Source organism: Heterocephalus glaber, unplaced genomic scaffold, assembly GCF_053883595.1.
Source record: "Heterocephalus glaber isolate CG9 unplaced genomic scaffold, H.glaber_assembly_v1.0 deba00000818, whole genome shotgun sequence".
Taxonomy (NCBI): Eukaryota; Metazoa; Chordata; class Mammalia; order Rodentia; family Bathyergidae; genus Heterocephalus; species Heterocephalus glaber.
In genome coordinates this window covers 6,073,904-6,145,992 of record NW_028258164.1, presented here as the reverse complement: position 1 = coordinate 6,145,992, position 72,089 = coordinate 6,073,904, and the positions used below count along the sequence as shown (strand labels likewise).

Here is a 72,089-nt window from a genome sequence, read left to right as displayed (position 1 = left end):
CAAATATTTGACTTCATATCACTTATCAAATCTGAGAATCATCTTCTTGGTTTTCTTAGTCTTAGTTTAGTCTTTTGTAATTTAAAAAATTTCAACCATTTAAAATTTGTGGCATATGGCTTGAAGGAGTATCTGTTTCCAATGAGAGAACACCTTTGTGACACCTAGCATACAAATGATGCAGTACTGTCACTTTATGGGTATGCACTAGAGCTGGCCCAAGGCAAAGATTTGCTAGGCTGTAGATTTTCTCATTCTCTTGAGTGACTCTCAGTTCTTTTGGGCTTTTGTTCCTGAACAGTTGGAAAGCAATATTTTAATTTTCCTTGTAATACTTCTTGGAAATATGATCATAGGAATTCTTTGATGTGTTGTGCAAGCAGCAGCCATCTATGTTAAGAAATCTCCATTCCAACAGAAAACGTGGCTACTGACTGTGGACCAAAGTTGCTAGAGGTATGGGTTCCCAGATTACTAGTGTATCTTGGAGCACCTTCCTTCTTTATTTCTCACTTGCTTATTCAGAATTTCATCATGAAAGAGTTAATAGTTTTATCTCTTTTCAAATTATACCACCAGGCCGGGGATTTAGCTCAGTGGTTCTGGCACCTGTCTCAAATTATACCATGTATTTGTGCTCTCAATTTGTCACAGAGGACTGTTAAATAGTTTGAATCAGTGTTGCGTGACACAGAGGGAAATTGATAATTATTGCATGACTTTTGTTAAGGTTTGGCAAGTGTATTTAATTTATGATAAGAAATTGAATTTATTACAAGTAACTATTGGTTTATTCTTTCTGCTGTCCTTCAGTCAAATTTTGTTAAAAGTACCACTTTAGTTAAAAAATTTTATTATCTTAATAAAGAAACTTTTACCAGAAGTTTTCTAATAAGACAGCTTTTTATCATCTATTAAATAAATATATCCTTCCCTTATTTTAAAATCTACACATAGCACCTTTATAATATACTTTCTATAACATGCTAACATTGATATTAGTAAAGTGGTAAAATATTTTTTAAAACATGTAGAAAATAAAATATTTTCTTTAAATGTGGCACAGTTCTGAAACATAAGAGTTTTTTTTTTTTTAACTTATGGGAGAGGTCACTTATTTTATTGACAATCATTTCTATTAGCTTAGATTTTAACTGTTTAAAGTGCTAAGACATTTTATATTACTTCTAGCTAATTTTAAATGGGAAACAACTGCTAAGCTTAGATTCAGAAAAAAAATCAAAATCCAAAAGTATAGGCTAAATTATTTAAGGAAAAAAATTATTCCATTTTCAGGGAAGAGAAACATTGAGCAATTTATCTCAGGTCCCAAATTGTGGTATTTCAACACTTGTAAAATAGAATATTTTAAAAATAATCATAAATTGTCTATTATTAGCCTAAAACTTTTAGAATAAAATATGAGGGTGCTGAGACGGCAAAGATGAAGACACACTGAAAGTTTTCCCTTGATTAATTCTGCAAGTCGTTTTTAATGATATTACAGATGTTTATAGAATCCATTCTCACAGTTGCTGCACTTGGACAGTGGCTGGCACTAGTTGATAGATTAGGCATGAAAGTGGAATTATAGGCACTATAGATCCATCTCTGTGAGCAAAAGAGATGACTTAAATATGCTGTATTATTTTATGTGAAAATGGCAATGATCCATCATCTGGGGGGCATGTGTTCTGACAGTGGGAATGAATCAACAAAGATCCAGTCGAGTCTCATGCCAAGATCCCACTTATTTCCAAGAAGTTAGCTGAGGTTAGGGACTGCTGCCTACCTACACTGAGCAGAGAAAAACGTTAACTGTGTTATTTGGGTTTGAACCTTCTCCCTTAGTCTGATGTTATAACCAATCAGAATCTTTATAAGTATAGTCCTCATTCTGAATAGTAGAACCTCAGCTATGGCTGTATGGTACCCGATCCAGGCCCAGACCTCTGGCATAACTTGAGAGTGGAAAGATACAATGCAGGTGCTCTTAGCACTGAAATATTTCAAATCTGGGCGTGATTCCAGGCATTGACTATGCCTGTCAACCTATCAACACAAGTACTTTTGGAAAGAGTTTACAAGATTAAAAAAAAATGTTCTTAAAAGAAAAGCATCTGAAAATACTTGATAAGAAAATACAGATAGAAGATATGTGTATAAGCACACACATACAGTACATTATATATGCACGAATTAAATAGCCAAAAATAACAGCTAAAGATGGAAATTATTCAACTTGCCACATACCAGAGGTACTTCTCAGTAATGGATTTTATTAGCTATTGTTAATCAATACATAAAACAAATTAGAACAATGTAAAATTTGGAAACTATTTCAGAGAGAATATTTTATTTAAAATAAACTCTAAGTTATGATGAAAATAGGCTTCTAACATGAATGTAACTGCTGCCCTCAGGTAAACTGTCCCACAGAGGCATGGTCAAAGCCCTTCTCCATAGCCTTCTGTTCTCTCCTGCTAAAAGCAAAGATGTTCTTGCCCTATTTGCACAGTGACGCCTTCCAGAAGGTCTTAGATGTACTCCAGGAAGAGAGGCCCACTGAGTCAGAAGTTTGCAGTCACTAAAAATGTAGTTTTGGTTTTGAAAATATTTATCATTTTACTTAACTTAGGAAGGCTCCAAGTGGTTACAGTAAATTTCCAAGTCTGGGCACATGTGAACAATACCTCAGAAACAGTTACCACAGGGATTGTGTTCAGGAAGAAAACAGCACACCTCTGTGGCTTCTATCAGTTTTACTCAGGTAGTACTGAGTGACTTCAATTTTTAAATGGATTCCTTATCTTGTGAAAGTCTTGATTTATAGCTATTTAATTTCTCTTATAGAGTTAGTGTATTTTATTCACCTTAGGGCTCAAGTATATTATAGTTAGACTTATTTGTTTGGTAATGCATAATTCATTTTATTTTAAAAGCATAAATTAAGATAAATTAAATCATTTAAATTGGCAAATAAATTGTATATGCTTATCATGGGCAACATGACGTTCTGAAAAAAGGTATCCATTGTGGAATGACTCAATAAAATTAATTAACATATGTGTTATATATTTATATTTTTTGTGATGGGAACATTTAAAATCTACTCTTAGTGATTTAAACAATATAATACATTGTTATTCAATACAGTTGTCAGGTTATACAACTCCTTTGGTCTAATTGGAATTTTGCATCCTTTGACCCACATCTCCCCATTACTCTGCTTCCCCACTCCTGGAAATCATCAACTGTAGTCTCTGCTTCTGAGTTCAGTCTTTTAAGATTCCCCATGTAGGATCATGTGGTATTTGTCTTTTAGTGCTTGAAGTTGGTTTCAATTAATACAAAGCCCTACACACTCATTTATGTTGTCACAAATGATGGGGTTTTTTCATTTTTAAAGGCTGAATAAGTTCTTCTTTGTGTGTGTATCACGTGTTTTTAACTCACTCATCTGTAGTGTATGCTTAAATTGAATCCATATTTTGGTTCTTGAGACTTTTGTAAGCGATGAACATGGGAGTGCAGGTATCTCCTCAAGATTTTATTTTCTTTGGATATATACAAAGAGGTAATACTGCTGGATCATATATGAGTTCTGTTTTTAATTTTCGGCGGTACCTTGTATTGTTTTCTGTAATGGCTGTAATAATTTATATTCTCATCAACAACATATAACAGTCACTTTTGTTAATACCCTCACCAATACTTGTTATCTCTTGTAAGCCCTCTGAGGCAGAAGTAACGTAAGTCATCTACAAGTTTTCATATTACAGTTTCTTGCACTTAATAAAATACCTAGACAAATGATGAAACAATGATAATGTAAATCAAAGAAAAAACTTAAAAATATAAGGTGACTTGCATTCAGTAATGCTGTCATCAGACTCAGAATTGAAAATAACTATGATTAATACATTCAAAGAATTCAAGGACAAAATTGAAAATTTGGCAAAGAAATAACCCATATAAATTCTAGAACTAAAAAACAAAATAATAATTTAGGTATTTAATAGATGAATTATCTGCAAATTAGACACTGTTGAAAAGGGAATAAATGAGCTAGATGATAAACTATAAAGAAATGGGAAGATTCAGGGTTAGAAAGATTTTAAAATGAATACCAGAGAAAGGAATATGGACTGTTTTATGTTTGTACCTATGTTAATATGTATAATTTGAGTATTAAATAAAATGGAGATAATGAGGCAGAACCAATTTTCTTTTATGTTATTTATCTTATTAAACTTCACCATTGGCTCCCACATTGTGCAGGCCAAAATTTAAATATCCGTCCTTGTCCAATAGTTTTTGTCTCATTTTTATCCTATAATCTAGCCACCTTTTGCCTTTTCAATGTGGCTTTCTTTCTTCATGGAAGATCTTTTATTCTTCCTATGTAAATGCTACTCAATTTTAAAAGCTTTAACTCAGGTGCCTTCCTTAATTTTACCAGGACACGGTTAGTTGGCTTCCTTATATTATTTTATTAGAGCATTGTCACATAGATCAAGATTGTGTCCTCCACTAGAATGTGAGCTCCTAAAAAAATTTATCTTGATATCCATGTCAGAATTTGTATTTAAAGACATGGTGATGAAAAGAGAATTTTCAAAATACGACTGAAAATACCAACTAGACCAATAACAAAGCAGTTAAAAAACCAAAGAGAAAAATTTAAAATCAGACAGCAAATACATTAATTTAAAAGCAGTGACCTCACAGCATATGGCTAAATAATTAATTGAAATTATGGAAGGTGACAGTGGATTTAACAGTCTTTGAAGGTTTTAAAGAATTCTGATCATCTTCCTAATGCAATTGAGTACGTAACTCTATCAGACTGGATCTCAGTGAGTGACAGAATTACCTTCTATGGAAAATTCTAATTCAATATATGAGACAAGCTGTCCAACAGTGTCAGAGCTGAGGATCCAGACAGCACAGGTAGAAAAAGTTCATGCTAACTTAGAATTCTACATATGGTAAAAATGTCTTCAAAACTGTGTGTAATAAGCAAATTTCTATACAACAAAAATGAAAGGAATTTTTAAGTAGTGTAACTGTGCCAGAGAATCTTATAATTGCTTTCTGCAGGGCAGATGTGAAACAGTTTTTATGAGAATACACAAGAAAGGAAAAGGAAGGAAAAAGATAGGAAAGGACGAAGTTAAATTGTCAATATTTGTTGATGATATGATACTTTACATAGAAGACCCAAAATACTCTGCCAAAAGACTCCTAGACTTAATTGACAGATTCAGTAGAGTAGCTGCATATAAGATAAACACTCAAAAAACAATACCCTTTCTATACACAAGTAATAGACTCACAGAGAGAAATTAGGGAAACAACTCTTTTTACAATAGCATCCAAAAAAATGAAATATCTAGGAATCAATCTAACAAAGGAAGCAAAAGACCCCTGCACTGAAAACTACAGCACTCTGAAAAAGGAGATCGAGGAGGATATAAGAAAATGGAAAGACATCCCTTGTTCCTGGGTAGGAAGAACCAATATAGTGAAAATGGCCATACTTCCAAAACTACTGTATAGATTTAATGCAATGCTGATTGAAATTCCAACAATATACTTCATAGAACTAGAGAAAACAATCCAAAAATTCATTTGGAACCAGAAGAGACCTAGAATAGCAAAAGCAATTCTAGGTAACAGAGACATGGCTGGGGGTATTACGATCCTCAACTTGAAAATATACTGCAAAGCTACTGTGATAAAAACTGCATGGTACTGGCAAAGAAACAGCCCTGAGCATCAATGGAATAGATTAGAAGATGCAAAAACAACTCCAGACATACTCAGCCACCTCATCTTTGACAAAGAGGCCAAACACCCTCATTGGAGGAAAGATAGCCTATTTAATAAATGATGTTGGAAAAACTGGATTTCAGTCTGACAAAGATTAAAACTAGACCCATACCTATCACCATGCACTAAACTAAGATCAAAGTGGATTAAAGATCTAAATATTAAGACAGAAACACTAAATTTTCTGAAAGATAAGTTAGGCAGAACTCTTGAAGACATTGGCATATGAAAAGACTATGAACAAAACCTCAGTAGCATGGGAACTAGCACAAAGAATCAACAACTGGGATCTCATCTTATTAAAAGGCTTTTGCACTGCAAGAGAAACTTCCAACAGAGCTAAGATACAACCTACAACGTGGGAAAAAATTTTCAGCAGCTGTACCTTAGACAAAGGACTACTGTCTAGAATAAAGAACTGAAAAAAATCAGATTCCCCCAAATTCAAAGCCCCAATTCAAAAATGGGCATCTGAAATGAACAGATATTTCTCAGACAAAGAAGTAAAAGCAGCAAATAAATATATGAAAAAATGTTCAACATCACTGGTCATTCGAGAGATGCAGATGAAAACAAAACTGAGATTCCACCTCACCCCAGAAAGAATGGCTGCTATCAAGAAATCATCTAATAAGAAATGCTGGTAGGGGTGTGGAGAGAAAGGAACCTTTCTCCATTGTTGGTGGGAGTGCAGACTGGTGAAACCACTGTGGAAATCCCTATGGAGATACCTCAAAGAACTAGGACTACAGGTCCCATTTGACCCAGCTATTCTCCTGCTGGGTATCTTCCCCAAAGAATTAAAAGAATCATACCACAGTGATATATGTGCACCTATGTTTATAGTGGCACGGTTTGTAATAGCTAAAGCTTGGAAACAGCCCATGTGCCCATCAACTGGAAAATGGATAAAGAAGATGTGGTTTTTAAGTAAAATGGAGTACAACTCAGCCATAAACAATGAGAAACTAGAGACATTTATAGCTAAATTGATGCATATTGAGGCCATTCTCTTAAGTGAAATAAACAGGATACACATGTGTAAATACCAAATAGCTTCTCTAGTGTGAGAAACTGAAAGTGTAAATAAGGATGAAAATGATTAAAATGAATAATTAATAATTTGAAATAGGAAGAAAAGTTCCAAAGGGGTAGGGGGTGCAAGGAGGGAAAGGGGAGAGATCAGAGTTACAGGGTGGAATCTGGAAAGAATCCATATATAGATTGTGTTTAAAACTATAGGAAGAAATGTAGATAGAGACTAGGCTGGAGCTCATCAGTGGGGTGGGAAGAAAGAGTCACTGAGATCAAAGGAGAGAAGGGTGTGTTTCCAGAAGAAGCACATACAACTATCTACAGTACACAGTACTCGATAGTGTGATAAATGACTATTACTGTTTTATGTACTTATCATAGCATGCTGTGCTTTTCATCCTTTACAGCATAATCCTACTTATATAAAAGTAAAACAGTGTGCTGCTATGCTAGTAGTAGCCTCATGTATGTATCTCATGTTTAACTGCGTATTTGGATAATATCAAGGGGCCATCACAGATGATTGCCGTATACCTTCTCAGTTTGCACTTAGAAGTTGGCACTCTGTGTGGTACTTTGTGATACACACAGATAAAATTGCCTAATAACATATTTCTCAGATTATATTTCCATCACATGTCACATGACTGTATTGAAATTTAAATTTAAAAAATTTGGCCTAAAAAAAAAGAAAACTTGTTTACACCTATTTGTAGCTATATAAAATCTTCTATTTATAGTTTGGTGCTGTGTTACAAACACTATTTTCAGAATGTGTATTGGCATGTTGGAAGAAACCTTGACAGTTATGGAACACTTTCATTAGAAGTGCTTTTTCACTAACATTCTTGATAATGTAAAGAAGAAAAGTGTATATAAAAACATTACTGATGACTCTGTGTTAAAAAATGATTCAACTGAGCAGGAAATATACAAGATGAGATTAAAGTGTGTAGTGCCAAAAAATAAGAAAGAATCTATAAAAGATAAAAACTTACAGTGATGAAGTATGTCAAGGAGCACTGAAGCCAACTGAAAAAGCACATAATAATCAAAGATGGAGAAATCTGAGAAGCAAATTACATAAAATAGAATTCATTCATAAACTAAATCAATATCATGAGTCCATACATCTAAAAATAAGTGATTGATTAATATATAGGTGGAATAGATGAGACAAGTCTTCCCTATAGAAGAATGTCAAAGAAAGTTTATGTAGATATGCTACCCTCAAGGAGGGGAAACATAACTACTCCTTAAATGTAGAATGTACATAGTGATGTTCTTCCAAATAGGAGAGTATGGAAAGAGAAACTTTATATTGGAGAAACCTGAAAAACACAACTTCAGTCAAGTGATCAAGTTAATATCAACATTGGTGAGCCACCATGGCAGCATGTACCCTTGATATGATGTTATGGAAATTATACTTTTTCTGACAGAACCCAAAACCCCATCTAATCATGAGGTAGGATCAGACCCATCCTAATAGAGCTACACTCTACAAAAATTTGACCGATACTTGCCCAAATTGCCAACCCCATCAACAGCAAAGAAATCTTGAGAAATGTCATAGTCAAGAGGAGCCCAAGGAGAAATGTTTACTAACTGCAATGTGGTAGGCTGGATGATATTTTGAAATAGGAAGAGGGCATTAGACAAAAACTAAAGTAATCTGAATAAAGTATGGACTTTAGTCAATTATTTATAAACATAATTTATTCATTGTGACAGATGTACCATGCTAATATAAGGATGTTACTAATAGGGGAAACTGAAATATATGGAAATTCCCTATTATTTTGGCAACTTCTCTGTAAATGTAATATTATTCTAAGTTAAATAGTTATTTTAAAAATGATTTAGATGTGTTTAGTTTTGTATGTGAAAAAGTTTCAGAAACAATTAAACTACATTTAATGTACATTTTCATATATAACATTTAATAAAATTCAAGTATAGGAACTCTGAAAAACCTTAAATACTTTTTTTATAAAACCAAAACTTGTCAAATAGAAAGAATAATATAATTGATCTAAACAAACTATTATCAAACTTCCAAAATTACCATTAAAAAATCTATCTCTGCTCTGATTTATTTTTTGTTAGAATATTCAATATCAAATTCCAGATATGATATCATTCTTAAATTGTTCACTGTTTATTTCTAATGTGTCAGGTGTTTTTCAAAAATCACAGTACTGATTTATTCAATTTTATTAATAATCATTTATTAGTAGAATTCCCTGTTGATTTTGTTTTCTTTGGTTATCAATTATAAAAAATAATTTTTATAATTGGTTTGTTGGAATCAGTTTTTAAACAAAATCTATATGTTGCATTTGGTATATATCTGATGTTTCTTTATAATAATACATCTCTTTCAATGTATAATCTATATCTTTTACTATCACTTTCTGTTAAAAATACTCATTTTTGTAATAGAATTTCTATATAACAAAATTCTAAATAATAAAAATTTAATTCATAGCACTCTATTTATTTTTTAATGATATACAAAAACAGTGCATCTCACAATCACAGTTAGATCTGATAAAGAAGAGTAAAACTTCATTTCTCTCTCTAACTTCCTCTTCTGTAGAGGAAGAATATTAAGTAAGAGTTTCTGAGGGTCTTTGCCATTCTAGAAACCAGTGAATTTGCACATATGAAAAGGTCCTGCAAACACTAAGTTAGTAAGAAATTTAGAATTTCCTTGAGTGTCCCCAAACAAATCTAATGTCACATTCTTGGACTGTAATAGTCAATTTATTGAAGATTTTGTGGGAGACCCAGAGAGTAGCACCACAGACCATAAAGCAAACCTTTAAAGAAAAGCTACTAAAAGTTCTCCTCAGTCTCTCCAAGATCTTTTTTGACTGCTGGCTGCTTTCTCTCTAAAAATCTCATCACTACAGGATATCTAATCTCATTTTATCTTTCTCTGTTTCCCGAAATCCTCATCCAATATCTATATATCTTTATATTTTGTCAAGCAGATAAATTTGCCTTTCTTTTATCTTTGCATCCTAATGCCCACTACACTGACCATCATTTTACTTTTCTTAAAAGAAAAGGGGGAAAGTGGGAGGTTTTCTTCCTAATCAGTAACATCTCACACACACCTACTGAAATCATGCCCTAGAATGCACCTATGTACCAGGGGTTAGGTTATGTGCTGGGAACAGTCACTAACAATGCTCACTTCCTTTTCCTGTGAATTTATGGACAAATCACTTACATGAATTAGTACGAGTCAAAGTTATGTAAGGAATGAAAGTCAGTGTGGTGTGATTTTAAAAAAAGAAAACATAACTATTCAGGATTTGATCCACCTTTGCAGCCTGGATCTCCACAGGACATTTGCATATTCCTTGGAGGTTTCTGAGTGACATGAAGCTGTCCAGAAGCCAGGACTCCTGGCCAGGATCTGTCAGGAGCTGCTGGCTGGCGCTGGGTCTTTGTCTGCACTCTGAGCCAGGACAGGGAAGCTCTGCCACGGGAAATGAGATAATGCATCTACATACTCATTTATCTTCTCAGGAAAATACATTACCTAATGATACATATTTATGTCTTAGACATTTTAACAGACACACAGCAGTTACGCTTGGTTTTTCCTCTTCTCTAGTGTTACTGATACACAATCATAATTAAGACTGCTAAGTGTGCTTCTATGTCAAGAAAATAGTTTTTCTCCCAGTTTTTTAATGCAAAATAGTCCAAAACAGCACATTTTTCTACAGGAGAGACAGCAAGATGTAGAAGAGAGGTTGAGGTGCTGTAGGGTTAGATATCTGAATGTACCATTTAAGAGCCACGAGACTGACCAAGTCCCTTAGCTTTAGTTCATTCATCTATTAAATGGAGAAAGGAAAGCACTCTAATTCATAGGAATTTTGAGGTGATCAAAGTAGACACTTATGATTTAGCTCTAGGATGTCCCCCAAAGCCTCACATGTTCAGAAGTGGGGCTTGTGTGGGAGGTGATCAGATTCATCTATTGATGAATTCACAGCTAAATTTGCTGTTACCAGGTGGAGCCTAGTTGCAAGAGTCAGGTCACTGGGGAGTGAACTGGAAGGGCACATCTCTGCCCCATCTCCATCTGTCACTCTGCTTCTGGTCACCGTGATGTGAGCAGCTCTCCTCTGCTATGCCCTCTGCCATGCTGTTTCTGCCTTGGAGGTATCCACTACTGACGGAAGCTTCAGACACATGAGCGGAAACAAACCTCTCTTCCTCTAGGTTGTGGGTGTTGAATATTTTGTCCCAGTGAAAAGAAAGGAACTGAGACAGATACTATGAAAGAAAAAATTTCCAAAGTTACAGCTCACATGCAGAGCTAGTCTATCAGTCTACTGGGAGCAGAGTGATATTTTGTGCTCCCCTCTTCCAGTTGACATGCAAAAAGCAAGTGTGAAATATTTAAAATGTGAAAAGAGGGAGTGACGTTGCTGGCTGAATTGATTCAGAGTTCAAAGTTTCAATTCACATAGGTCAGTTTGTGTATTTATGGAGGACTTCCCTTCACATGGAAAGATTTCATTGGCCCACTGCTTGCCTTAGACATGATTTCCTGTTTACCTTGAAGTGGATATTGTGGTTTGTTGTTAATGATTGAAGGAAGTTCCACTTCTTGGTGGAATGACCTCATTTAAACATAGAGTAGAATATGAGAAGGAACAAGTAGATAAGGAAATCTGTGACATAATCTGTATGCATAATGTGGTAAATACTCTTTAGAAGTGGGTGTCATCTGTCTGATATTACATGTTCCTCATTTTAAGGGTGCCATATCAGTATTCACAGAAGTGTGCAATGGAAGGTCCACTTTTCAGCTCAGATTCACTTGTTTATTTCAGATTCTCCCCTCCCCAGAAGTACTTACTGAGTGTCCCAAAGTGACAAAGAGCGCCTGACTCTTCCCATTAAAAGGGCTTTACAACTCCTTTTTCTCTCCTCATAGCCACACATTGCAGCTGGAGCAGAGAAAACATTGTCCCCAGAAACATAGACACGGAGTATTTAGTATTTGAAGTTAGATGAGAAAGTTGTCATGTTGCATACTCACAGCCAATATTTTACTGAGCAAATTGGAAGACAAAACTTTCATAGAAACAAGCTGATAGTGATTCAACATTTAAAAACCAAAATGTGCAAGGCTATGAGGGAAAGGTGATTGCTTAGAAATGAAAGCCAAGAAGCAGTTACCAGTGCAGAGAGCAGAAATGAGAGGGAGACAGTGGTTCTGGGAAAGACCAGTGTCTTTGTCTTGGTTACTCCAAAGCACGGTCATCACTGATTTTCTTTTTTAAAAAAATTTTATTTTATTGGTGCATTTTAGGTGTACAATATAATGACATTCATCATTGGAAATTTGCACCTTTACATAATCTCTCTTGGTTCTTATTTTTTCCCCTTCCCCTGCCCTCCCTTCAACTCCTCCATCCCTCCCTATTTACAAAGACTTTGTTTCCATTTTTTCATTTTCTCATATTAATTCCATTCCCTTCTTTCCTTTCCCCTACCCCTCCCACTTCCCCTTTGCCCCTTTTTTTCCTATTTCACATTATCTAGTATACCTTTTAGTCCTTATTTACACTTTCAGTTTCTCACACTAGAGAAACTATTTGGTATTTACACGTGTGTCCTATTTATTTCACTTAAGAGTGTCTCCTCAATATGCATCCATTTAGCTATAAATGTCTCTAATTTCTCTTTTTTATGGCTGCATAATACTCCATTTTATAAAAAAAACACATTTTCTTTATCCAGTTTCCAGTTGATGGGCATTTGGGCTGTTTCCAAGTTTTGGCTATTACAAATTGTGGTGCTATGAACATGGGAGCACATATATCACTGTGGTATGATTCTTTTAATTCTTTTCAGAAGATACCCAGCAGGGGAATAGCTGGGTCAAATGGGACCTCTATCCCTAGTTCTGTGAGGTATCTCCATACTGATTTCCACAGTGGTTGCACCAGTCTACACTCCCACCAGCAGTGGAGCAGGGTTTCTGTTTTCCCACAGCCCCGCCAGCATTTGTTATTGGTTGATTTCTTGATAGCAGTCACTCTTTCTGGGGTGAGGTGGAATCTCAATGTTGTTTTCATTTACATCTCTCAAATGACCAGCATCACTGATTTTCTAGTGAGGAGAAACATGAGAATGATCAGTGCTCACTGAGCATACCATACATGGAACTGTTTGGCAGGTACTGTTCACACTGGTATGTGAAATGTACCTCTTCCCTGCATATTTTCATCTCACATCCTTGGGCTTAATCAGGGTGATGTTAGGAAACCTTATCTAGATGATTCCAGCTGAGCTCACACGTCTTCCAATCCTTCTCCAAGTTTACTCAGCATCCCCATCCTCCTCAGTCTCCAGCTTTGGGAAAACTGCCTGATTTGTGCTGAGAGGGCCAGATAGATGCCTATGTTTGCATTCATCTGAACTCTGCCCCATCTGCCGACCTGGCCTCTCCAGAGCTATAATTCATTTCCTGGCTGGCATCTACCCTTGCTGTTTTGCTTTGCTACTTCCAGATGCCTCTTCTACAGAAGAGATCCTGGGCTGTATGCTCCATGGGGGGCCAGGTTCCCTGAAGTCACCAAGGCCCTTGCACCATGGAAGCAGGAAGAGCTTTGGCAAGTGTGCTGCCCTAGAGGGCTGGGCATACTGCAACTCCCCTCTCCCCTCCATCCTCCAATGCACCCTTCCCTCAAGTTCTCTTTCCATGTTCCAAGCTCTGAGGGTCTTTAGCTAGTTTAGGGCAGGAGGGGACTATAAAATCTCTTGTGACAATGTCTTCTTTCAGGTGTTACTGGCCTACAGCTGGACTATGCTTTCAAAAATAAAAATCTGAGAGTTCTATGTCTTGTTCGTAATCTGATTTTGCTCTCCTTAGGGGTAATAAAGGACTTATATCTAGTTTGATCATGAGATATGGAAAAATACCTTACATCACCCCACTGTTGGATATTAATATGTTTTATGAACCAAAGTGGTTTCTCATTACAAAGTGCAAAATCATTCTTGAAGAATTCTGTTATTACCTTCATAAACACCAGATTTCATAATGTGTGGATCTGTTTTCACAGGTGAATATATTCACTAGGTTTATTTTTCAGACAGTTTTAATGCTTAGCGTGTGTAAATCTGATAAGCACTTTTTATTTTTGGTACCGGGGATTGAACTTGGGACCTTGCACTTGTGAGGCAGGCAGCAGAACCACTGAGATAAATCCCCAGCCCTTCTGATAAGCACTTTTTAAAAGAACCTTATTTAACAGTTTATCTCTGTTTGGAGCAGTAACAGTTGCTTATGTAAAGGAAGCAAAGAATCATAGAAAAGCAATTATATTAATATTTTAATTGAAGAATATAAGAGTGAGAGTTGGTCTAATTTCCTTTACTACTTGTGCCCCTTTAGAGATGGAGCTGATAATAATTTATAGCTGAAAGATCTAGTTGACCATTTTTTGCAAAGCTTCTTAGGGAATGGCATTTTATGTGTTATAGCATCATATTAATGAATAATACACTCTTAAATTGTGTTGCATTTCAGGCTATGAAGCATCTACTTGTGTATAAATTTTGTCAGGTATCACTGAGTATTTTCTAAGCCTATTCCTCAAGACTCCCAAAGAAGATCAGTGCCAGACAGAAGTTAAATCGGTGTACACAAATTTTATCCAGGACTATTGTAACAAAGGAAGAGAGATCTCAGTATAGAACTGGTTCCATCTTGAATACTTCATACACCAGGGTTAATGGAGATTTATAGCCAAGAAGTAGTAGATGAGTGAGTAAAAAATTTCTAAGAAGACAAATCAATTTTGGGGGAAATTCTGACAAAACTAACCTAAGAGGATTCTTGCTGAAGATGGGTAGGGTGATCAGATGCCAAGAATGGAGAGTAAATAATTTTATCAGGTAAGAGAGTGATTAGGTATTCAGGATGGAAGATTATCACTAAACTACCTTGGAAGGGTACATTCTTGGTGCTAGTGTTTTCCTCTCTCTGCTTCCTTGCTGCCGTGGATTGAGCAGCTTTCCTCCCCCATGCCCCTCTGCCATGATGTTTTACCTTGGAGCCAGCTAACCATAAGCCGAAACCTCTGAAACTGTGAGCCTAAAATAAACCTCTTCTCCTTTGGTGTGGAGTATTTTTTCCCAGTGACAGGAAAGCTGACTAATACATTTGCTAAAACAGGACTTTACAAGAAAGCACACAGTTGGGGCTACTAGAAGCTGTAGAAGCCTAACTAAAGTTTGGCTAAGCAAAGAACTCTTGTCAGGACACAGTCCCACAGAAAGACAAATGAAAATGGAAGTACTATAAAATATGAGGGTTTCTTTGCAAAAATGCCACAGTGAATCGCATTGTACCAAAACTGATCCACTTTGTTCTGTAGGGGTCCCAAATTTTGCTGGAACTGAAGAAAGGGAGATTAATTGGAGGAAAGGCACACAAAGTTATGACTGGGCATAGAGATAATCACAAAGGGTAATAACCCACCCACCCAATGTGATTTATTCCTTAGATTCAGGGCAGAATAGGAAACACAGATGGTTATAAGAGGGATAGGAAATAATATTTAGAGGAATTTGATGAGCTTGGAGAACATACAGTGACCAGGGACAAAGTCTGTTTGGCCTGTAGCTCAAACAGTGGTTTGTAAATGACACTGTTTGGATGATTGAAGAGGACCAAAATAGAAGACAAAGGGGTGTGACTATGAGTCTGTTGGTAGACTTCTATCTTTCTTCCTGTGAATTGAGTCAATGAAACCTCAGAGAAGGAACCGAAGCTAATTGTTTTCTTTGATAGGTGTGGACTTTAATCAGATTAAAGCCTCTTCTAGCATTTGCTTAGTTTCTTTAAGCAATCAGGACACCAGTGGACCATATTTTGGGAGTGACAGTCCCTGGACTCTAATATCTTTTCTACTGATATATGTTTTTCTTCCTTTTCTCATTTATTAACACTAGAATTTAATACAGTAACATTTCCTTTTTTATTAGCTGCAACTGATCATCATGACAGCCATGGTTTAGCAGATGCCTGACTTTATGAGAATAGCTTTGGGAACACATGGAGAAAGTAAAACAGAGCTTGTTTATCTCTTGGTGTTTCAGTTAACTGCTTCTTGACATTATGGTAACAGCTGTCATAGGAGACAGGATTTAAGGTTGAAAAGCACATTGGAAAATCATTCAAAGTCTTGGGAGGCGTTTATGATATATAATACACAAGCCAACAATGAAGCAGTTTGAAGTTTTCTTATCAGCCTTCCTGGTTATTTAAAAATTATATAAAAATTATCTTTCCTTATTTCTTCATGGCTATGCTTGGCTGCATGGAGTTACTTTTACCTGGCCATCTGGAAATATCATTTTTTATTTGGTGGTGCTAAATTAAAGGAAGGAAGCTGTCATAAATTGCTAAAATAATGTATGAGCTGTAAATATGAGTCATTTATATATCAATATATTTATTTCTTTTACTTACATACTGCCCTGTTTATAAAATAATTTGAAAGAGTTTATTGTTTCCTATGAAGGATTTTTTTTTCTTTATGAAGACCATAATGAGTACAGTGAACACAGATGTAATTCCTATTCCAGTCTTGAAAGCCACTGTGGTGAAGTCATGGAATTATGATTTCTCCTAAGCTTATAATTGTGTGTGATCATATGTACAAGTTTATATTACTGCAGTAGGGTCCTCAGAAATAGTCATATTCTGGAAACATTTAAGGCAAAATAAGCCTTTCTGATCTGTTATTAAAGTAAACAATCCAGTTTAAAAGAATAAGTCACATGTTAGGGACAAAAATATTAAGTTTTTTGTGCAGTGCCACAACTTAGTGTTCCCTTAAAAAAACAGAAAAAAATTATGCAGTGGTTTTTATTGTCTAAAAGTAAATAACTCACAGTCTTTTTTTTGTTGTTTGTACCAGGAATCGAACTCAGGGATTTGTGCTTGAGAGGCAGGTGCCATACTCTGAGCTATATCTGTGACCTTTGATAACTCATGGTCTTTAGGCTAAATCTGCATCATTTCAAGGTTAACATTTTTCTTCCTTGGGCTTATGCTGGCCTTGGGGATTGTCTCTTATAGGAGTCGGACTTGACCTCTAGGACAATCAGAGTAGTGCTTCTTACATTTTAGTAATTGGCTTAAAACTTTTTAATGTTTTCGATACCTACAATCTCTGATGTTATTTACTAAATTTTTTTTTTTTTTTTTTGTGGTACCAGGGAATGAACTCAGGACCTTGTGCTTGCGAGACAGGCGCAATGCCACTGAGATAAATCACCAGCCCTTATTTACTGAATTCTTTAAATTGCATCATAATGGAAAATTACCTTAAGCCAATTAGGCCATCAGCAAACATCTCCTTGGTAAATATTGGTAGCCCTCTAGTAGTTACAAAGTGATATTTTCATCTTCCTGCCAATTTTGCTACCAGATGATGTATTATAATGAGTGAAAGTCTCAAACTAAATTCTGTCAAATATACAAACACTATAAAACTAAGATATCATCAGTAAGATGCATGGTAATTTTATGGCTCACTGAAGATGAAAGAAACATTGCTAGTCATATTTACAAAATCTATCGATTGTAAGATGTACCCAACTTTAGGCATGCTATAATGTGAGAAAGATGCGTGCCCTAAAGAAGTAAAGTATTAGCAACTAAACCCCCAGAGAGGCCACTCATTTTACTCAGTGCCACTGAAATCCCATGAATTCTGTGTCCTAAAAGCACTAACACTGGCAAGGAAAGTTTACTCCAGAAGGAACATCTCAGTGTTCTGATGCCAGGATCAGCCACGCCTGTGAGATCAGACCTTAGTGTTTTCCATGAGAAATGGTGTGGGATGGATACATCTGTGGGTCCTGAGAGATCCTGACGTTGTATGTTGTGTTGTGGCTTTGCAGGATCCAAGCAAAAGAGGTAAGATCTGTTCAGTACTCCTAACGCAGCACTATCTTGAAGAACATGCATAAACCGTAAAAGATGATTTCCAACATACACTACGAAGCTCTTGGTCTAGGTTTGATTAGGGAAATGCTAACTTGTAAGTATAATTCTGATTAAGACCTCAAATGGTAATTAACCATTCCTGGAGTGCAGATTAGAAATGACTATTTCAGGAGGGAGGAGAGGGAAAGGGGAAATTAAAAGAATTTAGATGTTTTACGTACATGTACCAACTCCCCTGATGAATGTTCTGTGAGCATGTACTAATAAAAACTAAAAAAAAAATGACTAATTAAAAACATGTCTCACTGTCTAGACTAAAGCATTTCAAAATAGTATCACCTACCCAGTATAAAAGCACTTTTATTATTGCAGATGTGGTGCCTGTCATCCAAGGACCCTAGATGGCTGAGGAAGGAAGACCTTAAGTTCAATGGATGCTGGGAAATTTAATAACTTAGTGAGACCCTGTCTCAAAATAAAAAAATAAATAAGGGCTGGGGATGAAGGCCCTTGGTTCAATCCCCATTCTGATGGAAAAAAAAATATTTCATTTTACTAATGTAATCTTATCTAAACAGGAAATTACATATCACTACTGTAAAGGGAAAAATTAGTGCAGATGCTGCAAATAGAAGTCATTAAAATGAACACATGAATTTAAAATAAAACACTAGGTATCATTGAGTTGTCAAGGCTTTGAATTAAGCAAGCTCTCTTTTTGTGAAAAAGATTAGTGATTCAGATTCTTTTCTTTGAACTAATTAGAAGAGGAAAAATTGAAAAGGGAGTTGTTTCTTTAGTGGTCGTTCAAATTTACTTAAGACTGAGTATGCCACAGGAACTAGGTCCTGCTCTCTGTCAAAATTGGACTTAATGATTTCAAAACCCCTAACACGTCTAATATTCTTTGAGATACAAATTTTCTTGTTTTTATTTTTGCAAATCGTTATTTTATGAGTGGAAATATGTCATTTCAGAAAATAGTGAATACGTCATTAGCATCTTACAAATCTTAGTTGGTGAGAACTCTAGAACTAGGGAAGTGTTTTTTTTTCTAATGAGCTCATAAGCAAATGAGAAAATTATAGGCAATTACATAGTTTTTCCTTATGGTGCTCATATTATACATTTATAATATTTCTATAGAAGACTTTTAGGCTATATTAAAATGCTGGTCTGAGCCTTCTGATTTTAGAAACAAATGGTTTATTTATCTGAAAGTCTTCAAAATCAAATAAGTAATTTCACTTGCCCTGATGATGCTGGAGTATCTGGGACGATTTAATTTTTGGCACCATCCCACCCCGACTTCTCACGTATAGGGTTCACACTCTTCATCAAGTAAGCACACCCAGTAGCCCTCACAAAAGGAATCACAGCATCAGATGAGCTCAGAGGAGCTCATACTTGGAGATGACCACAATGGTCTGATTTCTGTCTTCTTTAAGTGAGTTGGTAGGATATCTACATTCTTCTTGACTCTGCAAAAAATAACTCTTCTTTGTGTATTTTCTCAAGAAAGTGGGAAAATATTTTATGACTTTTAGGAGTTAACTAAATTCTGGTGCCTAGAATACGTCAGCTATGGACAGTAGTCACCCATACATTTCTAACCTGGGGTGGAGGTTAACGGATAGACATTCACTCATTTCCAGTCATTTAAAGCTTATATCTAACTTCATATTTTATTTCACTGATGTAAGATTTGATAGTTATGTTTGAATGCTTGTTTCTTTAGCTCTATAGAAGTCTAATTCATTCTAAGTCAATTCATTGGATAAATTTCTGCCATACAATTTAACCAAGAGCAACAAAGTCCAAGCATTCACCTTTCTAGTGTAGAGTTATATCAGCAACTGATTATATCTTGCTGAAACTTACTAATCTCAAATAGTTGGACATTTTATTTTATAATATTTTTTCATTTTAATACTTCTGAATCTTCATAATATTCAAACTAGATTTTTTGTCAGTCTTTGACGTTATAATAAGTATTCCAATGTGGGTTTTTATAGCACCTTAACTAAATGTTAATAACTAAAAGTGAGTTGTACTGGGGATGAAATATAAGTGCATAGCTGCGGCAGAAAGCAAAATTAGCAATTCATTGTTGGAGGTCTCTTTTGTGCTCTTCCAACTCCCTAGCAACACTCATTCACTTCTGTTTATTGATTCTCTGTGTTTCCAAACTTCATGTCCATCTGTCAGTATTGAAACATGCTGTGTCTCACCTCCATGTGGGCTACTATGATATCTTAGCTGTCTCTGAGGTATTTGTTACTGACAGCTGCTATTTTCTTCAAATACAACAATGCCCTTTGACATGTGCCTTTTATCCAATCCAGAGCAGTGAGGGACAGTGACACTTTTGGCCCTGAGGCAGGAAAGTGACAAAGAGTGTTTTGTTTTATATACATACATATTTTTTCTTTGTTGTATGGAACATGCTACACCATACAGATGGCTAAAATTTAGCACAAGTTCTATCCGAAGGAAAGTATAATTTTTCATTATTATTATAGTTTTGGTTCATTTGTTTAACAAAGAAGTTTTTTCCCCAAAGAATGTGTTTCTCATCGAGGTACAGACATGCCAAGCCTGAAATTTAAAATCTAAAACATACTGTATTATCTAAGAGCAAATAAAGCTTTGGAAAAAATTATCTGATGGAAAATTACTAGATTGTTTTCTTGGTGCTCAAATACATATATATTTAAATATTTATCATCCAATCACTTTTTAGTTTTAAAGAAGTTAGTATTTATTTGGGGAAACATATAGACTATTAGAAGCAGTAATGGCAAGGACGATGACCTTGGAAATTTATACGCATACTCATTTCAGTGATTTTAATGTCACAAATATTTTTAAAATCCACGTGATTTATTTAACTAATTTTTTACATTAAGAGATGTGATAGATAAAGATTAAAATCATTACATACTACTAATATAATATTGTGCCAATTTGACAACTGTGTGGTCTGATGTGCAAAAAATATATCACGATTGGTGAGTGTGTGTGTGTAGATTGTTTTTCATGTATGTGTGGTTCAATCTGTTAGTAAACAGTAGTATTTTTAACAAAATATTTTCTTAAATGGCACCCACCTTGTATTTCACTTATCCAATGACCTGTGCTGGTTCTGAGGTTCTGGTGGGCACGAACTGAGACGGCAAGAATGTGATTCTACCTCCAGATGGTTTCTGTCTTCTCTGCTGTTACGGGAGTCATTTCATGTCAGCGGCCTTGGCTGCAAACTGGGCTCATAAAGTCTGACTGTGATAGTCAAATAATACTGTGCTTGGTGAGTATGAGATGTGTAATAGTGCTAAATTTTATGCATCTTTGTATCTTAGGGAATTAAAATTACCCAATAGGAGCTCAGGGTTGGAGAAATGGTGGCGATCAGGTTAGTTGCAACTAATGATAATAATTCCAAATCCGTTGCGGATTTGGGGGTTTGGGCTTAGGGAGGACTCATCTCCTCTTCCTCCCCCATCCTTGTTCCTTCCGGAGGAGGAAAGGGTGTCCAGGCCGCGCCTCAATTTCCTCACCTGTACAATGCAGGATAAAGAGCCCCCTGCGGTCCCCTGGGCAGGACAGGTCAGGGAGTGGACTCTGCGGGGCCAGCGTGTGACTCAGCTGGCTTCCTGCAGGCCAGTGACCTCTGGGTCAGGCCCAGGGCCCCTCGGGCCACGCTGCTTTGCTTGGTAAACACGAGACTGGCTTGAGCCCCTGTCACCCCACGGGGCTCCGGGAGGGAGCTGTCGTCTGGTCTGGGAGAGTCGGCAGCGGTCACCATGCCCTCCTCCAACAGACGCAGCTCCTGATGGCCTCACCCCAGAACCTCGCGGCCACAACGGGCAGATGCTGGAGTCAGTTCCCGGAGAATCCCGAACAGCGGGCGAGCAGACCCTGCATACACGGTTCACCACGGCACTGCTCACAACGGCCGGAGCTGGCCACAGCCAAGGGCCTGTCGGCAGATGCACAGGCCCACGAGCGCGAGCAGCCACCCGGCGGACTACCAGTCAACGGTGGAAAGGCACAGACAGACGCGACCCAGGCGTCCACCGGGCTGACCCTCGAAGCCAGCCGCACGAGGCTGTGTGAGCCCGTTGTTTTGGTTTTCTTTCCGAATTTTAATTTATATCAGGGAACTGGTTCATGCTAGTGTCTCATCTTGGTCATTGATAAGAACTTTCCAGACCAGAGCAGGAAAACCCAGAGACAGGACACAGAGTGGTGGCTGCCAGGAAGCTGCAGAGGGGACAGGGACAGGTCTACTACGAGGGTGGGAAGTGCTCCGGACCAGAGGTAAAGGGGTGGTTGCACACACTTGTTTGTTTTTGTTTTTCTGTTGTTTTCTTATTAAGACAGGGTCTCATGGAGCCCAGGTTGGCTTCAAACTCCCAGGTTCTCCTGCCTCAGCCTCTTGAGTGCTGGGATGGCAGGCATGTGCCACCAGGCCTGGCTGGTGCTTGTATCATAGACAGCTAAGTTAGGTAGAAATATCCTAGGCAGTCAGACACGACTGGGCCCTCAGAGGAGTCAGTGCTGAAGATGAGGACGCTTTACAGCTGTGGGTGGAGGTGCAGCTGTTGGAGGCCAGGCCTCAAGACTGGGGTGAAATGTTCACAGCTGCGTCCCCAGGGAGAAACAATGACTGATAAACAGGCATCAATCACCTGCTCGGGGGGCCCAAGACTTTGCCCCACACCTTCCTGGAAGGCCCTTGTTCCTTTCCTGCACACCTGCCCTGTGAGCTGCCTTCCCCCTGGTTCAGTATTACCTACGAGGCTGTACTGCAATCTTACTGGTTGACTGTAGGTTGTCCCACCCTATGCCCACCTCATGACTTTGCTCTATAAAACTTCTTTGAGAAGTGGTCTTGTGGGCAACCCACTTTCCAGGTCCCCTTTCTGCCTGTCTCAGAAGCTGTCTTTCCCTCAATAAATATTTCCTACTCTAAAAATAATAATAATAATTCCAGTTGGACTGTCATGAATTCTCTAGATCTTTCTTTTTTCATAGGATGATTTATTCTTGAACAAAGGTTTTATTACTTTAGCAAAACTAGATTAAGGTGGGGTGACATGGTGAACAGATCACTGGGTCCTGGAAACAGGGGATTTTGTTTCTGGCCTTAGCTTTACCACTTGGGTGCTGGAAATACAGGTGATCCATGAGGCGAGCTAGGGGTGCAGCAACGACCCGGTTAGGTTTTCTGTCCATCTGCTTTTGTCGCCTTTCCACAGTTAGGTAAAGTGAAGTAGCAAAAGTCTGCAAAGAATGACATTTGATCAGTGAAACTGCTCTAAATCAATTGCTGATATTATTTTAGGATAGTTCTTCCCAGTTGCAAAGCTAAGACTATCAGCCTTTCAGATATTTTAGAAGAGCCTCTTAACTTTAAGAAAGTATAAAATGTTTTCACTTTTTATTTACCATTCTATTGTTACTAACAAGTCATGGCCAGATATTCACAAATGCTGCTGAAATTAGATGGTTGCAAAAAGTGAAATGAAATAAAAATTTTAAAAGGAGCAAGCCATCTTGCTCTTACCCACTATCCCAAGAAATTCTGAAAGCCATGTTAAAATATGCTCCTTAAGTACTCCTGTAAGCTGAGTGCTCCAAGTACCTCCTTTGGGCACAGGGTACCTCAGGAAATCTCTCCGCACCAACAGTTATCATGACAGCAGTTATTGGATTGTCTCCTTTTTTAGGCGTGGGAATACTTTGCTAAAATTGGAGTTTCTGTCTCATTTTCATCGTCACATCCCAACATCCCAACTGCCTTCAGAGGTTCTCTCTTGCATATGGTGGAGTTAATTCTAGCTCACCAGGCCCTTATAAAGGTTCTGATTGATGTCCAGTCTGATCTTTCTCTGGGAAGGGGAAATTCTTTCTCTTCTCTTTAATTCATCCTCACCACACATACTTTCTGAAGTGTTAATCAGCTAATGTTATAGGGTACATGCTCACATTTTAAAATGATTCACGATACCCAATTTTTAGGAACGTGTCACTTTTGACAGTGACCTTTGGGGTCACTGTCTTTGCTTTTATCCTCTGCCTTCCCTTTCTCTCTCTCTCTCTCTCTCTCTCTGGGGTCACTGTCTTTGCTTTTATCCTCTGCCTTCCCTTTCTCTCTCTCTCTCTCTCTTTCTCTCTCTTTCCCTTCCTTCCTTCCTTTTTCTTTTTCTCTCTTCTTTCTTTCCTTCCTTTGTTTTTGTATATTTTCAATCCATTATATTTGTTTTTTATTTTTAATTGAACTGTATCATACAAACACCCAAGAACACTACTCAGGTTGATGAATGTGAAAATTATCTCCTTTCTCCTTCCATTCCACTAATTTTTTTTTTTAGTTCAAGAAGGGAGGCAGACAGAACGAATAAGAGATGGTCTTGTTCCTAATTGCACTTTATACTTAGCCAACTATTTGCCTATTAAACACTTGCTCTGATCTGACAGCCACTTTGGATCTTTCGCTTTTTGTGTGATCATGGGATTTTGTGTGGATGCTTTATTTTGTAACAATTCCCAGGGGGCACAACATTGGCTCCTCAGGCAAAAAGAAAATAAATGAAAGTAGAACTTGGGAGAGCAAACATTGCTGCCTAATTTGAGAAAACTCCCCAGGGCAGTTCTGTTTACTAATACCTGGATTCCCAGTTGCAGTAAATTTAGCATCCTTTTGGTGCAGCTTGTCCTTATTCCCCTGGTTGCAATGTCTCTCAAACAGATGACACTCCCAAGCAGATGTTCTGGCTCTGCACTCCAATTTCCACCTAGCAGCTTTTGGCAGCTGCAGTCACTCAGCTCTCAGCACAAGTTTCTCCTGGGGTAGAGGAAAACCACACCTCAGCACCTGGGAAGGTTTTTTTTTTTTTTTTTTTTTTTTTTAAATAAATGACCTTTGCTCTTGTATTTTCTGTTTAATCACCATATAATTTACTTCCATTGCCATTACCTCTCCTACCCCACTTCCTATTCCAGAAATTTCAGATTTTCTTTCTGCCAGTATACAGAATTTGAAGACCATATTTTATTATTAGTCTTTAAATTGCAAGTCCACAATAGTAATTAATACATGATGAGTAAATGAGTTAATAAAAGTCCCAGTGTTGCTGAGTGCACATTTAAGAAACCACCGGATTCTTTAAGGAACAAGAAAAAACGGGACCTTAGATTTTCCATCTAAATCTTTACATCCATAGTCCCTTTTTAAAGCCTACTTTTAGTTATATTCACTAATGGATGGAACACAAGCCATAAATTCATTATTATTCAATTGGATCCCAACCCATTTGACTTTGGAATAATCCTGTATCTATAGGCAGAGTTCTATGTCTGAAGCCTGGGGTGATAGGGCCAATAAACCAAGAGTCTGTATATCTCCCAATTTAGGGGGAACTTTGCATAACTCCAATTGTCTTTCTCTTACTCCCTTTTCCTGTGCTGTACACAGATTTCTTTGTCTCATTCTAAATAAAATTTGTATAGCGGTGTCTTCTCAGATCTTTCCTGTAAAACACTGTCATTTAAATTTCTAGTGGTAAAGGCCTTCATTATATAGGGTGTATAAAAGATTAGACTCATATTCTTGTGTACAAAGAGCACTGCTGGAGGTATCACAATACTTGATTTCTAAATATATTACAGAGCCATTGCAACAAAAACAGCATAGTAATAGCATTAAAAATAGACATGTGGACCAACGGATAGAACAGAGAATACAGAAATAAACCATACATCAAATCAATCCATTTGATTCTTGACAAAAGGGCCAAAAATGTACACTGAAGAAAAGAAAGCTCTTTATCAAATGGTGTTGGGAAAACTATGCATATGAAGATTACATTCTACTCCCATCTCTTGCCCTGTACAAAAATCAACTAAAAATTGATCAGAGACCTAAATATAAGAGCTGCAACTATGAAATTGCTAGAAGGAAACAGAGAAAACATTTCAAATTATAGGCATAAGCAATGACTTCTTGGCTAGGACTCTGATAGCTCAGGAAATATTAGCAAGACTTGGCCTCACATCAAATTAAAATGCTTCTATACAGGGAAGGAAATGATGAGTAAAATGACAGCCTACAGAACAGGATAAGGTCTTTACCACTAATCTCCCAGCTGAGGATTAATATTCAAAATGGGTAGAGAACTCAACTTGTCTCTGAAACAACAAATAACCCAATATTAAAATGAGTAAACAAACTGAACAGATAATTCTCAAAAGAACAAATACAAATGACCAAAAAATATATAAAACTCTTCAACATCTTTAGTCATCACAGAACTGCAAATTAAAACTACCTTGAGATTTCATCTCACCCAGTCAGAACAGCTGTTGTCAAGAATACAAAAAAACAACAAATGTTGGTGAGGATGCCAAGAAAAGGAACACATTTACACTGTTGTAGAGATTAAAAATCAGTACAGGCACCATGGAAATCAGTATGGAGGTTCCTCAAAAAACTAAAAATAGAGTTCCCATATAATCCAGCTATACCATTCCTTGGTATATTCCTGAAAAATTAAATCCAGGACACTGTAGAGATACCTGCATGTTATGTCTATTGTGACACAATTCACAAGAGTCAAGTTATGGAATCAGCTAAGGTCCCCAGCAAAGGATGAATGGATAAAGCAAATATGGTATATTACATACAGAAGAATAAAATCATGTCATTTGGAGAAAAATAGGTGGAACTGGAGATGACCACAAAAAGCCAAACTCAGAAGACAAATATTGTATGATTTCCCTAATATATATAATGTATATATGAAGATGACATGAAAGTAGAAGGAGACTACTATTAGTTAAGAGTAAAGGGATCCAAGGGAGGAGGGAAGGGAGTATAAGGAAGGATAATAGGAAGGTGGGATAAGATCAAAACATATTATAGTATGAAAATTCCACAATGGAACTCAATATTCTGTAAAATTATTATGCACCAATAAAGATATATTTATTGGAAAAATAGACTCAAATACCTTTACACAAATAGTGCATGGAGTAAGCACACTTCATGCCATGGGTACTGGGAAGATAAAGATAAAGTCCAATCTTTCAATGGGGGAGGCAAGCCTTTTCCCCCGGAAAAACCACACAATAGAGCAATAACAGCCACCTGCCTGGCATGGACAATAAACCCTCTGGGACTGCAGAGGAAGGGTAAATCATTTCATCTGGGAACAAAGAGGAGTGACTAATGGATGGGATACATTTTCCTTAGGCTTGATGTGACAGGGAGATACCTGTAGAGTGAATTAAAGGCTTTCCAGATTTAGGAAATGGCCTGAACAAAGGTATAGAGTGAGGACATCCGGTGCATTATGATAACAGGGCAAATATAGGAGAACAGCGACATGGAAGACAGTAAAACAGTAATGAGTTTAGGATTCTTTTTCTTGGCATTGAATGAGGAAAGGTATAACATGATAGAATCACTAAAAGAGAAAAACTAGGACAACCTCACAGCTGAAGTCAGAAAAAACACCTAGAAAGTACTTTCAGTAAGAGAAAAATATGTATTAAAATGTCACCAAATATGGTGTGTAATTAGGCTAGTTTCATAGACATGGGACCTGTAGAGTCATATAGGACCCTATGCAGACGAGCTGTGTGCGTGGTGTAATACTCTGCTGCCTCTGTCTTGGAATTCTTAAGTTTTGAATCAGGACAGACACATTTTCATTTTTGAAAATTATGTAATTGATCTTCCTGAAAACATGAAAATTAATGAAGAGGACATAAACAAGAGCACAAGGAAGGAAGAAGGGGAAATGTCTGGTGTAGGATCTACAATTGTAAGTTGGAATTTCCATATTATAAGCAATTCAAGAAGAATGAGATTGGGATTAGTGGACTCCTTGGATCAGGTGATCTGTTTGAAACTATTGTGCTAAAGTGATGAAGGCCAGAGGGCCCAAGCTATGCATGAAGATATGGCCAAGACAGTAGCAAGTTAATGCTAAGCAGAAAGCAAAAGAAGGCTAGCATTCTAGATTTCAAGACAGGGAAAAACAAGGAGTCCCAAATGAAGCCACAGCATAAGAGATCAGTAGGAGGAACAGAAAGAAAATTGAACAGGCACAAATGATGAGTAGAGTATCTAGCATAGGCAACTGTTTTCATTGTGGTTTCAGCAAATCTACCTTATGTGGAAAGACGAGGAACATTTTTAATTTGAGTGATGCCAGGGGTCAGAGGGAACCTGGCTATAAGAGCTCTGGCAAAAGACAGGTTTATAAGGAGAACTAACATTTGTTGAGGTGGGGGCTTATCTTGTGCCCAACACTGTGCAAAACATTTCATGTGCATTTTTCTTGTGGAGGAAGTAAAATCAGAAGATATTTAACAGTCTTCTTGGAGGGAAAAGTAATATAAGAGAAGGACATGTGAAAGATAGACATACAAGAAATCTTGTGATTATATTTTGTTTCTATATTTAAGCCACTTCTTACACTTATTCAAAAAATTTACATTAATATAAATTTACTTGCTCTTAATTTTAAGATGTTCATTATAGCTATTACTTCTTTTGTGTGACAATTGAGATATCAATATAATCAAGAGGTACAGCATATTGTGCTGTGGTCATAAACTAGAAATAAAAGGGATGAACTTCAGTTGTACATTTACTTTTAAGTTTCAGAACCTCAGGCTAAGCATGAGTAGGTAAGTTATTCTAAATATACTGGCATATAGTGGATATTTTTCAGTTGTAATCAAATTCTTGAACGTCTTTCCTACATGTTGGTAGTATGAGTCCAGGCTTCACAAGTTAGAGGAAAATAAAATGAGCAATCCCAGTGTTATGGTTTATATCTAGATGGTCCTGTAAAAGCATCATGTGCTCATAGGTGGTGGAAGGTGATTGGATCATGGGAGCTCTATTGGTGGAATAGTCCAGGGATGAATTTGTAGCAAAATGTGCTGTTAGGAGGTGGGGCCTGGTCTGAAGAGATTGTTCATTGGAGGTATGGCCTGGAAGGGTATGTCTCCCTTCTCAGCTTTTCCTTTCACTTTCTCTGCTTCCTGTTCACCATGAGGGGAGCAGCTTTCCTACATGCAGGCCCTTCCACCACACCACTCACTATGCCAGGATTAAAACTTGTAAAATGTGAGCTAAAATAAACCTCTCCTCCTTTGAGTTTCAGGTGTCCGGTATTGTGTCCCCATGATGAGTAAAGTGACTACAATACCCAGGTTCCTTTAGAACTAGCAGTGGCCATGTGTTCTGGAGGGAATTCCTGGAAAAGCTCCTTTTGTCAAATAAAACCTCAAAAACAGAGGGTTTTAACACTCTTCTACCTGAAATTAAGACACAGAACCTGGCAGAATCTTACATAACCTGAGAGATGCCACAGTCTTTTTGTCATCACAAATCCTCTATGGTAAATACAATGGAGCAGGGAAGGTGGAGGGAATCTAGGTCGTTGATAGCAACTTGATTTCATTCCTAGGCTCCTTGTAATCTGAGAAAAAGGAAAAACTTGAAGCCTCTGTTGACTGACCTTTCTATTGCTTATAGCTTAGTGGGTGATTTCTGGTTAATGTATTGGGCATCTCAGAGAATCCAAGGAAATGAGCTAATTTTCAAGAACAATTAGTATATAAATTAAATCAGGGTTTTCTCTGCCCATTTCCATGTTTCTTCTTCGACTTCATTTCAGCCAAGTAGCACTTTTAGTAAGAACATAGAAACCCCTACTTCTAACTTTATATCTTACAGCTACTGCTACAAGAGGACTTTGATTTCAGGTCCCCCAATCCTAAAGATTGGTTTTATCTGGATTCCACTATTGTATCAAGTAGTTTTAGCATAAGAGTTGAAATTTAAGAATTTAACAGTTCCTAGAAAAAACATAGAGACAGGACTGCAGAAACTCTCAGAAGCCTTTGGAACTGAGGGGATTATGGGTACGTAAATGATAGCGCTCCATTATAATTTGCGTTAACAGGAGTAAATTGTACTAGGTTATCTAATGAAGTTTACATTTTCTGTTAAGGAAAAGAGTTGTTTAATTTTTAATTTTTGTGGGTTACTTTTTGTACCAAAACTTAATAAAATTGAGCAAAAATGGATTAAATTTCCATGACATAATACATTTTGGTAATTTCATAAAGCAGAATATCCTGTAGTCATTTGAGTGCAGTGATTCTTCTGAATGCAGCAGTACCATTGCATGTTGGCAAATTCTGCACCACTTTTGCAAAGAATCTATAACCTCACTAGCATTTGAAGATGTGACCCTCACTTTTGTAATTGGCGATGGAATCTTCATTCCTCCACATCCCTTCGGTCATCTTAGTATGTATGTTTAAGTCTGTATAGTGGCCGCTGGTTGTGTATACAATGTTTATTGAAATGTTCCCTTTGAGTAGGAATTATTTGTGTTTCAAATTTTATGTTCACTTACTATCTATGTAAAACAGCATAACTGTGTATTTTTATTGAGGATATTGTATAAAAAACTTTAAACTATGATAACGATGTTTTCTTTCTTTGTATATGTTTATCATGTTATTACTCTAAGTCTATTGATACTAGTTAAATACTGTTGTTTCCTATCAATGATTTCCTTTGATGTGTGATATTCTTACTGGTATTCAGTCTGTGGGAGATCGTATTTTCTAAAAAGTCGACGCCAATGTATATTCATTTCTACATGCTCTTCTTAAAACATGACAGTGACATTCTCCATTGTTAAGTGGGGATGATAGTCTTTGTGTGGAGTTTGGGGACTATCTGGACCAGTAAAATGGACAGAAAAAATAATGCTGTGTGGCTTCTAAAGCCAGATCCTAAGAGATGATGCGGCTTCCCCCATGCTCGCCCTCTTTCTTTGGTTGTTTGCCTTTGGGAACCAGCTACCCTCCTGGGAGGGAGTCTGAGCTGTCCTGGCTACACTGTGGTGGCAGGGAGCATCTCAGCTGAGAGGACACCAAGTCCTACAGGTGGATGAGTTAGTCTTCACATGGCTCCAGGACTCAGCCTTTGAGTTCTCTAGCTGTGGCTCGGCCATTTTATGCCACTGGGTTTGGGGGATAATTTTCCACAACCGTGGTACTGGAGCATAGTCCATCCTGTTTCTCAAAGTCACTTGAAGTTAAAAATATTAAAAACAAATACTCTGTTTCTAATAACATCATGCCTTATATAAAATAAAAAGCCCTTATTTGACCACAATTAACTGTTCTAAAATGCTGAGTTATAGCTTTGTTTTGCTAACTATTAAGTGGTAGAGATTATTGGAGGATGGTTATTTCTCAGTCAAATGAGATATTAGAGCTCACATAATTAAAAAAATGCCGAAATAGCACCCAGTAAAATGTTCTACTGCTAGAATACTGGAATAGGCTACTAATAGAGGCAAAGTAATTCTTTTTAAAAATTAGTTAAAAATAAACCAAGGTTTATCTGTTTTAGTTTATTTGGAGAGTAGACAGCTACACTGGAACAGTTTTTCAAGTCTTCTATTGGTTTTGTTGCTTTTGAAATGTCTTCAATTTATCCATTATGTATAAAGAGAAAATTATACATTAAAGACAAAAAATTAAGTAATATTTTGATTTATACTCATAAAAAGGGAGTTAGGAGTTTGCACCTAGAGTTTAAACATTTTCATATACAGTTCACCTTCTATGGACTGGATTACACTGTTTTCTACTTTTTAAATTAAGCTATTTAGATTGTAACCTTAAGATTTTTTTTAAAGTTATGAAAGACTGAATTTTATTTGTGAGGTGTTTAGTTTGTTTTGTGAAGAATTTCTTCATAGTTACATGCTACATTGAACAGTTTTTTTGCTAGAGTTTTCCTTGGGCATTCCCATCTGATCATCTTTTTTTGGTTTGGACTATTTTCATATTAAGCTTTATTTTTTAAAATTAATTTTATTGGTACATTTTAGGTATATAACATAATGACATTCATCATTGGAAATTTGAGCCTTTACATAATCTCGCTTGGTTTTTATTTTTTCCCCATCCCCCTGCCCTCCCTTCAACCCCTCCATCCCTCCCTAATTACGAAGACTTTGTTTCCATTTTTTCATATTTTTATATTAATGCCATTCCCTTCTTTCCTTTCCCATACCCTTTCCACTTCCCCTTCCCTTTGCCCTTTTTCTTTCTATTTCACATTATCTATTATACTTTTTAGACCTTATTTATACTTTCAGTTTCTCACATTAGAGAAACTGTTCAGTATTTACACATATGTGTCCTATTTATTTCACTTAAGAATATGGCCTCAATATGCATCCATTTAGCTACAAATGTCTCTAGTTTCTTGTTCTTTATGGCTGAGTAGTACTCCATTTTATAAAAAACCCCACATTTTCTTTATCCAGGCTCCAGTTGATGGGCAATTGGGCTGCTTCCAAGATTCAGCTATCATGAATTATGCTATGAAGATGGGTGCACACATGTCACTGTGGTATGAGTCTTTTAATATTTTAGGGAAGATACCCAGGAGGGGAATAGCAGGTTCAAATGGGACTTCCAGTCCTAGTTCTTTGAGCATACTGATTTCCACAGTAGTTGCAGCAGTCTACACTCCCACCAGCAGTGGAGCAGTGTTCCTCTTTCCCCACAGTCCCTCCAGCATTTGTTATTGGTTGATTTCATAATGGCAGCCATTCTTTCTGGGGTGAGGTGGAATCTCAGTGTTGTCTTCATTTGCATCTCTTGAATGACCAGTGATATTGAACATTTTTTCATAAGTTTATTTGCTATTTCTACTTCTTTGAGAAATCTCTGTTCATTTCAGATGCCCATTTTGGATTGGGTCTTTAAATTTGGGAGGTCCGATTTTTTAAAGTTCTTTATAGATTCGAGATAGTAGACCTTTCAGGAACAGCAGGTGAAAATTTTTTCCCACATTGTGGGTTGTCTCTTCACACTGTTGCTGGTTTCTCTTGCTATGCAGAAGGTTTTTTTTAAGAAGAGATCCCGCTTGTTGATTGTTTGTGTTACTTCACAGGCAACTGAGGTTTTGTTCATACAATCGTTTCCTATACCAATGTCGTCAAGAACTCTACCTAATCTCTGTTCCAGCCAGTTCAGCTTTTCTGTTTTAATATTTAGATCTTTAATCCATTTTGATTTTAGTTTAGTGCATGGTGAGAGAGATATAGGTCTAGTTTTAATCTTTGGTAAGTTTAAACCTAATTTTTCCAGCACCATTTATTAAAGAGGCTATCTTTCCTCCAGTGAGGGTGTTTGGCTCCTTTGTTAAAGATGAAGTGGCTGAGTGTGTCTGGAGTTGTTTATGCATCTTCTAATCTGTTCCACTGGTCCTCAGGTCTGTTTCTTTGCCATTACCATGCTGTTTTTATCACAGCACATTTGTAGTATAGTTTCAAGTTGGGGATTGTGATACCCCCTGCCATGTCTCTGTTACCTAGAATTGCTTTTGCTATTCTGAGTCTCTTCTTGTTCCAAATGAATTTTTGGATTGTTTTCTCAAGGTCCATGAAGTATGCTGCTGGAATTTCAATTGGGATTGCCTTCAATCTATAGCAGTTTTGGAAGTATGGCCATTTTCAATATGTTGATTCTTCCTACCCAGGAACAAGGGATGTCTTTCCATTTTCTAATATTGACTTCAATCTCTCTTTTGAGAGTGCTCTATTTTTTAGAGTAGAGGTCTTTGATTTCCTTTGCTAGGTTGATTCCTAGGTATTTCGGTTTCTTGGATGCTATTGTGAAAGGAGTTGTTTACCCTATTTCTGTCTCAGTGAGTTTGTTGTTAGTGTAGAGGAAAGCTATTGATTGTTGTGTGTTGATCTTGTATCCAGCTACTTTACTGAATTTGGTTATTAAGTCTAGAAGACTTTTGGTGGAATTCTTGGGGTCATCTATATACGGTATCATGTCATCTGCAAGTAATGACAATTTGACTTCTTTGTTTCCTATTTTTATTTCTTTCTCTTGTCTAATTGCTGTGGCTAATGTTTCCAAGACTATATTGAACAGGAGAGGTGATAGTGGACATCCTTGTCTTGTTCCTGATTTTAGTGTGAAGGATTTCAGTTTTGGACCATTTAGTATGATATTGGCTGTTGGTTTTTCATAGATGGATTTTATCAGGTTGAGGTAGAGACCGTCTATTCCAATTTTTTGTAGAGTTTTTATCATAAATGCGTGTTGAATTTTGTCTCTTGCTTTTTCTGCATCTATTGAGATGATCATATGGTTTTGTCCTTGGCTCTTTTGATATAGTGTATTACATTTATTGCTTTGCATATTTTGAACCATCCCTGCATCCCTGGGATGAATTCCCCTTGGTCAGGTGTATGATCTTCTTGAGGATCTTCTGTGTTCTATTTACCAGTACCTTATTAAGGATTTTTGCATCTATGTTCATTAGTGAGATTGGCCTATAGTTTTCTTTTTTGGTTGGGTCTTTCTCTGCTTTGGGGATTGAGGTGATGCTTGCTTCCAGGAATGGATTTGGGAGTATTGCTTCCCTTTCAATTTCATTGAAGAGTTTAAACATTAGTGGCAATAGTTCCTCTCTAAATGTCTTGTAGAACTCAGCAGTGAAGCCATCAGGAGCTGGGCTTTTCTTAGTTGGTAAGTTTTTAATTACATTTTCAATTTCATTGGTGGATATTGGTTGTTTAGAATTTTTAGGTCTTCTTTGTTCAACTTTGGTAATTCATACATATCTAGGAATCTGTCCATTTCTTCTGTATTTTCCATGTTATTGGTGAATAGGTTCTCGAAGTAGGTATTGATGATCCTCTGGATTTGTGCTGAGTCCATTGCAGTTTCATCCTTTTCATTCCTAATTGCATGGTTTTGGGCCTTTTCTTTCCTTTTCCCAATAAGGTTGGCTAAGGGTTTGTCAATTTTGTTTATTCTTTCAAAAAACCAACTCTTTGCTTCATTGGTTTTTTGTATTGTTCACTTAGTCTCCATTGCTTTGATTTCTTCTCTGATGTTTATAATTTCCTTCCTTGTATGAGCTTTGGGTTTGTCCTGCTCTTCATTTTCCTAGAAGCTTGAGGTTCAGCATCAGGTTGTTTAACTGGGCTTTCTCTGTTTTCCTAATGTGAGTATTCACTGGTATGAATTTCCCTCATTAGACTGCTTTCATTGTGTCCCATATATTTTGATATGTTGTATTGTCACTGTCATTTAACTGTAGGAACTGTCTGATTTCTTCTTTAATTTCCTTTGTGACTCATTGGTTATTCAGAAGTCTGTTGTTCAATTTCCTTGCGTTTATGAAATTTTTGCAGTTTTTTTTGCTATTGATCTTCAATTTCATCACACTATGGTCTGATAATATACAGGGGATAACTTCAATTCCTTTTTGCTTAAACATGTTCTATGAGTGAGTATGTGGTCTATTTTTGAGAATGATTTGTGTCCAGCTGAAAAGAATGTGTATTCTGATTTTGTGGAGTGGAACACTCTGTAAACATGTTAAGTTCATTTGTTCAAGAGTTTGATTGAGTTCTAGTATTTTGTTGTTTATTTTTTGTTTAGTTCATCTATTTGTGACAGTTGAGTATTGAGTTCCTCCACTACTATTTTATTAGTGCTTATTTGATTTCTCATGTATGTTAGTATTTGTTTTATATAGTTGGGCACACTAGTGTTTCATGCATGTATATTTATGATTGTCATGCCTTCTTCTTGGATTGTTTGTTTTACAAGGATGTAGTGTCCTTCTTTGTCTCTCTTAATCACTGTTGGTTTGAAATCCACTTGATCTGCAAAGAGGATAGCTACTCCTTCTCTTTGGGTTCATGTAACATGGAGTATTGTTTTCCATCCTTTAACTTTCAGTCAATGAGTTTCTTTTTGAATTAAATGTGTTTCTTGTATGCAGGATATTGTTGGATCTTGCTTCCTGACCCATTCTGCCAGTCTATTTCTTTTGATTGGTGAGTTGAGACCATTAACATTGATGGTTATAACTGATACATATTGACTTTCTTTGTCATGACTTTTCCTTTTTTTTTTAGATTCTCCCCCTTTGCATTTATTTTCTTGTCGTGCCCAGTGGATTGATTCTGCTGGGCTTCCTGGGGTTGTGATCCTCATTGTCTTTCCTAGGGGATTGTTTAAAATTTTTTGGAGTGTTTGTTTGGTATTCATGAAGTTCCTAAGGTGCTCTTTTTCATGAAAGTATCTTATTTCTCCATCCATTTTGAAAGATAGTTTTGCAGGGTACATCAATCTGGGTTGGAGGCTATTTTCCTTTAGGGCTTAAAATATGTCACTCCAAGCTCTTCTTGCCTTGAGGGTTTGCATTGAGAAGTCTGCTGTGATTCTGATGGGCTTTTCTTTGTATGCGATTTGTTTTTTTTTCTCTAACTGCTTGTAGAATTTTCTTGTTTCATTGGGTTTTTGGAATCTTAACTATTATATGCCTATGTGTAGATTTTTTTTGATCAAGGCTATTTGGAGCCCTATATGCCTCACTTATGAGCATGTCAAGTTCTTTTCCCCTCCTTGGGAAGTTTTCTGCCATCACTTCTGTGAACAGTTTTTCTATGTCATCTGCACTCTCTCCTGTATCTGCATTGATTCTGATCAGTCTTATGTTATTCTTCTTTGCACTGTCTAGCATCTGCTGGATCGATTTCTCATGGTCGCTTACTATTTTAAAGAAATTTTTCTTTTCCTGGTCACTGATTCTAATCTTATCTTCTATATCTGAAATTCTGTCCTCACATTGGCTCATTCTCCTGTGTAAACTTTGAGTGGAGTTTTTAATCTCCTGGAAATCTGTTTGCATCTGTTTTATGGATTCCATTTGTTTCCTATGTTGGGATTCCATCATGTTGTTTAGCTCCTCTATTTTTTTTATGTGTGTCATCTCTAGATACATTAATCATGTCTTGCACTATGGGCATAATCTCTGCTGTTACCTAAAAGTTATTTCTGATTTCATTTTTTCCAGATCCTGTTTCATTGCCAGTTCAGGGACTCTAGGTGGTTGTGTATCAGTTTCTTCCGTTTTGTTTCCCTTTAGGGTTGCTTTAAGTAATCTGGATGTCTGGTTTTGAGACTTGTTTACATGTCTTCTCATTTCAGTGGGGATGGAGGTGTGCTGCTGGTGCTGTGGGCAGTGGTATGGCGGCCTGGAAGGCTCCTCCATATTAAGCTTCATATCGTCAAATATTTATTGCTGCATATACCAAACAATAGGAGCCCTTCACCTCTTCTGCTACACTAATACAAATGAAGAATTCAAACAAACAATTAAATGATAGTAGTATATTTATTTGGAAACCAAAAGTACTGACAACTAGATGCAGAACCTTCTAGAATAAACCCTTACAGGAAGAATGAAGTTTATAACCCCTCCACAATGTACCTAACACCTCCCACTCATCCATCTATGAACCATAAATATATATGGCAATTATGAATAAATACATGACAATAAGTCTTCTTTCTGGTCCATCAGACTCTGGATGCTCAATTTAGTAATGCAAAGAATTATACAAGCAAGCTGTTTAACATCCCTCTTAACTCTTTCAAAGCAGAAACAAACACAAATTGGTGGCAATAAGTGGAAAAAAACCTGGTGAAATGTTTGATAAAACAAACCTCTCTCTTTGATCATGGAGGGGCTCTCTGGTCACAATAGCTCAGGTTAGAGATTTGTGCTCTCTTTCTATCCCTTCCCATATCACAACTGACATCCTCCTGGTACTTAGTATGTCCCACAGAGAACTCATTTATTCTCTTCCACCAAAATTTAAACATCACCTTCTCTGTATATCATGTCTCAATTACCAGGTGATTACTGTATTCACTTTCCCAAAGCAGAAATGTCCCAAACTATTTTCTGAAGATCTCTAGGTAATAAATCAATGCCATCAAACATAAAAAAAGAAAGAGTAATCCTGTGTATTGCCTTTTCCTCAGGTATCAGTCCAGTTTTTTCCAAATCTGCTCATCTATCTCTGGAATCATTTTGCAAAGCTGTTTCCTTCATATTGCTGCTTGCCATTGCTTTAGGTCTCACCTAGAGACCTGTGACATCTGTCCACTATGGTAACCCATGCTCCTTCTCTGAGTCACAGCTTCCAAGATAGATCTCTACCCTCACATCAGAGGAATCTATATGAAATGCAAATTGTGTCCTGTCACTCTACTGCTTGAAACCATCAAAAGTTTTCCTTCCCTGCAAGATAAAGTCTACTTACATAATATACAGGAAGCTCTGAAACCCTGCCTGACTGAGTATACATTTTCAATCTCCTTTTTTTAAAAAAGGGTAGTGTCCCTCATGGATACTAAAACTTCTTGTGGCTCCTGAAAACACCCCAGTCTTTTTGCCTGTGTTGTGTTTGTTCACGAAGTTGCCTCTGTGGAGAATGTGGTTGATCCATCCATCCCTCTCATCCTCAGTCATAGTGTTTCTAATCTGTACATTTTTATGTCTCAATGGTCACTTATTTCATGGTCCATCTTCATTATATTGCTATTTTTACTTTTTATTGTTTAGATTGTTGGACTCCCTTATGAATGTCTTCAATTTTTATAGCCCTCCCAGTTTTTTAAAAACAGTATTATGGCTTTGTTTTATTTGTGGGTTACATAACATCTTTCATTTATATAGTTACCAATAATGTAATTAAATCCATGCTGATTGTCATCAATAATGTAACTAAATATGCTTCAGAAGAAATCTGTTGAAATTTATTTTGATGGACAACTAGGCCAATGTTGAGCCCAAATTCATATTATTTTCTTCATCTTCTTCATAGAAAATTTTTGTTCCCTGTCTTATTTTTTTCTGCTGAAAACCATGGCAAAGTCTATGTCTTTGTACCACACAGCCAATCACTATTTACTGATCTAAAGTAAATTGAATTAATGAGGCATAACCTCTAATTTGAGTAATCACAAGGTCCTTAACCAAATTTATTTCCCTGAGCCTGGTAACAAGAATCTAAACATTCAATAAATATTTGTTTTATCTAGCAAAACAGTTTGATTTTTTTTCTTATAGATACACAACAATTCATTTTATTTGTAATAAAAACTATTTTATTGGTTGAACTGGGATAGTTTTAGAAAATGAAAAGAAATTCATAGTTCCCACAGCCTTTTCCTATCTCTGTTCATTTTCTGTTGTTGCTTGAACAAATTGCCACACACTGGGCTTAAAACAGTACAAATTTATCACTATACAGTTCTAGAGATTAGCAGTCTAGAAAGCATCAGCTGAGTTATGTTCCTTCTGGAGGCTCTGGGGAGAATTACTTCCTACTTCATACAGCATCTTCTCTGACTCCAACTCTTCTACTTCTCCCTTTTCTTTACTTAGGAACCTTGAGGTTACCCTAAACTCACCTGGGTCATCATCTGGAAACATCTTCCCATTTAATTATCCTTAAGTTAATTGATCAGTGGAACTCCTCAGATATGTGAAGTAGCACATTCACAAGTCATGGGGATTAAACATCTCTGAGGAGACATTGCTCTGCTACCACACCATCTACTTACATTGCTATGCAGAACAGGTTTTGTTTGTCAACTGGGAAAAACCTATGTATGGATTTGGAATGGGAAATTGAGGGGCTGAGAAAGACAGAATGAAATGGAGTGGATTATTGCTGCTCATTAGGTGTAGGGAATCCTCCGAACTCCTAAATTTGGTAAAGAATGGTTCTAAAATGAGCTATTATTCAATGTTGGTTGGGTTCTCTCTTTCCCCTTATAACAAGATCACCACAATGTGAGCTGTCATGGTGTCTAAAGTGTGACCTGCCATGTTTTCCATAGTGTGGGCTGTCTGGGATTATAATCTTCTGTTAACAGAGTTTCTCCACACCCGCTAGCCTTTTAAAATAGTCTTTCCACTATGGCTAGTGTATGCTGCAGTAATTAGTCAGCAAGTCCTTTGGGGGTTTCCATGTAGACAAATGTATATATCTCTATCTGTCTGTCTATCTATCTGTCTCTATGTCTCCCATGAATAACTGACAGATTTAAAAATAACTAATGTTTTAAACAACATATTTATTTATTTATTTCTGGTACTAGGGATCAAACTCAGGATCTTGTGCTGGCACCACTGAACTACATCTCTGGCCCTTCAAATCTCAAAATTTTTAAACAGAGTTTTGGGGAAAGCTCTCAAAGCCAATCGAGTTGAAACTCCACCCTAACTAGCACATACTGTGCTTATTTTATTTTTATTTTTTATTTATTTTATTTTATTTTATTATTGGTACCAGGGATTGAACTCAGGTCCTTGCACTTGCGCAGCAGGCGGCGAAACCACTGAGCTAAATCCCCGGCCCAATTGTGTTTGTTTTATAAAGCCTAAATACACAATTTAAAAGTTAACTGTTATGATTGTGAACTACAATACATATGACAAAGAATATGCTCCCTTAGTCATCTTTTAAATCCTGAGAAAATGTGTGGAGTTCACAGAAAATAATGACAAATTAGGAATATAACTTAGGCATGTAGGCAATAGATAAATATTTCAATAAAAAATGACCTCCTGTCATGCTACTAAGCCAAAGTCTCTATTGTTGAATATTTTCTATTATCAGTATCATATTTGAAATTATTTCAAATTAAATAAAACAATGTTGTAGACAGGTTATGTATCAATTGAGTTTTAGCATAGTGTTCTAATTTCTCCTATAAACCAGGAGTATTTGTGTCATGCTAACATCTGTGACCTGAACATAAAGTTAACAAAATCAACTCTGATGCCTTTTCTTACTCTAAAATAATGTCTAATTTCAATCTGAAGTTTTAAAAGTAAGTTGGGAGTGTCAAAATAATACATGCCTCATGTTTCTAACCATTTTGTGTTTTCACATTGAACAGTTTCACTATAACCTATGTTTATTAAAGATCTGGTTTATGGTGATATTTGTTTTCATGCTGTCTCAAATGTTCTTTATGTCAAATGGTCAGAGCCATAGTTGATTATATCCTTACAACAAGATGCTGAATGTAGTTTTGTTGAGACATTTCTACATTTGAGAAGGTTCATTCGCAAGTCCTCAGTCTCCTCTGCTTATAGAAAAAGCTGAACTCTGTTGCATTTTTATTTCTTTTTTATTATGTAAATGCCTTTATTTGAACCTCTACATTTCTACCAGATTACATCACTTTTCAGAGTTAGAGTAACATAATGATCTTGAAAACTACAGCAAACAGCTTCACAAAGCAAGAGTACATTACATCAATATATACTTTTACTTTTTAGTGATCACATCTCCTTGTTGTAGGTGTAAAATTAAAAAATATATTATACACGTACCATACTTGGCCTACCGTATCCCATCTACATTGACCTCACTCTTTCCCCATCTGTCTTGTCCAACAGTATTTTAAATTTAAAGAGAGAGTTTGATGATACAGGTTGTAAAACAAATAAGCATGTGTAGAACCAAGTGATTTAAGATGAAATACTTCATTTGTTTACATCTTGGGTGTGAGAGGGAAGTGCATTTTTATTTCTGACCAGTAGCACAGCTTGTCTCTGGCTTTTGCTTTTGCTTCCAATAAAGAATGAGAGTGCCCTAGACTAGCTCAGGGCAGTAGCCCTATCTCTTTGGATTTCCTTTATGTCATCTCAGCTCTATGACATACATGTGTAACACAAATCAGCCATGTGGCGATGAGCTCTGTGCGTTGCTCCTTGGGTAACTGTGTGCTATTTGTTGTTGATATGGTTCCTAGGTGACCCTAATGAAAATGCCCAGGAAGTTGTGTGTGATATCACTGACAGTTCCAAGTCTAACAGCTGCTTGCTATGATAGCCATCTGACTTTGTCCAGTGCCTGACTGTAGGGGACAGGGGAAGGGGACGTTACCAGAACCTCTGCAGTTAGTCCTGGTCTCCTGCGAGCCACGGCAGCACATGGCGAATTACAGGAAAGGTAGAAAAATGAGACCGAGAAGAAGCTGAGCTTTGGGTCTGATCAGTGCTGCTCTGGGCAGCAAAGACAAAGCCTGCAGCTTACCACACCTTTTATTCAGTACATTGGGAGAAACAAATGTAACAAATGACTTGCAGAGAGTTCAATAGTTCACATTGGGATAAACAAGGTGTAACGGAAGGCTTGCAGAGAGTTCAGTACATCTCCGGCAAACAAGATGTTAATCAGTCCAAGAACAATGAGGAACTGAGCAGATGTTTGTTCTCCCAGGATGTTTCTTGTCCTGGAGAATCATAGCATCACTGGATCACTGAAGTCTCAGTTGTGACCGGAGGCCAAACTGGAGTTATTCTGTAGCTGGGCTGTAGGCAAGAGAACTAGGCTAACCAAATGATTTATCCCTAGAATTATGTAGCATTGCTCCCAACACCTGACAATTTTTTGTGGTTTAGTATTCCACTGGTTGGATTCTGTAAGGTGCTATTCATAACAGATCTTCCATTTGATCTCCACCTTCTGGAGTAATGCTCTCTAATTCACAGAGCTTGAGAAGGCACAGGACTTCCTGTGGCATATATGGGAGGTCAGTAAACGTTTCCTTTCCACTCTCAGGTTTCAAGTGCATTTCTCTATTTTCTCCTTGGTGCCTCATACCCTAATTTAACATCCTTCATTTATACTAAAAAGAATATTCCAAATAGCATCTTTAATGAAATTAAATTTTAATACTAAGCTTATCTCAAACAAAGAAGAATAAGTTATAAAATCTGAATTTCAAACATACAATTTGTAAAGAGAGGAGGACAATGCTGAAGAAATCATCTAAAATCATTGTTCAAAACAAAGGTAAAGATCTAGCTTTGTTTTGAAAATTTTCTCCTTCATGTCTCCTATTACTTGGGAAATGCCTCTTTTTGACTGCTGAAACTCTTGATATAAATCTGATAGCTATGGGTTTATTATTAATAAAGTCTGACTAATTATGAGGGCAAGCGAGCCCATAGAAAGGTGATGGTCATTGTTTCATTCTAGAGCATCATATGTTAAGTATAACCCTCTTGTTCAGGGTGTCCACAGAAGTTTCAATGCTGGGAATAGTGCATTTCAAGCTCTCTCTTGTTCTGAAGGCTGATACTGACATTTCCCATAGGAATTGCTAAAAAGTGAAAATGAAAATTACTTATGATTTTTAGCCATGAGTGAATGAGACGACAATCTTGGAGAAGAGGGATCTGAAGTAGAAGGTAAATGCTTTTAAAAAGATTGTTGGACTACTCAGGAGGGAGCTATTTTCTTTTAACTCAAGCTAAGTTGACCGGGGGCCTTTTTTGAGGGAGCCGGTTGTGGTGGGGAGAAACTTGCATGTTGCTCCTGGTGGTCACATGCTGAGTTGGGGAAATGCTGCAACCAGAGTGGGGTGTATTATCAAGCTCCTGGGTGATGCTAATCTAATTATCCTGGCTTCTACAAACACCAGGACAGTGTAGACTTTACCAGTAAATTCTAAAATGTGAGAGGGTCTCTGGTATGACAGTTGAAGAGCATGGGAGCAGAGAGGCTGTTACTACTTCCGCTAATGGGGAGGTGAGCAAGTTTCCATGAGCCAGAGAGACACTGAGGATGTCACATGAGGTCATCCAGAAGGAATGTCACCCAAGTTAGTGAGTGATGTAACAGTGAAAGTTCTCATGGGGAGAGTCTCGGGGACACCTGTACATCCCCCACAAAACATCTGGTGTGGGAGAAAGTTGCTTCTAGACATCTGCCATGACACAGGTTTTCCACCAACCAAGGGATGACTACAAACTACAGCCATTGATTTAAAATAGATTTTCCCCAGCAGACAGGCAGGTCTGCCCATGCCCTACTGAGGTCCTGAGTCACACAGAACACCCCAAGTCGGCCCGCTGCAGACAGGCAGGTCTGTGCATGCCCTACCGAGGTTCTGAATCTCGCGGAAGACGCCAGGTCACCTCCCTGCGGACAGGCAGCCAGCTGGTTCCACACTACAAAGATGCAGAGGACACCAGACCACCAGACCAAGGTACTGAGTCCCGCTGTTCCTGGCCCAGAGGTAGGGGCTTCTGAGTCACCGTCCCACTGCTCTTGGTCCAGAGGAAGGGGCTTCCCGGTCGCCATCCCTCCCACTGCTCCCAGCACAGAGGAAAGGGTTTTGTGCCACCTTCTGCCCCACTGCTCCTGGCCCAGAGGAAGGGGCTTCCAGGTCACCATCCCTCCCACTGCTCCTGGCCCAGAGGGAGGGGCTTCTGAGCCACCATCCCACTGCTCCTGGTCCAGAGAAAGGGGCTTCCCGGCCACCATCCCTCCCGCTGCTCCCAGCCCACAGGAAAGGGCTTTTGGGTCACCATCCCTACCGCTGCTCCTGGCCCCTGTCCCACTTCTCCCAGCTCAGAGGAGGTAATCCGTGCAGGTGCTAACAGCCCCCTGGCCCAGTCGAAATGAGAAAACATGTAAATAAGTCTCAAAGCCAGACTTCCAGATCACCTACAGCAACCCCAAAGGGAAATGAGATGGAACCCTCTGATACTCAACCACCTGGACCCACTGAAATGGCAACAAAAGGGGATCTGGAAAAAATGAAATCAGAAATAATTTCTCAGATAACAGGAGAAATTGTGCCCCTAGTGCAAGACATGATTAATAAATCTACAGAGGAGCTGAGGAACATGATGGAATTCCAACATAAGAAACAAATGGAATCCATAAAACAGATGCAAATAGATTTCCAGGACATGAAAAACTCCATTGAAAGTCTACACAGCAGAATGAGCCAATGTGAGGACAGAATTTCAGATATAGAAGATAAGATTGCAATTAGTGACCAGGAAAAGAAAACTTGCTTCAAAATTATAAGGGAACATGAGAAAGCAATCCAGCAGCTGCTAGATGATGCAAAGAAGAATAGCATAAGACTGATTGGGGTCCATGAAGAAACAAGAGAGAGTGGAGATGACATAAAAAACCTCTTCACAGAAATAATGGCAGAAAACTTCCCAAGCATGGGAAAAGAGCTTGACATACAGATAAGTGAGGCATATTGGACTCCAACTAGCCTTGATCAAAAAAAGTCTACACATAGGCATATAATTGTTAAGATTCCAGAAACTCAACAGAAGAACAAAGTTCTCCAAGCAGTCAGAGAAAAGAAACAAATCACATACAAAGGAAAGTCCATCAGAATCACAGCAGACTTCTCAACACAAACCATCAAGGCAAGAAGAGCTTGGAGTGACATATTCCAAGACCTAAAAGAAAACAGCCTCCAACCCAGATTGATGTACCCTGAAAAACTATCTTTCAAAATGGATGGAGAAATAAGATATTTTCATGACAAAGAGCACCTTAGGAACTTCGTGAATACCAAACCAGCACTCCAAAGAATTTTACACAATAGCCTAGGAACAGACATTGAGGATCACAACCCCAGGAAGCAAAGCAGAATGAACCCATCTGGCATGACAAGAAATTAAATGTGAAGGGGGAGAACCCAACAAAAAGAAAAAGTCATGGCAATGACAAGTCAATACGTTTCAGTTATAACCATCAACGTTAATGGTCTCAATTCACCAATTAAAAGAAATAGGCTGACAGAATGGGTCAAGAAGCAAAATCCAACAATATGCTGCATACAAGAAACACACTTAATTCAAAAGGAAACTCATAGACTGAAAGTTAAAGAGTGGAAAACAATACTCCATGCAACAGGAATACCCCCAAAAAGCAGGGGTAGCTATCCTCTTTGCAGATCAAGTAGATTTCAAACCAACACTGATGAAGAGAGATGAAGAAGAACACTACATCCTTGTAAAGTGAAGAATCCAAGAGGAAGAGATGACAATCATAAATATCTATGCACCAAACACTAGTGCACCCAACTATATAAAACAAATACTAATGTACATGAAAAGTCATATATGCATGAATACAATTGTAGTGGGGGACCTCAACACCCCACTGTCACAAATAGATAGATCAACTAGACTAAAAATAAGTAATGAAATACTAGAACTCAACCGAACTCTTGAACAAATGAACTTAACAGATGTTTACAGAGTGTTTCACCCCACAAAATCAGAATACACATTCTTCTCAGCTGCACATGGGTCATTCTAAAAAATAGATCACATACTCACACATAGAACATCTTTAAGTAAGTGCAAAGGAATTGAAGTTATCCCCTGTATATTATCAGACCATAGTGTGATGAAATTGGAGATCCATAGCAAAAGAAACTCAAAAAATTTCATAAACACATGGAAATTGAACAGCACACTTCTGAATAACCAATGGGTCACAGAGGAAATTAAAGAAGAAATCAGACAGTTCCTTCAATTAAATGACAATGACAGTACAACATATCAGAAACTATGGGACACAATGAAAGCAGTCTTACGAGGGAACTTCATAGCAGTGAATATGCATATTAGGAAAACAGAACAAGCCCAATTAAACAACCTGAGGCTGAACCTCAAGCTTCTAGAAAAAGAAGAACAGGACAACCCCAAAGCTCATACAAGGGAGGAAATTATAAAGATCAGAGGAGAAATCAATGCAATGGAGACTAAGAAAACAATACAAAAAATCAATGAAGCCAAGAGTTGGTTCTTTGAAAGAATCAACAAAATTGACAAACCTTTAGCCAACCTTGTCAGAAAAAGGAAAGAAAAGGCCCAAATCCATGCAATTAGGAATGAAAAGGGTGAAATTACAACAGACCCAGCAGAAATCCAGAGGATCATCAATACCTACTTCCAGAACCTATACACCAAGAAGATGGACAACACAGAAGAAATGGACAGATTCCTAGATACATATGAATTACCAAAGTTGAACGAAGAAGACCTAAAAATTCTGAACAACCCAATATCAAGCAATGAAATTGAAAATGTAATTAAAAACTTATCAACTAAGAAAAGCCCCGGCCCTGATGGCTTCACTGCTGAATTCTACAAGACATTTAGAGAGGAACTGCTGCCACTACTGTTTAAACTCTTCAATAAAATTGAAAGGGAGGCAATACTCCCAAATTCATTCCTGAAAGCAAGCATCACCTTGATGCCCAAAGCAGGGAAAGACTCAACTGAAAAAGAGAACTACAGGCCGATCTCACTAATGAACATAGATGCAAAAATCCTTAATAAGATAATGGCAAACAGAATGCAGAAGATCATTAAGAAGATCATACACCCTGCTCAAGTGGGATTCATCCCAGGGATGCAGGGATGCTTCAATATATGAAAATCCATCAATGTAATACACTATATCAATAGAGCCAAGGACAAAAACCATATGATTATCTCCATAGACGCAGAAAAAGCATTTGACAAAATCCAACATGCATTTATGATAAAAACCCTACAAAAAATTGGAATAGATGGTATCTACCTCAAACTGATAGAAACCATCTATGAAAAACCAACAGCCAATATCATACTAAATGGTCAAAAACTGAAATCCTTCACACTAAAATCAGGAACAAGACAAGGATGTCCACTATCACCACTCTTGTTCAATATAGTTCTGGAAACATTAGCCACGGCAATTAGACAAGAGAAAGAAATAAAAGGAATAAAGATAGGTAATGAAGAAGTCAAATTGTCATTATTTGCAGATGACATGATACTCTATATAGAAGACCCCAAGAACTCCACCAAAAGTCTTTGAGACTTAATAACCAAATTCAGTCAAGTAACTGGTTACAAGGTCAACACACAAAAATCAATAGCTTTCCTCTACACGAATGACAGACACATTGAGAGAGAAATAGGGCAAATAATTCCTTTCAGAATGGCATCCAAAAAACTGAAATACCTAGGAATCAACCTAACAAAGGAAATCAAAGACCTCTTCTTTGAAAACTATGGCACTTTGAAAAAAGAGATTGAAGATGATATCAGAAAATGGACAGACATCCCCTGCTCCTGGGTAGGAAGGATTAATATAGTGACAATGGCCATACTTCCAAAACTACTATATAGATTTAATGCAATTCCAATTGAGATCCCAGAAGCACACTTCATAGACCTCGAGAAAACAATCCAAAAATTCATTTGGAACAAGAAGAGACCCAGAATAGCAAAAGCAATTCTAGGTTGCAGAGATATGGCAGGGGGTATCACAATCCCCAACCTGCAACTATACTACAAAGCTATTATGATAAAAACAGCATGGTACTGGCAAAGAAACAGACCTGAGGACCAGTGGAACAGATTAGAAGATGCAGAAACAACTTCAGACACACTCAGCCACTTCATCTTTAACAAAGGAGCCAAACACCCTCACTGGAGGAAAGATAGCCTCTTTAATAAATGGTGCTGGAAAAATTGGGCTTCAACTTGCCAAAGCTTAAAACTAGACCTATATCTCTCACCATGCACTAAACTAAAATCAAAATGGATTAAAGATCTAAATATTAACATAGAAACTCTGAACCAGTTGGAACAGAGGTTAGGTAGAACCCTTGAAGACATCAGTGTAGGAAAAGATTTTATGAACAAAACCTCAGTTGCCCATGAACTAGCACAAACAATCAACAAGTGGGATCTCTTCCTATTAAAAGGTTTCTGTACAGCAAGAGAAACCATCAGCAGTGTGAAGAGACAACCCACAATGTGGGAAAAAATCTTCACCTGCTCTTCCTCAGACAAAGGTCTACTATCTTGAATCTATAAAGAACTTAAAAAGATCAGACCTCCCAAATTTAAAGACCCAATCCAAAAATGGGCATCTGAACCGAATAGACATTTCTCAGACAAAGAAGTAGAAATAGCAAATAAATACATGAAAAAATGTTCAACATCACTGGTCATTTGAGAGATGCTAATGAAAACAATGCTGAGATTCCACTTCACTCCAGATAGAATGGCTGCTATCATGAAATCAACCAATAAGAAATGCTGGCAGGGCTGTGGGGAAAGAGGAACCCTGCTCCACTGCTGGTGGGAGTATAGACTGGTGCAACCACTGTGGAAATCAGTATGGAGATACCTCAAAGAACTAGGACTGGAAGTACCATTTGACCCTGCTATTCCACTGCTGGGTATCTTCCCCAAAGAATTAAAAGAATCAGTACTACTCATCCATAAAAAATGAGAAATTAGAGACATTTATAGCTAAGTGGATGCACGTTGAGGCGATACTCTTAAGGAAATAAATAGGACACACGTGTAAATACCGAATAGTTGGTCTTGTGTGAGAAACTGAAAGTGTAAATAAGGACTAAAAGGTATAATAGATAATGTGAAATAGGACGAAAAGGGGCACAGGGGAAGAGAAAGTGGGAGGGCTAGGGGAAAGGAAAGAAGGGAATGGAATTAATATGAGAAAAGGAAAAAATGGAAACAAAGTCTTTGTAAATAGGGAGGGATGGAGGGATTGAATGGAGGGCAGGGGAAGGGGGAAAAATAAGAACCAAGAGAGATTATGTAAAGGTGCAAATTTCCAATGATGAATGTCATTATATTGTATACCTAAAATGTACCAATGATTAGAATGAATAATGGATAATGTAAAATAGGAAGAAAAGGTCCAAAGGGGTAGGGGTAGTGGGAGGGGCAGGGGAAAGGAAAGAAGGGAAAGGAAAAATGCTGAGAAATGGAAAAAATGGAAATAAAGTCTTTGTAAATAGGGAAGGTTGGAGGGCTTGAAGGGAGGGCTAGGAATGGGGAAAAAATAAGAACCAAGATGCATTATGTAAAGGTACAATTCCCAATGAGAAATGTAATTGTGTTGTATACCTACAATGTACCAATAAAAGAATTTAATAAAAAAAATAGATTCTCCCCTTTTCACATTCATTCTTCTTTCCAATTGCAGTGTTGAGGGAGCTAGAGGCAGGATTGTGAGTGAGGAATGAAAATGGAGGAGCTAGGCAGAACAAAAGATCAAAGAGTTGTCTCATTTCCAGGCCCTGAAATCAATATCAGATTTGAGTGGAAGAGAGAGATGTTTACCACTGAGTAAGAGCTGAGTGCTTTGATTACATTAAACTGGAAAGGATATGGAGAAGAGATTGTTACAAGGCTTGAAAGTAATCAGAAAGCTATGGGGCTGTCGTAGACACGGCTAAGAGACAAAGAAAGGAAATATGTGACAGAACAGGTTCAAAAACACGAGAAAAAAAACATTTCCTACTTATACTCTTCATCCCGTGAGATAAATTGATTGGGACCTTATCTTGCTGGGTACTATATCTTGAAATTGCAATGTTGGCATTGGCGTTCCTTCCTAGATGCTAGGAGGGGGAGCGAGGTGGGGGTTGTCACTCAGGAATCATACCATGGGTGCTTCTGGGGAGCAATGAATGGAAAGTTCATGCCATTTGGTCACAGCCAGCCAGAGACCGTTCTCATGCACGTACCCAAGGCCATCTCGCCAGTCAGAGAAGTGGCACATCTAGGTAGATGGGACAACACATGGTAACAAGAGAGCCAGCAACACTGAATGCTTCTAGATACTATTGTACTGTGGCTATGGCTGATTTGTTTAGAAATTATTTGGAATCTTAATTTCTTCAATTGTCCTACCATCAACTTCTGGTACAGGACTGTGTACCTGGAACTATGTTTGTAGATTACAAATGTACTGAACTCAAAAAATGTACAAAAGCAAAATAAAAGAACATGATAACAACAATAAACATAATTATTCAGCATTTTCCTCAGGATTGTATACTTGTTAACTCATTTGTGTGGCTATACTTGTCTTACTCTGACATTAGTAAAGATTCCTGAACTTTTTAATATATTTGGTTTTATTTAAACATTAACAATTTTTTTCTGTGCATAGACATTTAAACATAAATAGGATTTCCTTATTCATTACTAAAGAATTATGTTAATTTAAAAACAGGAATAACATTCTTGACAAGCTCAACTTTTTGGGGGCACTTAGGATTTCCCATTTTTTATAAGCCTTGCAATACAAACTAAGCCTAATAACTTTCACCATTCAAGCTCAAAAATCAAGTACTATCTTCCACAAGGAAAAGCAAGAATATTTTTCTTTTTTTCCTGCTTAGAATAGTTTTATACAAAAACCTTTTTAAATATTTGCAAGACTTTTCACCCAGAGGAGGTGTTGTTTACATTGAGATTTGTGACTAATTTGTTTCAATTAAAGATACTCTACCAGGATTAAACATACATTTAGAAGATGGGGTCTTCATTATCATATGTGGTAGTTTACTGTATGTTCGAATTATTTAAAACAGATGTAAGTAAAACAAGCTTTGTTTGGGCTAGAAGTAGGATTTCTCCAGGATGAAGAACACAGAGACCAAAGGAAACATGTTTGTCTCCTGCACATGGTTTCTTGGCTAAGATGGCTTGCAATTTTATGGTTACTAGATTTATATCCTTTGAAATTATGGACATTGGATCAAATCCTCATGTTGGAAACACTCTAAGGTGACATTAAAGGAACATGTGATTGGAACAACGTACAATTTTTATTCAGGTTTGGATGACCAAAATCAAAATATTTCCCATAAAAGGCTGTAAATTTGCTAAAATGGAGCACAAACGCACTATAGTGTAATAATAGAAAGAAACTTTTAAAAATATCTGAAATATCTTTTCTAAATTTTAAATAGTTTCTAAGGAGCAACATCTCACCAATATTGAAGAATTATGTCGTGAGTTCAATTTACAAGTCTATGTGTAAGCAGACTTCAGGGACTGGTCTAAAATGAAATAGTAGCAGACAAGTTCTTTATTAATGCGGGAGGACTGTGGAGTTGGAAGACTTTTGAAGGTCTGAAGTCAGTATGTTAGGGGACTCTTAGATGAGTCATAACTGGTTCAGCGAGTATGGCTACCAATTTGTATTAGTTTTCCATTGCTGTGTAACAAATTACAAGTTTAGCAGCTTGAAACTACACCCACTTATCTCACAGTTGTATAGGCAAAAATCTATGTATAGTGCAACTGAATTCTCTGCTTAGGGTCTCACCAAGCTAAAAATCAAGGTATTATAGAGGGCATTGATGATGAAGCTTCTAGAGACCAAGTGCCCAAAATACAACTCAAAACCCACTTATCTATTGTGAAGTGCCAACAGTTTAATCAAATCTGAATACTGAGGTTTTAGTTTAGAAAAAGCAACTCATACATTAACATCTTTTTTCTTAAAGGAAAAACACAGTCACAAAGCTTTCAATGGTCTAAACAGCTTTTTATTGAAAGGTGAAAGTTTGCATTTGGCCTGCTTTTGCACAATTAACATGATCTTTGCTGTTGTATTCATGCCGATAATTTGTCAAACCTTGGCTGGGGGGACTTGGCTCTGGTGCCAACAGAGAGGGCTCTGTGTGCCCACTTCAGCGTGTGTGCCATAGGTTGCCATCGCTGATCTAGGGCTTAGCTTCACTGTGTAGATTAGGTTGGTCTTGAACTCACTATGCAGACCAGGCTGGCCTCAAACTTGCAGCAATCCTCCTGCTCTGCCTCTAGAGTGCTGGGATCACAGGCATGTGCCACCATGCCCAGATCAAGACTGTTGTTCTTTTGGAGGGCTCGAGACTCTCTTCCAAGTGTATTTGTAGAATTCATTTCCTTGAAAGTTAGGGCTGAGTGCCTATTCTCTGCTAGCTGTTGAATCCCTGCATTCCTTGCCTCCAATCATCCAGAAAACAAAACAAAATAAAACAAATGCAAAACTGTACTTTTAAAGGGATGATGGGATTAGGTCAAGTCCACCATATAATATAATCATGGGAATTGTATTACATCATATTTACAGTTTCTGCTCACATTCCAGGACAGGAGATTCTTCAAGGGCCTGAGTCATGGAGGGGCAGGTACCTTAGAATCTTGCCTGTCACACATGTGTTTATACACCAGTTACCTGAAAGTTTTCTTTCTGTAGGATTGGGTATATCAAGGAATTTGCATTCTGAAAAGTGACCAAGAGCTCTGAATTGTCTGCTTGTTACCTCCATTTCCCCTACAAGGTTTTCACATTCCTGTCTTTAAAGGCAATACTCTCCCTGCTTACCTTTGGATTATTAGTGCTGATATTCCAGGCTTAATTTTCCTTCTCTTCCTTACTCCTACATTGGAGACTACTTCAAGGTCCACGGAAAATATACAAGTTCTATTTCCATAGCTCTTAAAATAAAGTGCCCATATTTTCTGCTTACAAGGAGCTTGATGGCTCAGAAGTTTGTACAGAAATGCACTTTTCTTGAATTCTCAGACACAGTTTAAAACGCTGAGTAAATTTGTCCCTTCCCAGGTCCTTTTTTATATTAAATAATAATATTGTTCCTTAATCTTTGCGGTTTCTACAAAGAACACATATCTGACATTTTCTGAAATGAACTTTCTTAGCAACAGTATATATTTTCTCTTCTGGTTAAGATGATCATATTTAAGTGAAAGGTAAAATTTTATTTACATGTAGGATTTGCTTCAATTTTCACATACATTTTAAAGAATGTACATACTAAAGCTGGTAGATTACAAAGGAGGCTAATACTTATGTTCTCTTTACTGGAAAGACCTAGTTGTGAAAGTTTTCTGAAGAATTCAGGCAAATGCATCTGAATATTTTCCATCACATGGGAGATAGAGGATCAAGCATAGATTTTTCTCTTCAGAGCACTTCTGGCAAGAGGCTTTTGGAACAAAATCTCATATCCCTCCTCCAGTTTGGTTAACCACAACATCTGTTTGTCTCTATCAGCATTTGGCCATTGACCTACTGTCTCCTGTTGAAGACACCCAGCATCCTTCTTATGTCCAGGAGAAACAAGCAGTTCTCAAGTGATTTTAGTCTTGGAACCAGGCATAGGCCAGAAGTATGGCCTGGTTACATCATACAAATTCACCAGAAAGGGAATTAATTTTGTTTTTCTCTGATTTGAGGGGTTGAATTATTAATAGTACCAATTTATTTGAAAAGGTCAAAAGATTTAAACAGGAACACAGCATAATACTCCATTTCAACTCAGTATTGTGAGATGTGTAGATTTACTTTCTGATTGAAGAATCATCAAGGAAATTTAGTTGATTTTAACAAACTTAGAAAATGAGAGTTTAACTAAAATAGCATATATATATATATATATACCCTCATATATATACACACATTTACATATAGGATTTGCTTCAACTTTTCATACTCATTTTTAAGAATGTGTCTACTGAAGTTGGTGGATTATAAACCATTTTGAAATATAAACACTTTCATGAAGTTTTTTTGAAAAATATTTTTTAAATATTTAAGAATAGCTCATAATTTTGCTACAGAACTGTCGCTCTATCTAAAACTGATTTGCAGCTGCTGGCATAAAAAGGAAAGGTTCATGGGAGGCCAGTGCCTGTGGGGCTTTTGTGTTGGGATCTTTCCACACGGCTCAGAATCTCTCTAGGAGTTGCTACCTCTCTTTAAATTGCTGCATTGTCTGCTTTTGTGCTGGCCAGCTGTGACAGATCATTTGTGTTCTGTTCTTTTTTAATATTTACATTTTGTTTTGTTTTCCAGAAATTGTTTAAATTGCATTACAGCAAAAACAAGTCCGGGCCCTTTTTAAGGAACAAAAGGAATTGGACTGGGAGCCCAGGGGACTCCTTTGAAAGCTCCTCCCCAGCTTCCCACCGACATAGTTTCCCTTAGACTTTGAGGTAAGCTGTTCATGTGTGCATTTGTCCTTGCCTCATCTCTATTCTGACACAAGTACTGCCAGTCCCATAGTTCCAATTTCTGGCTATTGTCTTCCTCTCTTCTGGCCTCAAAATGAGTACTTTCAGCTATGCCCTCCCTCAAGTTTCTAAGTCATATCTTTCTTCTATGACTTTCACATGAAGTTGGCTTCTCTTTTGGCCCATCCTACCTCTTGCCCTCTTCCCTCTTGATCCCTGCCCCAGCTGGAGTCCTGTTGTATCACACTGTGCTAGAACTGAGGGAAGCTGGGGAACGAGACAGATGTGGTATCTATCCCAAGGAACCACAGACTAACTGAAACAAAATTCTCATTAACTAATTAGGGCAGCAATCTTTCATGCTATAATTCTAAATATTTTAAAATTTCAAAAACATTATCTTTTTATGTTTGGTTTTGGTGTTGGTTATTTTGAAATATTCCAACATATACTCATTTAGATTAAGGCTGATTTCTAACCTGGCTACCTCTCTGCTCTGAGATGCTCACTTGATTCCTGACCTGTGGGTCAGCAGGAAAATAAGGTCCAGAGGGGATAGCCTTGACTTGAGGCTGCCTCTTTCCTTGGAGAGATTCTTGCATTGAACTTTGACAATCAGTGGCCCTTCATTCCATAAAAATTTCAGTCCTATGAAAATGGCACTCTGAGACTCTACATGCTTACCAGAAAGAAAATAGGAAAAAATAAATCTGTTGCAGAAAAGAAAGCTTCAATACAGTTTCCCTCCATCTATCTACCTTTGTAATTTTGCCTGTAATATTCCTGGAAAATATCTTAGGCAAGTATGCAGAATCTTAGTTACATTTACAGTAAAATCAAATATAGGGAGGTGAAAGAAACTGTCCAGAGACTCACAACAAATGGAGTGTAGATCCTAGCACTCCATGCTTCTGTGTTCCTTTTGCCAAGGGATGAACAGAGCAGAAAGCATTCTCAGCCCATTCTCAGAATTCCCCATGTAGTGATTGTTCTGAGAACATTTTGCATTACAGCATTTGAGCTCCATTGGGGGAAGCTCTTCAAGGACATGGCCTTCTGATGGAGCCAGGAGAAGCTGGGGTAAGTGCTCTTCAGCTGAGTTACATGCTCTGTCTTTAGAGTGTTTGGTCACTTTAGACCTATGAAAGTCAGGGAAAGAAATGGTTAGGCATTCCAAAGTTTTTCAATATATTTCTTATCCTATAAATCAAACTTAGTTGCTACTAAAATTTAGCCTTATGGAAATCTCCACATTACATCTTCATGCTTTCAATCTGACTGTAGAAGTATAATCAGTACTATTATAGTATTTTAACTTTTTTATATAGGCCAATTTTTTTAGTTTATAATTATACATTTTACTACTATGTGACTCAAAAGACACAAATGCATAAAAATAATGATATGTCATTGAGTATAAAATGTATACAATTGTAATTTGTAGCAACATAAAAATGATCTAGGCGAAGTAGAGAAATATAAAAAATGGAAATTTTTGACACAAAAACTGGCTTCATAGAAGGAGTTAGGAATTGTTCTCTATTTTTTAGAAGAGTTTAAGAATAATTGGTGTTAATTCTTCTTTAAATATTGGCAAATCAAGAAATCAACCAACAACAAATTCTGGCACAACTGTGGGGAAAAAGGAACACTTCTCCACTGTTGGTGGGAGTGTAGACTGGTGCAACCACTGTGGAAATCAGTGTGGAAATTCCTCAAAAAACTAAGATTAGAGATCTCATTTGACCTAGCTATTCCCCTTCTTGGTATCTTTCCAAAAGAATTAAAAGCGTAATACCACAGCAATATATGCGCTCCCATGTTTATAGTGGCACAGTTTGTAACAGCTAAATCCTGGAAATAGTTGAAATGCCCATCAAATAATGAATGGATAAAAAAATGGGGTTTTTTTATACAATGGAGTACTACCCAGCCATGAAGAAGGACAAACTTGAGACATTTCTAGGTAAATGAATGCACCTTGAAACCATACTCTTAAGTGAAATAAATTGAACATATGTATAAATATTTCATTGTCTCTCTGGTGTGAGAAACTGAAAGTGTAAATAAGACCGAAATGTATAATAGATATTTTGAAATAGGAAGAAATTGTTCAAAATTATACCATGTGAGATACTTTGTTAATATTTAAAATCCTTTATGCAAAAAAGGTATAGTATTATTAGGAAATGAGTTGAGAGATAGATTTGTAAATGAAAATATATTCTTTTAAGATCATGATATGTACATAGTGTATTACCATTGTTATTCTCTAAATATTTTTGTTATGAAAAATTATTTTTTCATAGAACTGTTTTTATATTTGTTTATTAATATCTACTTGCATTACATTAAAATAAAAAAAATAAATGTAGGCAGAATTTCACAGTGTAGTTATCTGATCCTAGCCTTTTCTTTAGTGGGTTTTTGATTACTAAGTCTAATCCTTTTCTTATTATGTCTGGTAAGATTTTCTACTCCTTTTCAATCAGTTTAGGTAGTGGATGGATTTTAACTTTTATTAATTGAAAATACATGCTATTTTAATTTAGTTATATTTAGGTATCATATCAAAATCAATTTATTGCCTTATTTAAAGATTCTGAATTGTCTAAATTTGACAATCATGAAAACAAAACGTTAGCCAGAAGGTTAAGTTTATTTAGAGGCATTCTTCAAAAATACTGTGAATTTGGGTTTATACTACTTCAATAAAGTGAGTATCACAAATATTTTGGTTCCCAAGTATATATGAAAGTTATGTTTGCCAGGCATGATGGTGGTGCACACCTGTAATCCCAGTACTTGGAAGGCTGAGGCAGGATAATCACCATGAGATCAAGGCCACCCTGGACTACATAGTGAGCTCAAGACCAGCTTGAACTACATAGTGAGACCCTATCTAAAAAAAAAAGAATATTATGTTTATTTTATAATGTAATCCATTAAGTGCACAATATCATTGTGTCTAGAAAAAAATACATATATAAATTAAAAATATTTTATTGCTAAAAATACGTGATAATCTGATGTCATAATTTTTTTGCTGGTTTTACCTCAATGCTATTTCTTCTAACTAATGAAGGCAGTGGTTGCTGAAAGGTAGGGTGGCTCAGCATTTTCTTAAAATAAAGATAAGGATGAAGTTTGGAACATTGATTGACTCTTCTTTTCACGAAAGATTTCTCTGTAGGATAGGATGCTATTCGACAGTATTTTACCCACAGTACAGCTTTCCAAATTGGAATTGATAATCTCAAACTCTGCCAGAGTATTATCAAATAAGAAATATTCTAAATCATTTATTGTAATTTCAGCAATGTTCACAGTATCTTCTGCAGAAGCACATTTCACCTAAAGAAACCAAGTTCTTTGCTCATGCATTGGAAGCAGCTCTGCATGCACTGACATTTCACCATGGGATCACAGCGATGCCATCACATCTTCAGATGAGGCTTGTCATTCTTTCTCTTGCTATTTCTTCCACATCAGCAGTGACTACCTTCATTGGTCTTAAAGCCCTCAAAGTAATTTATGAGTGTTGTAATCCACTTCTTCCAAAGTCCTGTTAGTGTGGGTAGTTTTACTTCCTCTCATGAGTCGTGAATTCTCTTAATGGAATCTACCAGAGGAGTTACCATGGCACCTATAAGGATACAAAATGTATTTCTTTAGTAATAAGAGTTGAAAGTCAAAACGACTGACCTGTGTCATTAATGTCACATTAATTAATGTTAATTACTGTCACTGATCTTGTGCATCTGCCAGAGCTCTTGAGTGACCAAGTGTATTATTGATAAGCAGCAATATTTTGAAAGAAATCTTTTTCCCTGGCCAGTAGGTCTCAGCAGTGGACCTAAAATATTTATTAAACCATGTTGTAAAGAGACAGTTTCACCCAAGTCTTCTTACTCCATTTGCAGAGCACAGCAGAGTAGCTTGAGTGTAATTCTGAAGGAACCAAGGAGTTTTGGAATGGTGAATGTGCATGGTCTTTACCTTCATGTCATCAGCTGCATCAGCACCTAGAAAGAGAGTATCTGCCTGTTTTTGGAAGTTTGAAGTTAGGCCTTGACTTCCTCTCCCCAGCTATGGAAGTTTTGGGTGACATTAAGGCAGTTTAGTCTGTACTGAAAGTCGATTTACTGTGTTCACATTCATTCATTATCCTTGTGAGAAATGAAATCTAAATCTTCTGGATGACTTGCTACAGCTTCTGTGGCTGCATTTGCTGGATCATCTTGTATTATTAGGTAAAACCTAATGAATCAACTTCCTCTATCCTTAAATTTTTCTTCTGTCTCTTCCTTACCTCTCTTAGCCTCCATAGAATTGAGGTGAGCTCAGATCTTCCTCTGGATTATCCTTTAAGAAGATGTTGGGGCTGTTTTCATTTACATGAAGATTGTTGAAACACTCTCAATATCAACAACAAAGCTGTTTTGAATTCTTATATTTTTGTGTTCTCTAGAGTAGCACTTTTAATTTCATACAAGAATTTGTTCTTTGTTAAATACCAAATAGTTTCTCTGGTGTGAGAAATTGAAGGTGTAAATAAGATCAAAATGTATAATAGATAATGTGAAATAGGGAGAAAAGATCAAAGGGGAAGGGGAAGTGTGATAGGTAGAGGAAAAGAAAGAAGAGAATGGAAATTAATATGAGAAAAGGAAAAAGCAGAAACAAAGTCTTTGCTCATAGGGAGGGTGAAAGGGTTGAAGGGAGGGCAGGGGAATTGGGAAAAAAATAAAAAGCAAGATATATCATGTAAAGGTACAAATTCCCAATGATAAATGTCATCATATTGTATATCTAAAATTTACCAAGAAACTTAATGAATAAAAAAAAAGAATTTTTCCTTTGCACTTGCAACTTGGGTGTTTGGTGTGAGTAGTTTTCAACCTATTTTGGCTTTTGACAATCTTCCATCATTAAGATTAATCATTTGTGGGTTTTTATTTAGCTAAGAGACATATGTCTCTTCCTTTCACTTGATACTTAATATCTTTGGAGAGTTACTGATTGACTTATTTTGGTATTCTTGTGTTTCAGAGAATAGGAAGGCCGGAAGAGAGGGAGAGAGGTAGGGGAACTGGCAGTGAGTGGAGAAGTCAGAACACAGGCAACGTTTATTGATTACTTCTGTCATATGAGTGTGGTTTGTGGTGCTCCAAAACAATTACAATATTAACATCAGAGATCATTGACAACAGATCACCCTAACTGATGTAATAATAAAAAGTTTTGAAATCTTGTGGGAATTATCAAAAATGTGATACAGAGACAGGAAGTGAACACGTGCTGCTGGAAAATGGAACCAATTGATCAACTCTACATGATTGCCACAAAGCTTAAATTTGTAAGAAACACAGTGTCTACAATATGCAATACACCAAAGGACAATAAAGCAAAAGCTGCCTGTATTTAGATACTAAACTTTCTCCTGTTCTCCCTCAATCTTTGTTTTCTCAACTAATTTTTTGGTTAATGGTCTATGAGGCCTCAGTTTATGAATCACTATTTTTATGTGATTATAGCTTTGCACATTTCCTTTAACTCTATTATGGAAAATTCCTGGTACTTATGTAATTTCTCTCTTAAATCTATTGCAGATATTATCAAACAATGAAGTAATTCTTTCTATGGAGCTATGGATTTGGCTTCAGAATCCTTCTCAACATATATAATACAACTTTTTAAAAAATCTCTATTCTGAGCTATCTCAAATTTATATCTCTAGTGGATTTCTCTTATAAAGTATAGACTCCTATTCAAAAGGTCCCCAGCTTATGATCATTCACCTTGTGATTGTTTGAACTTTATGCTGGTACAAAAGTGCCAGATATTTTTCACTTTAAGTACAGAATTCAATAAACTATATAATATATTTAACATTTTATTATAAAATAGGATTTGTATTATATGATTTTGCTAAACTGCTGTCTAATGTAAAGGTTCTAAGCACATTTAAGGTAGGCTAGGCTATGTTATGATATTGGTAGGCTAGTGTATTGAATGCATTTTTGATTTATATTTTGTACTTATTATGGCTTTTAGGGATTTAATACCATTATAAGTCAAAGTGTATCTATATAAAACTCTTTCAGTCACTTTTCTCTCACTGAGGCAATGTACCTAATATTCACATATTAAAAGAGTAGAAGTTTATTTTGGCTCATAGTTTGAGGGGAGTCAGTCCAGGCATGGCCAGCTGGCTCCAAGGCAGAAATAACACAGTAGAAGGGCATGGTGGAGAAAAGCTGGTAAACCCATGGCAGTCAGGAAGTAGAGACGAAGGGAGTAGCCAGCAACAAAATATATCCTTCTACATCATACTCCCAGTGACCCACCTCATTCAACTAGGCCCCTTCTCCTAATTGAGCTTCTGCACTCATCAGTGGATTCATTCACTGATTAGTATAGTGCTCCCATAATCCAATCACCTTCCTAAAGCCCCACCTCAGAACACGAGATTTTTTGGGGGACATTTTAGATCTAAATCATAGCCTTATGACCCTGCCCCCAAAGGCCCATGATAATGTTATTATGAGAAATGCATTTAGTCCATTACTAAGAATTACCAAAGTCTTAACAGCTCCAGCGTGGCTGAAAATACCATGTCCAAAGTCTCCTCTGAGACTCAAAGGATGCTATTAGTTGTGATCCCCCATAAAAACCAAAAAGAAAGTTAAATACTTCCAACGTACAATGGCAGGGGGTACACATTCCCATTCCAAAACAGAAAATAGGGGAATACAAAGGAATCATACCAAAGCAAGACCAAAACCCAGGAGGGCAAACATTAAATCCTGTAGCATCATGTCCAGAACCCTGGGAAGATTGTAGTAAGTATGGGTAGCCCCATCCTTTTGTTTACTGGTTGAAGACCACATGACTTCTCTCTTGTACTGGCTTTTCTCATGTCCTGTGGCTTTTCTTAGCAAATGTTCTAAATTTCTGCATCTCCAACTTCTTGCAGGCTCCAATGAACCTTTGGTTTTACTCTCACAACTTCACATATTGGCTTCTCCAAGGCACTTTCTTCTGAAATTGCGGTGGAAGACTTCATAACCCCATGACACTTACATTTTGCATGCTTGTAAAACCAGCATAGACTGGATAATGCCAAGTCTGCCACCAGGTCAAGCAATATCTAGGCTCTCATGGACCACAGTTGCAGCAGGCTCTGAGTGCCTGTTGGCTGAATTCAGGGGTACATTTCGCTAGGTGGCCCTGAATGAGCAGGATGTTCTAGGGCTCTCTTCTCAAAGCAATGATTTTCAAAGGGGTCTCTTCCACACCCTTGAGCAGAGATAGGTGAGGTCTGGTCAGTTCATGACCTTTCCTATTGTTGCCATGAGAATTACTTGGCTTCATTTTAATGGTGCTAATGTTTTAAGGACCACACTTTCCTTGACCCCAACTTTACAAGTGCTTCCTGTCTAGCCAATCTGCAAAATCTTCACATCTTTCAGCTCTGCTCTTTGCTCCCAATTCTCAATGGAGATCTGGCTAAAAGCAGCCAGCAGTACCCATGTTACAGTATGAATATTGGGCTGCCTTGAAATTTTCTCTGCCAGGTTAATTAGTTGGCCACCTTTAAGATTTTTAGCTGTAAATGTAGAACTAAACACCACCTTTGGTCTCCCATCAACAATACCATATATTATCTTCCTACTATGTGCCTAAAATCCTCATAACATTTGACTCTAACAATATCTCTTCAGAATTCATTTACATGATAGAAGCAAATATCAGGATTTTGTCTGAAACCTTGGTGCATGTTTCTCCACAGAATTCTGCCTCAACTTTCCTTCTAGTGTTCTTTTGTTTCAGTGCTGAGTGGAGGCCTGTCTTCTTTTCCCACTGCCTTCACAGATTTCATGGATTCCATATCTATTTTAAGTCATCCTCTGATGTTTTCTGTCTGGAAAGATGACCTCTCAAATATTTGTGCAACACTCTTTAAGCCAAATTTACAAGTATTATCATAATTTTCAATACTTTTGGTGTTTTTACAATGTTACTCACATTTTAAAAATTATTATTGTCATAATGTCTACTCAAATAGGAGAGAAAAAAATAAACAAGTATAATAAGTTCCCAGTTTATGAACAAGTTCCATTCTGGGAGAATGGTGTAAGTCAGATTCATTTGTAATTTTGACAAAATGAGTCTTAATACACCTTTGGAACAAATATACAATGTAAAGCATAAAACCCCAAAAATATATACACAAAAATAAACTATTTTATTGTAAATAAACTATTTTATTTTTACAGTTATGTTAAAATGGTAAGGTAGATATGTGAGTTACTTCCACAATTTGTCAACATCTATGCATTTTCATAATGTGAGATTCATTTGTATCTGTGAAAGTTTATAACTAGAATGTTTATAAGTTGGGGATTTGCTGTAATGAAAGTGAATATTTAGTACATTGGTGGCTTGGATCAAAAGACAGTGTTAGAGGATATAAGGAGTGTTCAGCTTCTGAATATATGATTTGAAAGTGGAGCCTGTAGAATTTTCTGACAATATTAGATATTAGGACAGAGGGATACAATGCCAAGAATAACTATGATTTCTGAAATGAGAAACTGAAGGAAAAAATTCTGTTTACTGTGATAATAAAGATCAGGAAAGGGGCCAGGTATGTGGTCCAGCCTATAATGCCAACATTCTGAGATGCTGAGACAGGAGGACCACAAATTTGAGCACAGCCTGAGTCACAAAGACCCTATCTCAAATAAAATAAAATAAGCCTGGGGATGTAACTCAGTGTGAAGGCACTGGATTTAAACCCCAGAATGGAAAAAAAAATCAGGAAAAGAACATTTTAAAAGAAAGATCAAGGGCCTGATATTGGTTACATAAAATTCAAGATTCTTGGTAAACATCCAAATAATAATAACACAGAGGAAGTGATTGCTATGGTTTAGATCTAAAATGACCTCACAAAGATTCATGTGTTTAGAAATGGGAATTTTAGAAGGTGATTGGTCCATGGGGGCATCATACTCATTGGGAGATTTGTCCATTGATGAGTTAATAGCTGAAAGTGCCACTAGGGGGTGGAGCCTGGTTGGAGGAGGTGGGTCACCAGGGAACATAACCTGAAACAGTTTCTGACAAGAGAAATCTTTTCTGCTTTTTGGTTGCCATAGGTTGAGCAGCTTTCCTTCACCATATCACTTCTGCTAAGCCTCTCTTGTTTTAAATTGGGGCTGTCAAATATATCAACCCAGAGATGGGAAGGTGGTTAATAAGGAAACTTGGTATTAGAGAAGTGGGTTAATTGCTGTGACTATACTTGAGTATGCAATTGGCCTTCGGAATTGGTTTGTAGAATACATTTGGAAATGTCTGGAGAAATGGGATAGAGAAGCCAGAATGTTGTAAGGAGAGCTTGATGGGCAATTCTGGTTGGAGTGCAGAAGACCAGACTTCTGATAGGAATGTGTACAGTAAAGACTAGGCTCTTAAAGTTTCAGATAGGAAAGAAGACTTTCTCATTGTGAACTAGAGGCCATGAACATTAGATTCTGGCAAAGACTTTGTCTGTGATTTGTCTATACCCTAAAACTTTGTGTGAGACTGAACTTAATAGAACCTTGAATCCTGCACTGAGGCCACCCAAATGCATATCTGAATCCAGATAATGGGTCCTCCCTCCTCATCTAGGAGAGGGTAAAATCCTTCAGCATTATATGCTTCAGTTATAACTTTCTTTGGGTTTCTGATTTGTTTAAGTGAGAAAAAAATTGAAAAAATAGTTTTATATCCAATGAAATAATTTAAGTCACACAAATAAGAAAATGTTTTAATTCAAAAGTTTATAGGACTGAATGTCAGGAAGATAACAGACTAAGAGGTCTCAGTATTCATCCCCTGATAAAAACAATCATTCTGTTTCACTTGGGACATCCCATCCCCCAAGCTGGCTCAGCTGGGCATCCCTTATCCATGGCATTCCCAAAGAGGGAAGGGAGGGTGGGAGGACACCAGCAGCCTCTGTCACAATCAAGGATCTTCATAGTCTCTGTTGATACAGACTGTGTTGTGGAGGTGCTTGGTGCTACCAACATACCCTTTCTCAGTGTTAGCATAACTGTGTCCATGTCTCTGAACCTACCCTGACACTATCACATGTGCGGCAGACTTGGCAACACACCTAGTGCCCCTGTGCATGCCAATTAGCTGTACACTTATGTCCACCAAAAAGTGAAGATCATTTCCCATTAAAGATGGTCTGCAGAATCTGGAAGAAGTAGCTACCCTTTTGATTGTATAGGTACTCACTCAAAGCTACAAGGGACACAGATACACACAAAATAAGAGAAACATGACACCACCAAAGGAACTCATTACATTTCTAGTAATTTCCTGCATAGAAATGGACATTTACAAGTTTCCTGACAGAAAAGTTAAAATAATTGTTTTAAAGAAGCTCAGTAAGCTACAAAAAACACAGAGAGACAATATCAGGAAACCAATACATGAATAAAACAAGAATTTCCTGAACACACAGAAATTATAAAAAAGAATAAAAAAATCCTGAAGCTGAAGAATGGAGTGAATGAAATAATAATAATAAAAAAGAAATAGCTTCAACAGTAGACTTGATCAGGCAGAAAAACCTTGAACTTCCTTGAACTTGAAGACAAGTCATTTGACATTATTCAGTGAAAGGAGAAAAACAAAATAAAAAACAGTGAAGAAAATCAGCTGGATTCACAGTATCAAGCAAATCAACAAATGCATTATCAATTCCCAGAAGGAAAAGAAAAAGAAAAAAGGACAGCAGGAGGCAGAATGCTTATTTAATATGTCTGTAATGTGTGTCATGCTGCTGGACAGCTCTGATTTGAATTCAGTTGTCTGATGTTACATAGCTAACCACCAGTGTAACCACAAGCTGCCCGATGGGACAGTTATGCATACACCATCAATGGTTCAAGCTCCCACAAACATGTTAAATTGGTAACGAAAGAAATTTCCTAAACTCGAGGAATGGAAATAAATATGTAAATTCAACAAGGCCAGAGACTCCTAATAAATAGAAAACTGAAAAGTATATAGTGAGACATTATAATTAAGTTCTCAAAAGTCAAAGATGAATAGAAAATTTTAAAAGCAAGTATTGAAATGTGACTTGTTAGATGTAGAGAGAATCTCTAAAGCAGATGTGATGGCACACACATGTAACCCGTAGCACTTAGAAGGCTGAGGCAGGAGGCTTGATGTGGGTTCAAGGCCAGCCTGTGCTACACAGTGAATTCAAGGCCAGTCTGAACTACATAGCAAGATCCTGTCTCAAACCCTGGCCCAAACAAATAAATAAAAATCAAGATATCCTTTATAAGGCTGTCAGCAGAGTACACAGCAGAATCTTTTCAGGATAGTAGAGAATGAGACAACATACTCAAAGTATTGAAAAAAAAGAAATACTAAACCAATAAAACTGTTTTCTATACATGAAGTGGGAATGTATCAGAAAAAAGAAAATGGACAATTCATCACCATTAATCTTGCCTTACAAGAGATGCTTAATGGGAATTATTGAAATTGAAACTAAAACACACTAAATATGATAACATAAATCTCACTGGTAAAAGTATATATATATATTAATCTCTCCATGTAGTCTATAAATTCCTAAAAGCAGGGACAGTGCCTGTCTTTTGCTCTGGCCTGTAACATCTTCTATGGGTTAAATTGTATGCCCCTCAAATTCACATGTACCTCATACAGTCTACGTACTGTCATAACAATCCTGCAAGAAGCACTTAATTTCTCTTTAAAGATAATGCCAAAGACTTCGTAGTCATTTTGAAGATTTCAAGACTTCATTGTAAAAAATATCCATTGCTCTAATGGCTGACAACAAATTGTTAATTACTATATATGGAACTTTAAAGCAGTTTTAGTGTCAATGGAATTTTGGCATGTCTCTGTTGGGTAGGAGAAAGAAAGCGAAAGAAAAAAGTTTAGCATTTCAAAGTTTTGCTTTTTATTCAAGAGTACTTAGAAGTGGCTAAAAGTTTCAAAGTTGCTTGTTTTGAAAAAGAGTACTTTTTCTACTCCTAAAACATTCAGCTGATCAGCCACATTTCCCATTCACTTCTCAGCTGGATGCTGCACTACCATTCACACTCAGAAAAAGATTTTACAAAAAGTTCATTTAACTTTTTAGTCCTGTCAATATTTACTACTTACAGGGCCAGAGATTTAGCTCAGTGGTTCCGCCACCTGCCTTGCAAGCGCAAGGACCCGAGTTTGATCCCTGGTACCAAAAAAAAAAAAATTACTACTTCCTAGTTTTCAGTGTATGGGACAAAAATATATAAAATTGTACCTTGATCTTTGAAAGGGAGATCCCATAATTCAGACCTTGAAAAGGAAGATAAAATACTAAAACTGTTGATGTTTATCCAGATCTATCCTACAGTTAGGTAGCCTTTTTTTGTCGTTTCCTATCTGCCTGCACAGAGTGGTAAGACATTTGGATCTATTCTATTCTTTATATGCCAAACATTAGTAACTTCCTTTATTTCCAGTGGGATTTATGTGCTTGCACAAAAGAGGAGAAAAATGTCTGAAAAACTAATGACAAAAATAGTGAAGTACAGTACTTAGTGCTTCAAAACAATGCAATTTAAGATTCTGGGTGTGAAATTGAGTATCAATAATTTTTAAGTGGGTTCCATTTATCTCTAAAAAAGACACAAAGGCAAATGTTCAGTTTATTTTTCAGATTTTTAAAAATTTATGATTGAATTTATGATTGAATTTATTAGACAATAATTTTATCTTTAATGTTGAATTTTTTAAAAAAAAATTCTCTCCATCTTTGGAACAGACTTTTGTGCTTCTGAAAGCTTAGGTTACCCTTAAATTCAAATTGAGATCAACATATTAATTTTCAAGTTATGGAATTCCTAGCAAGGGGGAAATACCCACTGCAAATACGTGAGAAACAGAATGATACCACAGATAACAGAAATGATGAGCTTGCAGATTACTTTTATTGTGTAGTTTTGTGATCACATTTCCCTTGATTTATAGTATTAAAAAGAAATATGTTAAAACATGATATGAAAAGAACATTGACCAGTGGGTAAAAATTATAATGCATATTTAGCAGAGTTTCACAAGGGAAAACAAATAACAATGCAGACAAGTGGGCATTCTGTGGAAATGATTACGCTCTGGATAAAATGTCTGTAACATGGTGTTAATAGTATGAGATTATTTACTGTTAAAATATTAAAAATCAAAAATTGGTTTCCTCAGGCTAGCCAATGGCCTTAAATTAAATTTCTGTCTCCAGACTCAGTCTGAAAACTTTCATTTTCTTTAGTTGCTCCAGGAAGATTTTCTAAATACATCATGGAATAAGAAGTCTATTAAATATTAACATATCTGTTATTATTCCATTGAAAAGACAAAAATAGCCATTGTTTCTTGCACTCAGAAATAAACATATTTATTTCATGCCATTACTAGGAATATGTTCCAAGGTAGGCAAGAGAAGACTATTATGGGAAAAAGTACTCCCATGAACTGATAAATATCGCTAACAAAAATTAAAAAGACATTTAAATTTATGCGTGTTTCATTAATTCTTGCATTTGACATTAACGTATGAAAATTCTGTCATTCAAACATGTTTCACTAGTAAAATAGATAATTTTCAAGGATTCAAAATATTTATACTTGGAATTGTGGAACTATTAGTCCCTTGAAAGATCTCTTCATTTACCAAATATTTCTGCTACTAGTGTCACACATGGTAAATCTCCAGTTGAAAATCTGGGAAATTAGTTGTTCCTATATGAAATTCCACTCCTCAATTTTGGCTGCCTTCACCAAAGGCTTTCACCAAAAGTGCTATCAATTTTCCCTCTCCTTCATTCCCATGCTGATTTACAAAAACAAAAAAAGGAAGGAAAAATAATCTGAAGATTAAATAACTTTCCCACAAATTCACACCCCAAATTAAAACAAGAACATTTTGGCCTATTTCATATAACTGCTGTGCCTCCAAAATACCCCATACTTAATGAATATTGGAACCAATTATTGGTACACATATAAACACTCCTCACTTCCTATATGTTGTGGGAATGCACTTGGTTCTGTAGGAGAATAAAAATAAGCATTGCATTTATGGTACTGCAGTCTCAGAGGCAGCATCACCTATGGCTTTATTAGCAGCAATGAACTGGCAATGAATTTTTAATATGTGGACACTCCTTCCTCAGTCTTAATGCTCCTGTCTTCTCTCACGGTGCCTGGGGCTTACTGTGTGATTCCCGTGGTGAAGTTTCTTAAGATTTCTGCGACTGAAAACAGCGTCAAGAGAGTTCTTGCCACATTCTTAGAGATGAGCAGCTCAGCAGAAAGACTCAGGTATTGTTGAGGAAAAAGTCTTTGCTAAGTGAACCCAAGGAAGAGCAAAGTCTTAATTGTTCCTTTCTTTCATCTGTCAATTTAAACATGTGTTTTACTCTACTAATAAATTGTTGCAATGTCAATTTGAAAATTTAATATTCATCTTTCACCAAGATTAAAATAGTGTCCTAGAATTCAGTTGCAGAAGAGAAATTTATTAGCATAGTTATTTCTTTACTAGTGACAAAGTTTGCATGCCATGTGCCTTTTTATAATTTTTAATAGGTTTAAGAGAAGACTTTCAAGGCAACCATGAATACATTTGGATCTTTCCTTTCAAAAGGAATTGAAATATTTCATTTGGAACAGTAGGTTTTTATTTATTTAAGTGATGGTCAATATTCTTATTTCCCTTAGGTAGCTAGTGAAAGTGTTTAAATATTGAAAGCTAGAGTCATGTGTTTAATGGTTATATTGTAGCAAAATCAATTATAATCTCCAGTGCAACTAGAAAAATTACATATTTTAATGGGGAATTTTAAAATTAAGGAAAATAATTCTATTTTAATAAAAATGCATCCAATCTCCTGGAACCTTTTGCCCAGCACTGCTTTAGTATGTGAACTAACTGACTTGTCATCTTCATCACGGCAAGAAATCGTCAAATGTTCTGTTTCAATCACAAAAACAGGAAACAAATTCACAGAATTTGGTTTCCTAGTAATTAAAATTTTAACTTCTAAATGGAAAAAGAGCTAATTTCCCGTTATTCTGTATTTGGTAATTATTTAAGAATGAAATCTGCATCTTTAAATTTATCTTCATTGGAATAGCCTATGATTTTCAGATCATAGCTTAGGGATATCTTGTATTTAACATAAATTGATTAAGCTAAAAGATTATCTTCATATCTTGAAAAGATAAGAGTATATTTTAGTGGAAAAATGTTCTTATTTAGAATTAACAAAATATATGAAATCCATTTACAAATTGTTTAGTAAGTCTTTAAATGTCTTACAGGTCCAAATTTCTCTTTCATAAAATACCAAAAATAATAAGGAACATTGTAAGATTAATGTTAGAATTATTGTAGACTTAAGGGAATATTGTCTATTTGATTTATTATTGTGATTACTATTTTCACTGTTGAAGTACAGATATAATATTACATTCCATTTTATTAGTTTGACTAAGACATATTACATAGAAAAACAAATAAAACCCTCATTGTATATGTAACTCAAACTTTTGAAGAAATAATTGTGCTAAAACACATAAAGTTGAAAGGCATATGACTCTTCATAACAAAACTGCATATTACTTTAAGACCAGTGAGAAAACACATGCCATGCAATAGAATTTAAACATGTCTGGTGTTACAGTGTTCGGAACTGAGAAGATTTTTCATGCATCTGAAAACATCTCAAAATAGATGGTGTTTTGAGAAAGGTATTAATTTTCATTTGTGCAGGTATAGATCAAGGGCAGGATTTGTGCACTGAAGCAATGACATGAACATTTAAAAATAAAGCTAAAATGAAAGTAAAAACCAGAGTCTCATCTAGATATTTTAGTTAAACGGATGTCTCAGGCATAAATTATCTAATATAAATATATCATTTATTTGCCTGTCTTTGCTAATACAGTGTTGAATAACTATTGAGATAATAGATAACACATACCTTGATCCATATATATTTTCAAAGAAAAACAAAACACTTTAAAATCCAACTTTCTCTGTGTAGTTTCATAATTATGCACTTTGCCTTGTTCTCAGAGAAAATAATTTTAAAAATACACGTATGATTTTCAGTTTCTGTTTCATTTTTTCTCTTGCTTTAAAAAATTTACTAGTTTACGTTTGCAAAATATAACAAATATATTCATTGTGGTGTATTGATATAGGTATGTGTGGCATCTTGATCCTTTTTACTACCCTTTCCCTTCCCTCTACCCCCATCCCAGATCCCGCTGAATCTTAGCAAAGTCCAAAAGGAGTGGACTTCTTGTTGTTTTCCTCCTAGCTCCTTTTGTGATGGCAGGGCACATCCCTGGAGCTGCTTTTCCCAGTAGTGGGGATGGCTTTGCATTTAGCCATCCACACTGGCCACCAGTGTCTCCTAGGGTCATCACCTTGCCTTGTTGCATTTTGGGCCAACATTAGTTGCTCTGTTCTGCCTCAGAACAGAGTAACATTAGCTGTCCTGTAGACTGCACTCAGATAGTTCCAGTTAAAACAAAAGTGAGGTTTTCTGTTCCCAACTATCCTTCGTAACCCACCCAACAAACAGATCACAGGAGCACCTGGGCTCTGAGAATTCCAGGGAAGTTGTCTGTACCTAATCCTATTTCCTTTTCTACAGGCAGGAATAGAGGATACAATTGAGACGAAAAGCTCCAGGTGATACATATTTTAGGAAGTATGTCTAGGAATTATGAACTCCATACAAGTAAAGAACTCTGTATTTTAAATATTCTCTATGTAAATGCGTACTTTAGCCGTGGCTTTTCCTCCTAAAGGTAATGGTGTCTTCAATTATGCTAAAACTACCCTTAATTTCCATTGGCTCCTGTCCTTTGCCTTTAAAAATTTCAAAGTTCTTTCATTCGGTTGTTTAACTTTTACATTTTTCAGACAACTAGTCATCCGAAAGCTCTTATATTTCTGAATTCTTTGCTTAAACAATATTTAGCCAACTGAACAATTCAGGGAACAAATTTTGCATTAGCCTCAGGTCAGGAATTCCCAAGAAACAATGGAAACATTGTCAAACAATCAACTTCTCATTTCTGTCAGAAGATATTAACTGTCCTTTCTACATTCATGATATTACTGTACTGTGTCAATTTTTATATTTTCTGAGTACACATATTTAGTTCACTCTCCATTTCCAAGAAGATGAAATATTCCGATATGTGATTACAGAATGTTTTCTTTTCCCATGGGAATGCTTTTCTCCGTGTATGCTTAATGCTGTTTATAGAAAAGAAAGACCTATTTTTATTTCAATGTGTAAAATGAGGGAAAAATTGATAACACTCAAATAAAAGCATATTGTGCCATTATAGGCATGATAATATAAAATGGCACACTAATCCACAGATTGTCTAGCATAATGTTCAATTTCTTAGGAAATTCTTAACATATTGAAAGATATGCATATTATTTGATCTTATAATTTTACTTTTAAAATTTATTTTACTGATAATATTATAACTCCAATTCTCAATGAT

At 36.7% G+C, this 72,089-nt stretch overlaps 1 long non-coding RNA gene across 1 annotated transcript; it reads right to left on the bottom strand.

Annotated features, from left to right (window-relative positions):
- Positions 1 to 12,138: 12,138 nt before the first annotated feature.
- On the bottom strand, positions 12,139 to 21,819 carry LOC147828938 (uncharacterized). The gene is made up of 3 exons (XR_015449928.1): positions 21,433 to 21,819; positions 20,986 to 21,093; positions 12,139 to 13,020 (listed from the first exon to the last, which is right to left on the bottom strand). It is a non-coding gene; the product is annotated as an uncharacterized LOC147828938 (long non-coding RNA).
- Between the last annotated feature and the right edge of the window lie 50,270 nt (positions 21,820 to 72,089).